At 42.1% G+C, this 71,751-nt stretch overlaps 1 protein-coding gene across 1 annotated transcript; it reads right to left on the reverse strand.

Moving 5' to 3' along the window:
* Positions 1-30,281: 30,281 nt before the first annotated feature.
* On the reverse strand, positions 30,282-59,116 carry SPTSSA (serine palmitoyltransferase small subunit A). The gene is made up of 2 exons (XM_054449243.2): positions 58,937-59,116; positions 30,282-32,644 (listed from the first exon to the last, which is right to left on the reverse strand). Exons 1-2 carry the CDS (start codon positions 59,046-59,048, stop codon positions 32,541-32,543), a joined length of 216 nt encoding a protein of 71 aa, XP_054305218.1. The 5' UTR covers positions 59,049-59,116; the 3' UTR covers positions 30,282-32,540.
* Between the last annotated feature and the right edge of the window lie 12,635 nt (positions 59,117-71,751).

Below are 71,751 nucleotides of genomic sequence, written 5' to 3' on the forward strand. Positions count from 1 at the left end.
CTCATATACTATTGGTGGGAATGTAAATTAGCCAACCACTATGGAGAACAGTTTTAGAGGTTCCTTTAAAAACTAAAAATAGGGCCGGGCACGGTGGCTCATGCCTGTAATCCCAGCACTTTGGGAGGCTGAGGTGGGCAGATCACGAGGTCAGGAAATCGAGACCATCCTGGCTAACACAGTGAAACCCCATCTCTACTAAAAATACAAAAAATTAGCTGAGCGTGATGGCAGGTGCCTGCAGTCCCAGCTACTCAGGAGGCTGAGGCAGGAGAATGGCATGAACCCAGGAAGCGGAGCTTGCAGTGAGCCGAGATTGAGCCACTACACTCCAGCCTGGGGGACAGAGTGAGACTCCATCTCAAAAAAAAAAAAAAAAAAAGAAAAAAAAACTAAAAACAGAATTGCCATAATGATCCAGAAATCCCACTGCTAGGTACATACTCAAGTGAAAGAAAATCAGTATATCGAAGAGATATCTGCATCACCATGTTTATTCTAGAACTATTCGCAATGCCCAAGATTTGGAAGCAACCTAAGTTTCCATCAACAGATGAATGGATAAAGAAAATGTGGCACATATACCCAATGGAGTACTATTTGGCCATTAAAAAAGAATCAGATCCTGTCATTTGCAACAACACGGATGAAACCAGAGGTCATTATGTTAAGCGGAATAAGCTAGGCACAGAAAGACAAATTTTGCATGTTCTCACTTATTTGTGAGAGCTATTAGATTAATGCAAAAGTTATCGTGGTTTTCACCATTACTTTTAACGGCAAAAAGTAATGATTACTTCTGCTCCAACCTAATAAAAATTAAACAATTGAACTCATGAGAGATAGAAATGGTTACCAGAGGCTGGGAAGGGCAGTCAGGGGCAGGGTAGGATGGTTACTGGGTACAAAAATATAGTTAGATAGAATGAATAAGACACAGTATTTGAGAGCACAACAGGGTGACTACAGTCAACAATAATTTATTGTACTTTTTTTTTTTTTGAGACGGAGTCTCGCTCTGTTGCCCAGGCTGGAGTACAGTGGCATGATCTCGGCTCACTGCAATCTCTGCCTCCTGGGTTCAAACAATTCTCCTGTCTCAGCCTCCTGAGTAGCTGGGACTACAGGCACATGCCATCACATCTGGCTAATTTTTGTATTTTTAGTAGAGACAGGGTTTCACCATATTGGTCAGGCTGGTCTCAAACTCCTGACATCAGGTGATCCACCCACCTTGGCCTCTCAAAGTGCTGAGATTACAGGCATGAGCCACCGTGCCCAGCCTATTGTACATTTTTAAATAAGAGAGTATAATTGGATTGTTTGTAACACAAAGAAAAGGATAAATGCTTGAGGTGATGGATACACCATTTACCCTGATGTGATGATTACATGTTGTTTACCTATACCAAATATTTTATTTACCCCGTAAATATATACACCTACCACGTACCCACAAAAATTCACAATTAAAAAAAATCTTCGGTTATTAGAGGCTGGGGTGATGCCAAGGAAAGTATTTAGATTTAGTGATTAATATAGTGGGCTTTGGCCAGGCGCAGTGGCTCATGCCTGTAATCCCAATACTTTGGGAGGCCAAGGCAGGTGGATCACCTGAGGTCGGGAGTTCACAACCAGCCTGACCAACATGGAGAAACCCCATCTCCACGGAAAATACAAAATTAGCTGGGCGTGGTGGTGCATGCCTGCTAGTCCCAGCTACTCGGGAGGCTGAGGCAGGAGAATCGCTTGAACCCAGGAAGTGGAGGTTGCGGTGAGCCGAGATCGTGCCATTGAACTTCAGCCTGGGCAATGAGCAAAACTCCGTCTCAAAAAAAAAAAAAAAAATGATAGTGGGCTTTGAGGTCAGACTTGCAGTGTTTGCTGGGTAACACTAAGCAAATTATTCAACCTCTTGAAGCCTTAGTGTCCTCGTCTATAAAATAGAAATAATTACAGCATTTACTTTGTACAGATAAAATAATTTTGTTAGGCCGGGCACGGTGGCTCACGCCTGTAATCCCAGCACTTTGGGAGGCCGAGATGGGCGGATCACGAGGTCAGGAGATCAAGACCATCCTGGCTAACACGGTGAAACCCCGTCTCTAATAAAAAATACAAAAAAATTAGCGGGGCGTGGTGGCGGGCACCTGTAGTCCCAGCTACTCTGGAGGCTGAGGCAGGAGAATGGCGTGAACCTGGGAGGCAGAGCTTGCAGTGAGCCGAGATCGCGCCACTGCACTCCAGCCTGGGCAACAGAGTGAGACTCCATCTCAAAATAATAATAATAATAATAATAATAATAATAATAATTTTGTTAAAGGGCTTATTGAATAAGTCTTAATGAATAATTATAGGGCTTATCAAATTGCTAAGTACTTAAGCAATAATTGTTGACTAACTATGACAGTAAATGCTCTTCATATCTAGGTCCTATGAAAACAGGTACCATAAAAAGGAAAGAGCTCTCCTGGTATGCTTGCACACACAGTGCTTTGTGAACCCTCTAGCTGAGTCCAACACCAAGCTCAAAGGTGCAAGGACATTCTTTCTCGCCTCACAGATGCTACACAGCTCTGGCTCTGTGAAAAGTCTGGAGCATCAGGGGCAATGTCAGGGTGCAAGACTCAGACACAAAGCACTGGGACCAAACGAGACAGCAGGACCCAAAGAGGACTCTATGGAGGTGGCAAAACAGTACCAATGGCAGGCTGGGGAGTGTTAATTGATGAGCACATGGTAGATGCCTCCTGGGACTCCCAGAAATATTTTACATGGTAAAGTCCTGCTGGAGTGGGTGAGATAAGAGCCAGTGTCATTCGAGTCATTATGATTGCTGTGATTCCATTTCTACTAATAGTAAGGTATCTTGGATCATATGTAAGACGTTGCCTAAGAACCAATTATCATGTTGCAATCAACATCATCTTTGACAACAAGAGGCCACACGTTTAGTAAGACAACCAAAACATGTTGCTTTGTTTAAATATAAGGAGTCTTCATTTTCCTTTACCCAAGAAATGTTTAATATAGTTTTATTTAGGCAATAAATCTATGCAAACGCAAATACAAATATGGGTTCAGATTGTAATATTTGAAGTACTCCCAAGCAAAAAAGCCAGTGGGAAAAATATATAAATATGCATAATTGTGGCAGAGCTGAACATCAGGAAATAAGATCTTCTCTTCTTGCAGCAGCTGCTTTCACATGTTAATATTAAACCCAGTATTAGTCATGATCCAATACTTTATATGCTAGTGGGCTCTCACTTCAGACAAGCCAGAAGCAAAAAGAGCTTGACTCTGAGGGTTCCATAAATTCATGAGTGATGATGCGTTTAAATGAGGGGGATCCAAACTATCCCATCCTCGTTTCTACTACTGACTAAGGTATCCATCAACCCTGGGACATATAGAAAAATTAGTTTTGGTTTCTCCTAACATGGCTTGTCTAGAAGTTTGCTCAACTATGCTTGAAGAATGAGACAGTTTGAAGTATTCCAGAGGTCACCAATAACACACATTTACGTTTCTCTCAAATTCATTAAAAGGGAGACCAAATGTCTTGGCTAAAGAAAGAGCTGACTCTCTACTAAATTTTTAGAAGAAAACTTTTAGCCATTCCAGAGCTCTTTGAAATCAAAAGGGAAGTACAAGGCCACTGCTTTTGTAGATAACAAATTCGTTCAGTAAAAGAAAGACTGCAGATCTGACAAGGAAAAAATGCCATGCTCAAGAGAAGATGAACTTTTACCATATTTCATTATAGAAGACCACAATGAAAGAAAAATGACCTCATCAATCCCACTCCAGGAGCTCTGGTGGAGCTAAGCAGAAAGGAGAAAGCCACTGGAACTGGCTTCTGTCATACAAGTTGCATCCATCAATCCAAGGCAGCTTCAGAGAGATGCATGCAGTCACAGCTGACAGAGGATAAATCACAATTATCAAGAACTTACTAACTATTGTTCTAGAATTTAAAAGGCTCATTTGCCTCTATAGGATAGCAATCAATTGCTTTGTATGGGCTACAAGTTATAAGGCCAAGGTCAAAATATGGTGATGGAAAATTGGGTTACATATCATAAATCCCCCAGCACCAATTCTTCTGATCTGAATGAAAGTGCTGTAAACTATTAATCCTGAAGACACATTTGTGGGAAATATAACAGAATCCAAAATCATAGTGAACTTTCTGATGGATAATACAGTATACCAGAACAACCTCGAAAAGACTGAAGTTTTTTCACTTGATAAGAAGAAAATTGAATTCACCCTGTCTTGATGCACATGGTTAATTCTTCAGACCAGCAAGTACTCATCAAAAAGGAGGAAAATATACTTTATAGAAGAAAGATTCTCTCATTTTTCCTCCTCTTCCCTTGCTATGATCCATAAGAACCCATGCCCTAAATGAATGGGAAAGGGTCACAAGTAGCAGATATCATGAGTTTGGCACTGACTAATTCTGTCATAGTGTCTTTTTGTCTCTGTAACTAATTTCTGAACAAAAACAAAAACAAAAAAACTATGAAAAAAAAGAGAAACGAATTATAATTCTGAACTTCCCAAATAAAAGATGCGTTGTAAGTTTTTAGAATTGTAAGAAAACATTAACAATTAGTAAATCTAGGTAACAACTATATATGTGTTACTTGTACCATGTTTCAACTTTTCAGAATGACTGAAAATATTCCAATTAAAAGTTATTTTTTAAAATCTTCTCATAGCTAGTACTATAGTAAAAGTAGCTGTGATTTGATCCATGAATAATTTTGTGTACTCTGTGTATTTCCGGTTTTCTTACAGAATAGTTATGTGAATTTTTATTAGCATAATAAGTGGTTTCTATTTTTATGTATACTGAAGTTTTTATACCTAGCATTGTACCAACAAGAATTTTTTTCTTTTTTTTTTTTTTTTTTTTTTTTGAGACTGACTCTCACTGTGTCACCCAGGCTGGAGTGCAGTGGCATGATCTCACCTCGTGCAACCTCCACCTCCCAGGTTCAAGTGATTCTTCTGCCTCAGCCTTGCAAATAGATGGGATTACAGGTGCATGCCGTCACCATGCTGGCTAATTTTTTTGTATTTTTAGTAGAGACAGGGTTTCACCGTGTTGGCCAGGCTGGTCTTGAACTCCTGACCTCAAGTGATCCACCCACCTCAGCCTCCCAAAGTGCTGGGGTTACAGGCATAAACCTAGAAGCACATGGGCATGAAAACTTTCAAAGTTTCACATTTTACCACTTGGCAATTTCCCACTGCTTTTCCCCTCTATTGTTGGACACTATTGTCTACTAAAGTGATCCATTGAAAATGCTAGGTTTATCATTTTTCACTACATCTCAAAGTCTTACTAACCTACATATATTTCTAATTACTGAGTGACACTTTGTCCACTGTGGTATTCTTTCAGTTGTTAAGTATAATTTTTTGCCAGAATATTGTGATGTATCACACCAACATGTCAAATTATAATATGGTGGATACTGGTGGCTTAGGGAGTAGGAGTGATGAGATGGTCAATGAATACAAAATTTCAATTCAATAGGAGAGATAAGTTCAAGAGATCTACTGTGCAACATGATGACTATAGTTAATAACAATTCATTGTATTTTGAAAAACATTATAAGAATAGATTTTAAGTGTTCTTATCATAAAATATGATAAGTGAGATAATGTATATGTTAATTAGCTTGATTGAGCCATTCCACAATGTATACATTTTCAAAATGCCATGTTGTACACAACAAATATATGCAATTTTATTTGTCAATTAAAAATAAAATAAAAAACTCTGGTTGCACTTCTATTTGTCATAAGTTTTTAAAAATCACAATACTTTTATGTATCCTAGGCTTAATTACTTTTTTATATTTATGCTGACAAAATAATAGTAAAAATAGAGAAGAATCTTAAGGGGAAAAATGTTCTGGAAATATGGTTTCTTCTGCCAGCTAAACTTTATAGTAAATAATATAAGTGGGCTTTTACTTTCCAGGCTCCTAACTAAAAGATTATTTCGGGAAAACCTTTTTAAAAATCAGGATGAGGCCAAGCATGGTGGCTCACACCTGTAGTCCCAGGGAGGCCGAGGTGGGCGGATCATTTGAGGCCAGGAGTTCAAGACCAGCCTGGCCAATATAACGAAACCCCATCTCTCTCTCTCTCTTTTATATATATATATATATATATATATATATATATATATATACACACACACACACACACACACACACACACACAAAATTAGCCAGGCATGGTGGCACACACCTGTAATCTCAGCTACTCGGGAGGCTAAGGCAAGAAAATGGCTTGAACTCGGGAGGTGGAGGTTGCAATGAGCCAAGATCACGCCACTGCACTCCAGCCCGGATGACAGAGTGAGACTCCATCTCAAAATAAATAAATAAAAATAAAAATCGGATGAAATGGCAGGAATTAACAGCAAAAGAGAGTCCTCAGCAACTCACAAGGTGGGCAGCTGGTCTGTAGAACAAGGAGAGATATTCAATAGCTCCACAAGTTGATGGTGACCTGTGAAGTAAAAGAAGATTTATGGTAGCTCACCAGTACTAAGATACAGGTCCTGCTAAAGAAAAAATCCAGGTCCCAACCACAAAACATTTAAGGCCTGTAGTAAACTAAAACTTCAAAATTTTACATATCCAACTCAACAACAGATCAAATTGACTCTCTCCCCGCTGTAGGAGGGTGATCTACAAAGGGTGTGCTGCTTTCTGAAGGTAAATATTATTTACTTCAATCTCTACTATCTTTTATATTAAGTGCCCAGAATGCAATTAAAAATCACAAGACATATAAAAACAAGAAAATATGATGTATGGTCATAAAAAAATCAATAAAAACAAACACAGAGATGTGGCAGATGTTGAAATTATCAGACTGAGATTTTAAGATAATTATAGTTAAAATATCTGTTGGGAAAAATAGACAAAATGTTTGAAGAAATGGAGAATTTCAAGAGAGATATGGACACTATAAAAAGAAAACCCAAATGGAAATGCTAGAAAGGAAAATTATGGCATCATAAGTGACGAGTTCATTAGATGTGTATAAGAGCAGATTAAACAAAGCAGAGGATGGGATCACGGAGCCAGAAAACAGGTCAATATAAGCACCCAACTGAAGCACAAAGAGGAAAGAAAAGTGAGGAAAAAAAAAAGAAGAACAGATTTGTGGAACAATATCAAATGGTTCAACATACATGTAATTGGAGTTCCAGTGGCAGAGGCAGGAGAACATGAGGCATAAGAAATATTTAAAGAGATATTAGCAAAGAACTTTTCTAACTTGATAAAAGACAGCAATCCAAAGGTTCAAAATTTTTCATACATTCCAAGCAGAATAAATGTAAAGAACTCATGCAGACATATCAAAATGAAACTTCTGAAAATCCAAAGTATAAAGCAGATCTTTAAAAGTGCAGCCTGCTGGGCACTGTGGCTCACACCTGTAATCCCAGCACTTTGGGAGGCTGAGGCATGAGGAGCTGTTGAGCACAGGATTTCAAGACTTGCTGTGGGCAACACAGCAAGACCCCTTTTCTACAAAAATTTTAAAAAACTAATTAGTTGGGTATGGTGGCATGCACCTATAGTCCTAGCTACTTTGGAGGTTGAAGTGAAAGGATGGCTGAGCCCAGGGATTCAAGGCAGTAGTGAGCTATGAATGTACCACTGCACTCCAGCCTGGCTGACAGAATGAGAACCTGTCTTTAAAAAAAAAAAAAAAAAAAAAAAAAGTGCAGCCAGAAAAGGGGACTGGTAAATACATCATATACAGGTGGGAAAAGATACAAGCGAAGGCTGACTTTCCCTCAGACATAATGAAAGTCAGATGACATGGAGAAATATATTGAAAGTACTAAAAGAAAAAGAACTGTCAATCTAGAATTCTCTATTCAGTGAAAATACACTTCAAAAATGAAGAAAAAATAAAGACATTCTTAGAAAGACAAAAACTGAGAGAATTTGTCTCCATAGCTCTTCATTATAAGAAACGTGGAAGGCAGTTCTTCAGGCTGAATCTTCAGGCTGAAGGGAAATAAAATCTGGTAGAAATCCAGTACTGCAGAAAGAAATAAAGACCAAGAGGGTAAATTATCTGAGTAAATTTTTTTTTAAATGGTACTTTATCTTATATATTTTCTCCTTAAATTTATTTAAAATGTCATCAATTTTTTTCCAATTTTTTCATGTGGTAAAACACATAACATAAAATTTACTGTCCTGATTTCTACGAGTGATATCAGCAAAACAATGGAATAGAAGTTTCCAGTGCTTTGAATGTGGCTTTAAAGATTAGAAAAAAAAGAAAAGACATTTCCAGTGCTCATTCCCTCACAGAAACATCAATTTAGACAACCATCAACACACAAAAATAATTTCACAAGAGCTACAGAATCCAGGTGAGAGTTTACAGCACCTAAGTAAGATATATAAATAAGAAAAGATGCACTGAAGAGAGTCAGAAGGACGATTTTACATTACTCACTTCACTCCTACCTTAAGCCCACATAGTGCAGCATGGAGAGAGATAGCCTCTGTGTGGAGAAGGAGAGTAAACTGAGCACCTAATTTTAATTTTACTGCAGACCCCAACACCAGGGTTACCCCAGTGAACATAAGGACTAGGCTGGCTCTCATGCACCCAGGCTCCAGACTGGCCTCTGCAGCCCCAGGTACCAGGCCAGTACCTGTGAAGCAAAGCTCTAGGCTGGCACCTGTGGGCCTAGGTTCTGGGGCCACACAGTATCAAGCCAGCCTCCATGACCTCAGGCCCCAGGCTTGTCCCCTACAGACCCAGGATTCAGGCTTGCTCCTGCAAACTCAAGCTCCATGCCAATTCCAGCACCAGGCCACACTTGCAGACCTAGGCTCTAGACCTACACCAATAGACTCAAATTCCTGACCTATCCCAAGGCCCACCCCAGGCCAGCTCTTGTAGATCTGGGTACCAGGCCCATCTGCCCACTGACATAGGCATTTGGCCAGCTCACCCAGGGACTCAATCAGCAAACCTGTTCACAGACTCTGCCAGCCCAGAACCTCTGGACAGTTTAACTGGTGAAGGGCTTTCCCTGACAAAGCCAGTCTGTTAAGACTGGAGGAGGTATCTACTTCAGACACAGAGACACCAACATAAGAACAAAAAGATCATAAATAATCAAGGAAACATGACACCACCAAGGGAACAAAATACAGCACCAGAAACAAACCCTAAAGAAATGGAGATCTACAACCTGCCTGATAAAGAATTCAAAACAATCATCTTTAATGAGTTCAGACCAGGCGCAGTGGCTCACACCTGTAATCCCAGCACTTTGGGAGGCCAAGGCGGGTGGATCACTTGAGGCCAGGAGTTTGAGACCAGCCTGGCTAATATGCCACAACATTTCTACTAAAAATACAAAAATTAGCTGGGTGTGGTGGCAAGCACCTGTAATCCTAGCTACTTGGGAAGCTGAGGCACAGGGATCACTTGAACCCTGGAGGCAGAGGTTGCAGTGAGCTGAGATCATGCCACTGGACTCCAGCCTGAGCAACAGAGCAAGATTGCCTCAAAAAAATAAAAATAAAGAAGTTCAGTGAGCTACAAGAGAACACAGATAGGCAACTAAACAAAATTAGGCGGCCAATTGTGGTGGCTCATGCCTGTAATCCTAACATGTTGGGAGGCCAAGACAGGCAGATCGCTTGAGTCCAAAAGTTTGAGACCAGCCTGGGCAACATGGTAAAATCCTGTCTCTACAAAAAATACAAAAACTTAGCCAGGCACGATGGCACATGCCTGTAGTCTCAGCTACTCAGGAAGCTGAGGTGGAAGAATCACCTGAGCCCAGGACATCAAGACTGCAGTGAGCTGTGACCCTGCCACTGCACTCCAGCCTGGGTGACAGAGTGAGACTCTGTTAAAAAAAAAAAAATGAAAATAATACATGAACAAAATTAGAAGTTCAACAAAGATATAGAAACCATAAAAAAGAGCCAAACAGATGGTCTAGAGCTAAAGAATATAATGATTAACTGAAAAATTCCATTGAGAGCTTCAGTAGCAGTCTCAATAAAGGAGAACAAAGAATAAGTGAGCATATAAACAGGTCATTTAAAATTACCCAGAGGAACAAAAAGAAAAATTTATTTAAATAGAGTGAAGAAGGTCTACAGGACTTACCAGATACCATCAAGTAAATAAATATACAATTGTGGTAGGCCAAGAGGAGCAGAGAAAGGGGCAGAAAGCTTATTTAAAGAAACAATGGCAGAAACCTCTCCAAATCTGGAGAGGAAATGAATATCCAGATCCATATAATAGTAATATGAGGCTAGGCTTAGTGGCTCACGCCTGTAATCCCAGCACTTTGGGAGGCCAAGGCCAGGGGATTACCTGAGATCAGAAGTTTCAGACCAGCTGGCCAACATGGAGAAACCCCATCTCTACTAAAAATACAAACATTAGCTGGGCATGGTGGCAGGCTCCTGTAATCCCAGCAACTCGGGAGGCTAAGGCAGGAGAATCACTTGAACCTGGGGATGGAGGTTGCAGTGAGCCAAGATCACAACATTGTACTCCAGCCTGGATGATAAGAGCAAAATTCTGTCTCAAAAAAAAAAAAAAAGGAATACCAAGAGCACCCAAGTAGATTAAATATAAAAAGTTATTCACTGGCCAGGGGTGGTGGCTCACATCGGTAATCCCAGCACTTTGGGAGGCTGAGGCAGGCGGATCATGAGGTCAGGAGATCGAGACCATCCTGGCTAACATGGTGAAATCCTGTCTCTACTAAAAATACAAAAAATTAGCCGGGCGTGGTGGTGGGCACCTGTAGTCCCAGCTACTCAGGAGGCCGAGGCAGGAGAATGGCATAACCCAGGAGGCAGAGCTTGCAGTGAGCCGAGATCTGGCCACTGCACTCCAGCCTGGGCGACAAAGTGAGACTCCGTCTCAAAAAAAAAAAGGTATTCACCTACACAAATTTATAATCAAATTCTCAAAGAACTTCGAAAGCAATGAGAGAAAAGCAACTCATCACATACAAAAGAACCTGTATAAAACTATCAGGAGGTTTATCAGCAGAAACCTTATAGGCCAGGAAAGAGTGAGATAATATATTCAAAGTGCTGAAAGAAAAAAAATGCCAACCAAGAATACTACACCTGGCAAAGCTGTCCTTCAGACGTGAAGGAAAGATAAAGATTCCCAGACAAAGAAAAGCTAAAGGAGCTCACCACCCTGTATCCTCTTTTTTTTTTTTTTTTTTTTTTTTTTTTTTTTTTTTTGAGGGGGAGTCTCTCTCTGTCACCCAGGCTGGAGTGCAGTGGTGTGATCTCGGCTCACTGCAAGCTCTGCCTCCTGAGTTCACGCCATTCTCCTGCCTCAGCCTCCCAAATAGCTGGGACTACAGGTGCCTGCCACCACGCCTGGCCAATTTTTTGCATTTTTAGTAGAGATGGGGTTTCACCATGTTAGCCAGGATGGTCTCGATCTCTTGACCTCGTGATCCGCCCACCTCAGCCTCCCAAAGTGCTGGGATTACAGGCATGAGCCACCGCGCCCGGCCCACCCTACATCTGTCTTACAAAAAAAACACTAAAAGGATTCCTTCAAGTTGAAACAAAAGGATACTAACAAATAACATGAAAACTATGAAAGTATAAAACTCACTGTTAAGGTAAGAGTATAATCAAATTCACAATACTCTAATACTGTAATGGGAGTGTATAAATAGCTTTTAACTCAAATATAAGTTAAAAGACAAAACTATTAAAAATAAATATATAATAATTTGTTAATGGATACATAATTTTAAAATGTAAGTTGTGACACCAATAACATAAAATACAGGGGAAGGAGTCTGGGCGTTGTGGCTCATGGCTGTAATCCCAGCACTTCGGGAGGCCGAGGCAGGCAGATCACTTGAGGTCAGGAGTTCAAGACCAGCCTGGCCAACATGGTGAAACCCCATCTTTGCTAAAAATACAAAAATTTGCCAGGGCTGGTTGCACATGCCTGTAATCCTAGCTGCTTGGAAGGCTGAGGCAGGAGAATTGCTTAAACCTAGGAAGCAAAGGTTGCAGTGAGCCAAGATCATGCCACTGCACTCCAGCATGGGCAACAGAGCGAGATTCCATCTCAAAAAAAAAGAAAAAAAATGCAGGAAAAGAAGATGTTAAAGTGTAGAATTGTATGCAGTCAAAGTTAAGTTCTTTTCAGCTTAAAATAAACTGTTATAAGATGTTTAATGTAAGTCTCATATTAACCACAAGATAAAAAACTTGTAATATATGCACAAAAGATAAAGGAATGAAAGCATACCACTATATATATTTTTTAGTGGTATGCTTTGATTCCTTTATCATATATATATATATATATATATATATATATATAATCACAAAGGAAGGGAACAAGCAAGAAAGAAAGGAACAAAAGAAATACAGTCAGAAAACAATTAACAAAATCACAATGGTAAGCCATTACCTAGCAATAATTAAGTATAAGTGGATTAAATTCACTAATCAAAAGACACAGAGAGGCTGAATGGATAAAAAATAAAAACAAGATTCAACTATAAGCTGCCTACAAGAGACTCACTTTAGCTTTAAGGACCTACATGGGCTGAAAGTGAAGGAATGGAAAAAGATACTGTATTAAAATGGTAGACTGGGTAAAATGGCTCACACCTATAATCCAGCACTTTGGAAGGCTGAGGCGGAGGATCACTTGAGCACAGGAGTTTGAGGCAACATAGTGAGATTCTGTCTCTACAAAGCATTAGAAAATTAGCTGGGCATGGTGGCAGGCACCTGTAGTCCCAGCTACTCTGGAGGCTGAGGTGAGAGGATTGCTTGAGCCTGGGAGGTCAAAGCTCCAAGTAAGCCGTGATCATGCCACTCTCACACATACAAAAAAGAAAATGGTAACCAAAAAAGAGTAGGAGTAGCAATTCTTATATCAGACAAAATAGAATTTAAGTGAAAAACTGTAAAAAAAGACAAAGAAGGTTGTTATATAACAATAAAAGGGTCAATGCATCAAGAGGATATAACAACCGTAAATATATATGTACCCAGCATCGGAGCACCTAACTACATAAAGCCAATATTAACAGAATTGAAGGCAGAAATAGCAATACAATAATAGTAGACTTCAATATCCTACTTTTAACAATGTACAGATCATCTAGAAAGAAAATCAATAGTTAAACAGCAAACTTGAACAGCACCATAGACCTAATACACATATGCAAAACATCCCATCCAACAGCGGCAAAATACACACTTTTTTTCCTCTATGAGAGTTTATAAAATTATTTTAGAAATTTAAACATCATTGTCTTGGTAGAAGAAGTGTTAAGTACATTCACAGAACAATGTATACAGAGTCAACTTATGTACACACAATTCTTTAGAACATGATCACGTCTATTTTAAGCAGTGAGAAAATGATGGACTATTCAATAAATGATGTTGGGTCAATTTGTTATCTATTTGTAAAAGTAATTAAATAGCTTTCTCACAACATTAGAATAATATCCAAATAAAAAATATACAACATATATGAATATTGTGGGGTACCAACCCTCCAAAGTAAAATATAGAACCTAGAAGCTATGAAATGTGATTACATAAAAATAACATGTATGTTACATCTTGAATATGACAAACAGGTCATAAGCAGTTTGTAAAAATTGACAAGGTTTCTATTTCAAGACAGCACATTGCTCACACATTAAAACTTCCCCTTTTGTTTAAGAATTTAGGAATTACCACAAATAAAATAAAAAATTATTCATAATGATATGCCAAAACAATACGGGGAATCTTCATTTGATCAGAAACTAAGGAATCTCTGGAAATTGAAAACTCTGCAGGTGGTAGATGACATATAAAGGTCACTATATTAATCTTCCTAATCACTGAGATTTTTCAATGTGATTCAATGATAGTCAAAGATTAAAGTGTAAAATTTAATGTATTTCCTTCCAAAAGTGCTTTCTTAGGATTCTGTGTGCTGAGCTTAGAATTCTATACTTCATTTGTATCACAGATGAATTTCATTTGTATCCCATATTCCACATCAGTGGAAAATCTTTCATCTGCCTTCAGAAAATCTTGTCAAACCTTTCATTCTGCTCAAAAGTCATGTAAATTTTTCAGTCTCCAATGGTGTTTTTGTGAAGGAAATGCCCTTCTTTACTTTTTCTCCTAATTCTAATGTTTAGTAGGTTTGCATAATTTGCTAGTGGGTCATCCTTCATGTTCTCAAATGTGGCCTCCATGTGGCATCCATGGCCTCCTCACTCAGTTCTTTCCCCAGAAACTTGCAGAGTTTTAATACAGAACCTTTGAGATCCTACTTCATCTCTTCATACATTATGAACTGAATGTTGAAGTGGTTTTTGTGCTCATATCAACATTTGATATGGTCAAATCAAAGGCTTCCTACCACTTTTCCTTCTAAAAATTGTTTCATAAAATCCTCAGTGGTAGCTGTAGGCTTACACATTGTCATCATCTTTGAAAAATGAAAATATGAGCACATAGCATCCTTTGGGTTTCTGTATAGATATATCATTTTGACTTTTTTGTTCTTTATCCCTCTTGGAACCAAATAGTATGGGAGGTGGGCTGCAAAGGGATGAGGAGATGGTCTTTCACAAAAATTCATGTTTTTGCTGCTGTACTCAAGAAAGAGAGCTTGATACAGTGTTTTCAGATGTTCAGTTCTCTTCCAATGTTCTTCAAAATAAATCAAGCTTAATATCTGCTGACACCAGATAGCTCCAGATTCAGGGTATGTGACTATGAAGACATCATCATCTCTAATTTCAAACTCATCTAAATTTTCTAAAAAGTCAACATCAATGCTATCATATTGAAGATAATATCCTTTACATTTTACTAAAGATGTCTCTGAATCTTCCATAATTCAGTTGCAGTTCTGCAGGCTGTACAGGAGGCATGGCTGGGGAGGCCTAACGAAACTTACAATCATGGTGGAAGATGAAGGGGAGGCAGGCACAATCTTCATATGGCGGAGCAGGAGAGAGAGAATACACATTCTTCTTAAGTACATAGAACATTCTCCAGTATGGATCATATGTTAGTCCACAAAACAAGTCTTAACAAATTCAAGAGGATTGAAATCTGGCCGGACGTGGTGGCTCACGCCTGTAATCCAAGCACTTAAGAAGTAATCCCAGCACTTCAGGAGGCCGAGGCGGTGGATCACCTGAGGTCAGGAGTTCGAGAGCAGCCTGGCCAACATGGTGAAACCCCATTTCTACTAAAAATAAAAAATTAGCTGGGAGTGGTGGTGCATGCCTGTAGTCCCAGCTAGTGGCGAGGCTGAGGCAGGAGAATCGCTTGAACCCAGGAGGTTGCAGTGAGCTGAGATCAACCAGCACTCCAGCCTGAAGAACAAGAGTGAGACTCTGTCTCAAAAACAAAAAAATAAGACTGAAATCACATCAAGTAACTTTTCCCACCACAATGGTATAAAACCAAAAGTCAATTACAGGAGGAAAATTGAAAAATTCACAAATATGTGGAAATTAAACAACACACTCCTGAAAAGCTCTCAAATAAGCAAACTATTAATAACTACACCTCAAGGAACTAGAAAAAGAACAAACTAAACCCATGGTCAGCAGCAGGAAGGATATAATAAAGATCAGAGCAGAAATAAATAAAATACAGACTAGAAAAACAATAGAAAAGAAAAACTAAGTAGGTTTTTGAAAAGAAAAGTCAAATGGACAAGCCTTTAGCTAGACTAAGAAAAAAGAGAGATGACTCAAATAAATAAAATTAGAAATAAAAGAGGAAACATTATAACTGATACCACAGAAATACAAGTGATCATAAGAAACTGCCATGAGGAATTATATGCCAACAAATTTTTAGAATTTTTCAATATATTATAAACATCTTTTCAAATTATTTCAGATAGCGTTATCTTTTTTTTTTTTTTTTTTTGAGGAGCTTCACTCTTGTTGCCCAGGCTGGAGCCCCTGTTGCCCAGGCTGGAGTGCAATGGCGCAATCTCGGCCCACCACAACCTCCGCCTCCCGGGTTCAAGCGATTCTCCTGCCTCAGCCTCCCGAGTAGCTGGGATTAAAGGCATACGCTACCACGCCTAGCTAATTTTGTATTTTTTTTAGTAGAGAAGGGGTTTCTCCATGTTGGTCAGGCTGGTCTTGAACTCCCGACCTCAGGTGATCCGCCTGCCTTGGCCTCCCAAAGTGCTGGGATTACAGGCATGAGTCACCATGCCTGGCCATCTAATTCTTTTAATAAATAATTTTATGGCATTTCATTGTAAAGATGTACTATAATTTACCTATCAATCCCTATGATGGACATTTGAAATGTTTCCAATTTTTCACGATTAAAAGCAAGGCTGTAGATGCATACATTACTGATAGGATTATAAATTAGCATAATGGAATGGATAAACAAATTGCTGTGCATAGCCATAAAATGGAATAGGATATACAACAATGAAAATGAATTAATTACACCTACATATAACAGCAGGATAAGTTATAAAAACATAAGCAAAAGAAGCAAGATGCAAAAGAATATGTGAAGCATTTTCCATTTATATAAATTTCAAAAATAAGCAAAACCAAAATATATTATTTTATGGGTATACACACAGGTGATAGAAATCTAAACAAATGGAAGAAAATCATTTTCACAAAGTCAAGATTGTGGTTACCTTTGTGGTTACTTTTGTCACAAAGTCAAGATTGAGCTACCCAATGTGAAAATAATGTGAACTACAAAAGTAAGCTGTAAGTTTAATTTTAAGTTTTCTAGTAGCCACATTAAATGAAGTAAAAAGAAATCGTTGAAATTAAATACATTTTATTTAATCTCAGATATTCAAAATATCATCACTTAAACATACAATTAATATTTAAAAGTGGCCAGGTGTGAAGAATCACAGCATTTTAATCCCAGCATTTTAGGAGGCAGAGACGAGCGGATCACTTGAGCTCAGGAGTTCAAAACCAGCCTTGGCAACATGGTGAAACCTCATTTCTAAAAAATACAAAAATTAGCCAGACATGGTAGCATGCACCTATAGTCCCAGCTACTCCGGAGGCCGAGGTGGAAGACTAAGATGGAAGGATGGCTTGAACTTGGGAGGCAGAGGTAGCAGTGAGCCAAGATTGCACAACCGCACTCCAGCTTGGGTGACAGAGCCAGACTCTGTCTCGAAAAATAAATAAATAAATAAATAAAATAAAATGAAAGTTCTTTTTTAACATTCTTTTTTTTTTTTCACACTCAGTCTTGAAAATCCAGGGTAAATTTTACACTTACAGAACATCTCAATTCAGACTAACCAAAATTCAAGTGCTATGTAGTCACATGTGGCTAATGTCTACCATATTAGACAGCCCACAGTTCTAGCAGATATGAGACTCAGGAAAGAGGTTACTTCTAACGGGAGAATTATAATTGGGAAGTATATGTGCAGACCTCTGGGCAACTGGCATTGTTATCTTTCTTGGCCTATGCATTGGTTACGTGAGTATTCATTTCTTCCATGAATATTCACTTCATAGTTATTCATTAAACCATACTTTAGAATTTAATAAACTTATTTGAATGTGTTTTACCTTACAAACAAAAAAAGTTTTAAAAATACCAAATGTTCCTTTCTGTAGGAGAATAAATAAAACAAAAATGTATATATTTTCTTGTACATTTATCATTATAAACTTGAGGAAGGTGTAACTTCTAGATCAAATAATACAAACATTAAAATATTTAGTAATACTAAATTACCTTCCAAATGCTTGTACTAGTTCTAATTCCCACCAATAACAATGAATAAGAACTCTCATTTCTCTCTATTTGTACTAACACTGGGTTTGATCAGTTTTAGGACGTTTTTGACAATTAAGTGTAAGAAGATATTTGGAGAGTAAGGATCATTCAATGAATAATTCAAGAAATTACAAAATGGTTCATTTATTACATATTGCCCTGTTAGAAATAGATGCCCAGTGCTGCAAAGAAGAATCAGCACTCAAGCAAAAAGTTTTCTCAACAAGGCAATTTACTTCTGCAGAAGGGTGCTGCCTGCATCTGAGGCAATCACAGAACACACTGAACAAAAGAGGGAAGGGGTTTTTAACCCTAACACAGTTCCTGTTTCTGTATCCTTCCCCTACTGGCTGGGGTTGGACTGCACAATCTAAGCTGACCCGATTGGCTACTGCTGTAAATTGAATGGGCTAATTAGGCAGGAAGGGAGAGGCTGTCCAGTTACCAACTAGGCAGGAAGGCACGTCTGGGCAGGAAGGCATGTCTGGGCGCAGCAAAGGCGGGAGAGGTTGTTTACAGAACAAGAAAGAACAAGGAGCTTAAAGGGGAACTTACTGCTCCTCATAGCCCTTTGGCATATATAGACATTAATAATCAGGTGGTTGGTCCTTCTTATGCCTCTGAAATAGATGGGGCACCTGCATTCTTGGGCTGCCATTGCTCTGCACCAGCAACTCCACCCTGCAGGTAGACAGTATGTGAACAGCCTTCCCTTGAAAATGCATACCCCAACCCTCATACTGACTAAACATTTTAGCCTGCAATCCCTCACCTCAGAGCTGTTCACACTGCCAAATCTTAGTTCAAGCAGTGGTCAAATGCAAAGACCTCAAAGCTAAAGGTGACCCTGGTACCACAGAATGTAAATCTTTCCATGTGAGCACTAGTCCAAACCTGTCTTCTCTAACATATCATTGGAGTTCTGTTTCCTTTTATCTGACATTTTAAGGTGTTTAAAATATATGTTTGGGATGCCACTAATAAAACTGCCTTTAGAAATGGATTATCACCCACACAAGAAAAAATGGGTTTCATTACTCTATTATTACAAAATATTCCTCCATTTGTCAAATTTTTTCTCTGTCTCTCTCTTTCCCCTGTCTCCCCTTCTTTCTTTCTTCCCTCTTTTATTTCCTAACATTGCTTAACTTAGTTTTGACCTCTTCCTCTTTTCTCTTCAACTTGAGCCCACAGCTTGAGTATCCACAGCCTCCGCAACCAAGATGCCCAGGACGTTTAGAAGGTGGGCCACAGAGGAGCAAGGGATGCTGGAGACATATTGAGACCTTAACGACAGTCAGACTTGCCCAAAGCACTAGCAAGCAGATATGTGGAGGTAAGCTTATATGTTTAAGGCTGTTTGCTGACAGAAGCAAAAACATGGGTACAAGCAACTTGGCACCCTAAGTGAAATCATCAAAAATTAAGTCAGGCCTGCTTGTACTCTTCTCTAAATTAAGAAGAGGAGGCTGATACTGTGGAACTACATACCTCACAGCGTAATCAACCTGTGAGGGATTCCCAGGCCCCATCATAGATCTCCTGAATCAGAATTACCAAGGATGATCGTTTTGTTTGGGAACCACTTACCAGGGGGAAGCACAGAGTTTTCCAGCCTAACAGCTATACACATAAATCTGTACCCACCTCATCACTTAGTATATGACCTTTGGAAAGTCTCAGTGAGCCTTGCTTTCTTTATCTGTAAAGAAAGATGACACCTGGCCGGACGCGGTGGCTCACGCCTGTAATCCCATCACTTTGGGACGCCGAGGCAGGCAGATCATGAGGTCAGGAGATCGAGATCATCCTGGCTAACACGGTGAAACCCCGTCTCTATTAAAAATACAAAAAATTAGTCGGGCGTGGTGGCAGGAGCCTGTAGCCCCAGCTACTCGGGAGGCTGAGGTGGGAGAATGGCGTGAACCCAGGAGGCAGAACTTGCAGTGAGCCGAGATCGTGCCACTGCACTCCAGCCTAGGCGACAGAGCAAGAATCTGTCTCAAAAAAAAAAAAAGAAAGAAAGAAAGATGACACCTACCACACAGGACTACATTCTGTGTGTAAACCACTTGCACATAATAGTTCTCAACAATAAGTAGTTATTACAATATTAATATGATGATTTTAACGAAGTGTAATAGGTACCATCCAATTTTTCTGAAATTTACTTTACAATAAGCTCATGTATTATTTTAAAATTAAGAAAAATAAAGCTATTTCTATTTCTGTTATGGAATGACAGCAAATGATAAATTAGGTACCAGATACCAAAAACAAGATATGTAATTTTTTTTTGAGACAGGGTCTGGCTGTGTTGCCCAGGCTGGAGTGCAGTGGCATGATCTCAGCTCACTGCAGCCTCTGCTTCCTGGGCTAAAACCGTCCTCCCACCTCAGCCTGGTTAATTTTGGTGGTTATTTTGTTTGTTTTTTTGGTAGAGATGGGTTTTCATCATTTTGCTCAGGTTGGTCTCGAACACCTGGGCTCAATCTATCTGCTCGCCTCAGCCTCCCAAAGTTCTGTAGCTAGAGTACTAGCATTTTCTTGTATGCTCCACACCCCACAGCGTAGCACAAAGAGGACATCTACCCATGCAACGGGTTTCATTGCAGGAGAGGACCCCAAGCTTAAAGAACCCTAATCTTTTTATACTAAACAGTAAGTATGCCTGCCATTTGTTTCAGAGGTAGACATTATATCTGTCTTCTAAGTCTCTAAGCAAACCTGCTCCTTGTTCTGGAAGGAGACACTATGTGTCTTCCAAGTCTGTTTCCTATACAAGCTTCCTTGAGGAGATAGTCCATGGAACAAAGACAATCAGTGCCACTGTTCACAAGACATGCAGACATGCAAAAGACTCAGAGAGAATTTCTTCCCAACAATAGCCATAAGACTGTATAGTTTCCATACAGTGGTGGCTCCTGGAAATTTTTCCCATATTATGCCACTCCATCAGCCACTCTAATTAATGTAACAGAGGCTGGGACCAAATCCATTTATCTCACACAGCATTTAATTAAGGCTCTTATCAACAGCACTTTGTACAGCAAGATGAGGCCATCCTGCAGTATTAACCTCAACCATGGCCCCCAGGGTCCTGGTCCCAATCAGCTTAACAAATCCCATGCACCATCATGGTTTACTTAGAAAGCCAAATGGCTTTCTCTTTGTTTCTATATTGACCTTTTCACTTGGCCTAAGGCATTAATCCTGGCACAGCAAGATATAGCAGAGATTGCACAGACTTTACCTGAGAAGAAAGTCTGGGGCAATTATTTCCTTCATAACAACCATGGCTAGTGAGCTGAGGCTGACCTGCTTTTCCTTTCAGGGTCCAGGCCTGTCACTGAAAACTTCAGCGAAATTTTTACCACTTCACTTTTCTAATTGGATGACTACTGTTACAGGGATAACTGCCAGCAAAGTTTACATAAATAACGAATCTGTTTGATTCTTTTTTTTTTTTCTTTTTTTTTGAGACCGAGTCTCACTCTGTCACCCAGGCTGAAGTGCAGTGGAACGATCTTGGCACAATGCAACCTCCACCTCCCAGGTTCAAGTGATTCTCCTGCCTCAGCCTCCCGAGTAGTTGGGATTACAGGCACATGCCACCATGGCCAGCTGGGTTTTGTATTTTTAGTAAAGACGGGGTTTCACCATGTTGGCCAGTCTGTCTCGAACTCCTGACCTCAAGTGATCTGCCCACCTCGGCCTCCCAAAGTGCTGAGATTACAGGCATGAGCCACCACGCCCAGCCTAAGAATCTGTTGTCTTACTGCAGAGATCTCTCCATTACCTAAGAAAAGCCTCATTTTGGAGAGATCTCTGTGGTCATCTGAGGGCCACATGATCTGTCAGTTGTGCTTCCTTAAACACTTAAAGGGATCTTATGATTACCCCTAAGGGTGTTTTTAGGGAAGACAAAATAACTCCTGGATTCCACACAGGAAATAAAGACCTGAGGGCACACAGAGTGCCCCTGGAAAGAAAGTGTTGTTGGTCTCCCTAAGTGGGACATACATTATTCAGAGGGCATAGTTTGACAGTTCCTCCAACTTGGCCTCCTGGCAAGCTGGTAAGCCTTAGAGTTCCTGGTTGAGTTTGAATAATTGAGGCTAGGCCCTGTTTTTGCAGAAATTGCCTGAGGGCTGTCAGTCCAAACTGCCCTAATTATCTATGCCATCAGACAGCTGTTGCTCATTCACCCCACAGAATGACTAAGCAATAGCTATGGGAAGGGAGGTAAGGAAAACATCCAGCAGTGTTAACCAATGTCTTTCATGGGAGATACAGAAAATGGGGCAATCCTTTGCTTTATCTGGTAGATTCTTGCTAAGGTGAAGGGGAATGACAATCAAAATCATGGTCAGCACCATAGTGGGGGATGGCAGATTCAGCAGTTTCACCATTTAAAGTGTTTGCAACAGTTTGGGAGAGCTGCATCTGGGCATTTTTTCTTCCTGAGGAAAGACCCAGGGCTGGCTCTGAAGGACATTATTAGAGATCCTTCTTCCCCCTCCTGGCATCTAAGGTATTCTCCCCTCAGGTATTGGAGTTGCTTTCTCTCCATCACTATAAAATCAGCTTGTCCTATTCCAATAGTTATCATTCACGTTTTTCCAATCATCTCTACTCATACCCAGACTTTTCATCCAAAAGAGCCAGGTACAAAAGGGGTAAGGCAATTTTATAAAACTTACAGAGACTCACGCCACCTACTTAGGCCTGCATGAGCCACTGGGTGACTTATGAAGCAAATGTACTCAACCAAGTGGTGATTAACCTCATGATATAGAGTCACAGCAACTCAACTAGAGAATCCAGGGGACTGAGCCAGAATGAAGTTGAAATCCCTAGGCCCCTTTCTGGCTGGGCTACCAACCCACTGTGCTGGGACTGCCATTAGTGAACAGAAAAGCAGCATGGTCAGGGAGTGTTGGATACAATGAGTTCCAAATTTCTCTTTAAAGAGTCATTATGTCAGTATGTTCAGTTCTTTGTCCTCCATTTTAAAGTTTAACTTCCTCATAGTTTCAGTAAAAAACCTTTTCCACCAGTTTTAATCAATAGTTCACATCTGTTCCTCTGGTCACCTGCTCCGTCCTGACTCATCCCAATCACCTGCTTTGACCTGAGTCACCCCTGGTCACCTGATCTGCCCTAAGTCACCTTTAGTTCCCTGTTCCTAACTGTCCTTCCTGCCAAACTACTCACCCCGCCACTCTGGCTCATACCCCTTTAAAATAGCCGATCAGAATAAGCTTAAACTGTATAGTCCAACCCTAGCCAATAGAGGAATGACAGAGCAGTAGGGGCTACTTGCATCAAGAATAAGAACCCCTTCCCCTCTCTTGTTCAGGTGTCCTCTCACCATTACTCCATTCGTGAGTCGCACCCTTCTATAGAAGTAAAAATTGCCTTGCTGAGAAAATTAAATTTATGTTCAAGTGCTATTTCGTTGTGGCACCAAGGAACAAGCATTTTGTTTCTAACAGGGAGGAATCCAAATTTTAAAATAGCAATAGGTCATCCTGATGATTAACCAGGAAGTGGCTGAAAAGTGATCTCTTTCTGAGCATAGCCACATTCAGCGACCAAACTGCCTAGTTAAGGTACATGGCCCAGAAGGAGAAGAGAGAGCTAGAGTAAAATTCTATTTGAATTGATTTTTGAAGAGGCCATTCCAGTATTCAATATCAGATGCCTGTGAATGGTAGGGAGTATGGAATGTCCATCAAATACCTTGACTGTCAGCATTTTGTTGAGTAGCTTTTGTGGGGGAAAAAAAAAAAAAAAAACCACTCCATTGTCAAGCTGCAAAGGCCCAGAAGGCCAAACACATGACACAGATTAGTTTCAAGGGCTACAATATTATAGCTGGAATCTGCTGATCTGGTTAAAACAGCAATATTGTGTTGAAAGGAAGGTGAAAGGCATGTTTCACCTGGTGGCAGACAAGAGAAGAGAGCTTGTGCAGTGAAACTCCCCCTTGTGTAATCCTCACTGAAAAAGTATCAACAGCATTGCAGCACAATGGGTAGCCCTGAGAAGAGATCAGAAGTCTAACGCAGTCAATCTGCCAAGAACAAGGTGTGGGAGATGGAGGTGATGGCTCATGCTGTGACCCCCCTCACTGCAACACTTTCACAAGTCTGCCTTTCAGGTAGCTTCTGCATCAGAAACGGTCTTTTTCTTTATTTTATGCCAAACCTACAGTGGTAGATAGGTCACCATGTCCAGGACAATGATGGATCTAGTCAGAAATGGGAGCAATCTGGACAGTGCAGTCTTGATCAGCAGCTTGATACCAGAGAACTGGCCCTTACTATAGACATCTACATGACTGACCCAACAGCTTAACTGTGATTTACTACCACATTTTGCAGCCCCAGAGAGGGTGTCTTTAATCTACTAATCTAGTTTTCCAAGTGACAGACTAAACTCCCAGGCCTTTGGCTATAGCCCAGGGGTCAGTAAAAATACAACAAGCTTTATCAAAAGGAACACTGGCCAGAGATATGAGACTAGCCTTGAGTTCTGCAAAGGGAATGGAGCAACCCCACCCATGTTTGGCTCTGCAGAGCTGGCACTGAGGCTGAACAGTGGCAGCAACTCAATGAATACCATCAGTTTGAAGCTTAACCAAGTCTGGGGATTTGGTGCACTGCATCCCAGCCACACTAGCCATGGCTAAAAGGGACAAACGTAGAGCTCGGGCCATGGCTTCAGAGGGTGCAAGCCCCAAGTCTCAGCAGCTTCCACATGGTGTTGAGCCTGTGAGTGCACAAAAGCAAAGAATTAGGGTTTGGGAACCTCCACCTAGATTTCAGAGGCTGTATGGAAACTCCTGATGCCCAGGCAGGTTTGCTTCTGGGTTGGTGCCCTCATGGAGAACCTCTCCTAGGGCAGTGCAGAAGGGAAATGTGGGGTCGGAGCCCCCACACAGAGTCCCTACTGGTGCACTGGCTAGTGGAGCTGTGAGAAGAGGGCCACCGTCCTTCAGATGCCAGAATGGTAGATCCACCAACAGCTTGCACCATGTGCCTGGAAAAGCTGCAGACACTCAATGCCAGCCCATGAAAGCAGCCAGGAGGGAGGCTGTACTCTGCAAAGCCACAGGGATGGAGCTGCCCAAGACCATGGGAATGCCCATCTCTTGCATCAGCATGACCTGGATGTGAGACATGGAGTCAAAGGAGATCATTTTGAAGCTTTAAGATTTGACTGCCCTGCTGGATTTCAGACTTGCATGGGGCCTGTAGCCCCTTTGTTTTGGCCAATTTCTCCCATTTGAAATGACTGTATTTACCCAATGTCTGTACCTCCATTGTATCTAGGAAATAACTAACTTGCTTTTCATTTTACAGGCTCATAGGCAGAAGGGACTTGCTTTGTCTCAGATGAGACTTTGGACTGTGGACTTTTGAGTTAACGCTGAAATGAGTTAAATCTTTGGGGGACTGTTGGGAAGGCATGACTGATTTTGAAATGTGAGGACATGAGATTTGGGAGAGGCCAGGGGCAGAATGATATGGTTTGGCTCTGTCCCCACCAAAATCTCGTCTTGAATTCCCACGTGTAGTGGGAGGCACCCAGTGGGAGGTAATTGAATAATGGGGGCAGGTCTTTCCTGTGCTGTTCTTGTGATAGTAAATAATTCTCATGAGATCTGATGATTATATAAGGGGGATTTTCGCTGCACAAGCTTTCTTCTCTTGTCTGCCACCATATGAAACGTGCCTTTCACCTTCTGCCATGATTGTGAGGCCTCCCCAGCCATGTGGAACTCTAAGTCCAAGTAAATCTCTTTTTTTTGTAAATTTCTCAGCCTCAGGTAAGTCTTTATCAGCAGCATGAAAACAGACTAATACAGCATCTCTTCCCAATCAGTAGAATCACCTCTGGCACTTATAACATTCAAATTACAATTATGTAAAACATTGATACCAATTATATATTCATCAGTGGAAGCTACAACAGCACACTAAACAGACCCAAAGGGCCACTTGCAGGGTCACTTAATTTCTCTTTACTGCAAAAATTGCCCAAATCCCATCAGTTCAATTAAGGTGCCCCTTCTCTCCAAGCGGCTGCAAAGACTAATGCCTTGAATAGTTATATGCAACAGCACCATAAAGTTTGAATTTTTTTCCTCCACAGTTCCCCAGCATATTCAAGCAAGTGCATAAGTGCATATTGGATATTTTTTCTTTTTGAGACAGGGTCTTGCTTTGTCACCCAGGCTGGAGTGCAGCGGTGCAAAGACTGCTCACTGCAACCTCAACCTCCTGGGCTCAAGCAATCCTCCCACCTTAGCCTCCCAAATAGCTAGGACTACATGTGTGTACCACCATACTTGGTTAATTTTTGTATTTTTTATAGAGACGGGGTTTCACCACATTGTTCAGACTGGTCTTTCACTCCTGAACTCAAGTGATCTGCCCGCCTCCACCTCCCTAAGTGTGGGCATTATAGGCATGAGCTATTGTGCCTGGCCAGGTCTCACTTTTAATTATCTTTCTCCTTAACAAAGCTGAAGTCAGGGTAGGAGGCAAAGAAAAGGTCAAGGGCACAGAAGAAGAGCAGCTTTCTTTGAGAAAATTGAGGCTTTGCATTCAATTTCAAGTGGCCCTCACTCACGGCTCATCTGAATGAGCTTCTGAGGTTTTTGGACCACCCAAAGTTCTGTATTGAATAGCACTCCTCCTCACTGCTCACATTATTTATTTCCATTTTGGGGATTCTTTAGCTTAGTAGCCGTAGCTACCATTGCCCCTAGTCCAAGACCATGGCACCTGTTGTCCCATTGTCATAAGATCCCTTTTTCTATCTGCCCAGAAGAGAGTAACAACTGAGGCACCATTTAGGCTGCTGTTTTCATCCTGCTTCTCACTGTACGGCCCCTAACTATTAATTAACAAGTAGGATATTAGGGATCCTTATTCTCTTAACTCACCCAATACTTAGGCAAGTGCATTTACCTCTTGATCCAAGTTGTCTCATCTTCAAACCTAGTTTGTGGGTCCATTATCCGTCCTCTTCCAGAAGACCACATCTGCCAGCATCCCATCCTCATCACCTAAACTGTCAAAAACTATGAAGAGTCTGAGATTCTACTCTACTTGCAAGCTAGTCTGACAGCTTTGTAGATGCTAGCAGAAGACAAGAGATTCAGGGTTAGAGACAAAGAACTTTATTACTCACAGAAATAGTCAAAATATCAACATTTTCTTGTTCTGGTTCCCAAGCCCCAGTTCCCACAGGGCAATGCAAAGACCAGGTGATATCTGTATGTGTAGATGGTTGCATTACAGGAAAGAAACCCTGAGGACAGGGAACCTAAAGCTTTTATAATGCCCTTTGGTCCAGAAAGAGGCACTCTCTATCTTCCAATGCTCCAAATATACCTGCCCTTCATTTTGGAGGGAGATACTATCTCTATCTTCTCTATCATATAAACATCCTTGAAAAGTTGTGCAGTCAGTACATCTGCTTATAAGATATACAGAAACACTAGTGGTCCGTGGAGAATTAACTAATTAGCCATACCTCGTTTTATTGCACATCACTTTGTTGTGCTTCAGACATTGCATTTTTTACATGATGAAGGTTCGTAGCAATGCTCTCAATCAACCCTGCAAGTCTGTGGCACCATTTTTCCAGCCTCGAGTGCTCATTTCATGTCTCTGTGTCACATTTTGGTAATTCCTGCAACATTTCAAACTGTTCCATTATTATTATATCTGTTATGGTGATCTGTGATGTTATTGTTTTGGGGTGCCACAAACCATCCCTATTTAACAGGTGAACTTAATTGATAAATGTTGTGTATGTTCTGCCTGCTCCACTGACCAGCAGTTCTTCTGTCTCTCTCCCTCTCCTCAGGCCTCCTCATTCCCTGAGACATAACACTATTGAAATTAGACCAATTAATAACCCTACAATGGCCTCTAAATATTCACCTGAAAATAAGAGTCACACATCTATTTATTATTTTTTGAGACGGGGTCTCAGTCTGTCGCCCAGACTGGAGTACAGTGGTGCAATCGTGGCTGACTGCAGCCTCGACCTCCCAGGCTCAGGCGATCCTCCCACCTCAGCCTCCCAACTTGCTGTGACTACAGGTGTACACTACCATGCCTGGTTAATTTTTTTTTTAAGTTTTTTAGAGATGGGGTCGTGCCATGTTGCCCAGGCTGGTCTCTAACTCCTGGCCTCAAGCAATCCTCCTGCCTCAGCCTCCCAAAGTGCTGAGATTACAGACACGAGCCACTGTGCCTGGCCACATTTCTCACTTTAAATCAAAAGCTAGAAATGTTCCACGCTGCTGATAGGGAAAAATAATAATAAATTGTTTTAAAGCTAGAAATGCTACTCCTGTGAACACACAAATGGCAAGAAAGTATTACAGACTTACTGCTGAAAATAAATAAAGTTTTAGTGGTCTGGATAACACATCAAACCAGCCACAATATTCCCTTAAGCTAAAGCCTAATCCAGAGCAAGGCCCTAACTCTCTTCAATTCTACGAAGGCTGAGAGAGGTGAGGTAGCTGCAGAAGAAAAGTTTGAAGCTAGTGTAAGTTGGTTCATGAGGTTTAAGGAAAGAAGCCATCTTCGTAAGATAAAAGTGCAAGGTGAAGCAGCAAATGCTGATTTGGAAGATGTGGCAAATAATGCAGGTACAGCTAAGATCATTGATGAAGATGGCTGTACTAAATAAGATTTTCACTGTAGACAAAACAGCCTTATATTGGAAGACACCCTCTAGAATTTACATAGCTAGAGAGGAGAAGTCAATGCCTGGCTTCAAAACTTCAAAGGCTGACTCTTGTTAGGGGTTAATGCAACTGGTAACTTTAAGTTGAAACTAATGTTTATTTACCACTCCAAAAATCCTAGGGCCCTTAAGAATTATGCTAAATCAGGCCAGGCATGGTGGCTCACGCCTGTAATCCCAGCATTTTGGGAGGCCGAAGTGGATGGATCATGAGGTCAAGAGATTGAGACCATCCTGGCCAACATGGTGAAACCCCGTCTCTACTAAAAATACAAAAATTAGCTGGGTGCAGTGGTGCGCGCCTGTAGTCCCAGCTACTCGGGAGGCTGAGGCAGGAGAATAGCCTGAACCCGGGAGGCAGTGGTTGCAGTGAAACGAGATCGCACCACTGCACTCCAGACTGGTGACAGAGACTCCGTATCATAAAAAAAAAAAAGAATTATGCTAAATCTACTCTGCCTGTGCTCTATTAATGGAACAATAAAGACTGGTGACAGCACATCTGTTTACGACATGGTTTACCAAATATTTTAAGCCCACCGTTAAGACCTACTACTATTTTGAAGATTCTCTTCAAAATATTACTGCTCATTAACAATGCATCTAGTCACCCAAGAGCTCTGATAGAGATGTACAAAGAGATTAATATCATTTCCATGCCTGCCAACATAGCATCCATTCTCTGGCCCATGGATGAAGGATTTACTTTGACTTTGAGGTCTTTATTATTTAAGAAATACATTTTGTAAGGCTATAGCTGCCATAGGTAGTAATTACTCTGATGGACCTAGGCAGTCAATTGAAAACCTTCCAGAAATGATTCACCATTCTAGATGCCATTATAATAAAAGATTTATGATTCATGGGAGGAGGTCAAAATATTAACAGTAACAGGAGTTGCAAAGTTGATTCCAACTTTTATGGATGACTTGGAGGGGTTCAAAATTTCAGTGGAGGAAGTTAACTGTAGATGTGCTAAAAATAGCCAGAGAACTATATATGGAGTCTGACGATGTGAGTGAATTACTGCAATCTCACGGTAAAACTTGAACAGACAAGGTTTTGCCTTTTATGGATGAGCAAAGAAAGTGGTTTCTTGAGATGGCATATACTCCTGGTGAAGATGCTATGAACATTGTTGAAATTACAACGAAGGATTTAGGATATTTATAAATTTAGTTGATAAAGCAGCAGCAGGGTTTGAAAGGATTGCTTCCAATTTTGGAGGAAGTTCTATTGTGGGTAAAAGGCTATCAAATAGCTTACATGCTACAGAGAAATCTTTCATGAATGAAGAGTCGATCAATGCAGCAAACTTTATTGTTGTCTTCTTTTAAAAAATTGCCATAGCCACCCCAACCTTCCACAACCATGACCCAGATCAGTCAGCAGCCATCAACATCAAGGCAAGACCGTCCACCAACAAAAAATTATGACTTGCTGAAGGCTCAAATAATCATTAGCTTTTTTCAGCAATAAATAATTTTTTAATTAAGATAGGTACATTGGGTTTTTTTTTTTTTTTTTTTTTAGCCATAATGCTATTTCACACTTAATAGACTACACGATGGTGTAAATGTAACTTTTATATGCAGGAGAAAACCAAAAAACTTCATGTGACTCACTTTATTGAGATATTCACTTTATTGCAGTGGTCTGAAACTGAACCCACAATAACTACAAGGTATGCTTGTAAATACCTTATTTTAAACAAAAAGTGAAAATGATTTCCCTGTTTGTTATTTACTAACAAATAGACCAGACATTTCCATCAGACAGTGAGCATAAACTTCTCTGATCACCTCTCAAGAGACATCTCCCATTTCTCTTTTGACTCTCCTCAAGATTCCTGTAAGACTAAACTTTATCTTCCATATGTCTCACAGGTCAGTGTTCATAATAACCATCGTTATACAACAGCAATTTAATGAATTTCAGAGTGAGGACAAATTGCAGGTTTCTGAGTAGAGGGCCAGGATAGGTCACCTGGATACCCATTGAAACTAATGATTCTCAACTTCTCCTGCCTTCAACTCACCAGAGGAATATTAGACATCCACTTTTTAGTGGTTCTCTATGGGGGATAGTAGAGGAAAGCCAAATTTGGGCATTAATAGAACAAATCTTATGTTAAATCCTCATATTATTTTTCTTGAGATAATATGACGACAGCTCAGATATAACCATATCCAATTTTTAACTACTTCAAACCAAGTAATTCCATATTATTCTCACTACTCCTATCTAATTGTGATATCAATTGACTCTAAAAATATTAAACACATATATATCACTTGAGACCTCTAGACTATAAAATACTTCAAAAGTCTAGTCCTTAAAACGTAGGGCAAAAAATACCTCAATTTTGGCCAGGCGCGGTGGCTCACACCTGTAAACCCAGCACTTTGAGAGGCCAAGGCAGGCGGATCAGGAGGTCAGGAGTTTGAGACCATCATGGCCAACATAGTGAAACCCTGTCTCTACTACAGATACAAAAAATTAGCCAGGCATGGTGGCAGGTGCCTGTAATCCCACCTACTCAGGAGGCTGTGGCAGGAGAATCACTTGAACCCAGGAGATGGAGGTTGCAGTGAGCCGAGATCATGCTATTGCACTCCATCCTGGGCGACAGGGCAAGACTCCGTCTCAAAAAAAAAAAAAAAAAAAAAAAAAAAACCAGCAACACACATAATGCCTAATTTTTTTAATTAGCAATATTTTTATGTTGCAAAACATATAGGATAAGACATACTTACTGCTTATCTGGTCCTTCACAGAAAATAATTCAGCAATATAAATACTAGATCAATATTTAACCATCAAGGAAAAGATATACTGCTACATCAGCTGATTTTTTTTCTCTTTGAATTTAATGTATTTACATCAAAAAATTAGGTAGTCATTTTACATTTAAGGAATAAAAACCTTAAAAAAAACAATACAAAGAGTGAAAGGATTTTAACCAAGTTTACATTTCTTTTTGCTATAATTTTTAACAACAATTCGTCTCATCATAACTTAATGCAATGTGCAAATGCAGCACCCATTACAATCATTAAACTAAATTTAAGGAAGTATATTGTTAAAGTGACCCTCGGAGGAAATGGATTTCTCTTCTATTAAAAACTCTATAGTATATAAGCATTACATAATAATGCTACTTAACCACCTTTTGTCTCAAGAATTATCACCAAAGTTTTCTGGAAATAAGTCCACATAAGAATTAAATATTTAAAAGGTGAAATTTTCCTTATTTTAACTTTAGCAAGATCTTTTCTTTTTCATTAAGAAACACTTTAGTAATTTTAAAGCAAAAGCTGTTAGAGTCTAGATAGCTAAAACTGTACTCCTGAGTTCAAGCTTACAGATAAATCTTTTGTAAGTAGTTCTCAATAAAATATCTTCCCTCCCCATACCCCTACCCGAAATCTTATATTGTTCTTACAAAACTTTGGTCAAGAGTAGAAATATATCCAGGCAGATGTATATGCCATACAATAGCAAGAACAGTAAAGCCCAACTAATGATTTTGAGTTTTAAAAATAGAAGGCAATTAAAATGTACTCAAAGTTACATTAAGAAAAGCTTTCACGGGGGTAATATTGAAACAGTCACAAAGGTTAAGAAAATACTGATATCAAAGTACAAATGACTACAATGTTAAAATAGACAAAAACTGCTATACAAGAGCCTCTTTGAAAATTAAAAATAAAGAACACAACACATGAGTCAGGATGATTTTCCTGTTCTACTCATGAATTTTAGTCTTTATAAGGTTGGTTATGCTGACATCTAGAAGAGTTTCTTATCACATCTGATGGTCTCATTCCAACTTCGTAGGGTGGGTCTTCCCCAAGGAACCTCTGATCCTGGTCGCATCTTGGTCATTGTACGATTTCAAAGTAGTGCAATATCGCCATGATGTGCTGGGGCATGAAGACGTATCCTGTGTATAGTGCCATCCCCACAATGGAAACCAGCATGGAATCTGAGTTGTAGTTAAGGAAACTTATTATTATTAATTTATTCAAAACTAAATCTCCACATGTTTTCAACAACTCTTTTATGTTGAAGTACCCATTCACTTAGTGCTTTCTCATTTATATCAAGCACTGATAAAAAAACAAGAATGATAATACTAGCCACTAACAACCATGCCTGGCACCATTCTAAGCTGGTTTTGTTTTGTTTTGTTTTTAGCTCATTCTATCTTTACTATCACCAATAAAGTAAGTACTGTTATTCTCCCTGTGTAGTTGGAAACATCAGACTGCTTTAAATGTTTTTTTGGTTTGTTTCTCTCTTTTTTTTTTTTGAGACAGAGTTTTGCTCTTGTTACCCAAGGCTGGAGTGCAATGGCACGATCTCGGCTCACTGCAACCTCTGCCTTCTGGGTTCAAGCGATTCTCCTGTCTTAGCCTCCTGAGTAGCTGGGATTACAGGCGCCTGCCACGATGCCCAGCTAATTTTTGTATTTTTAGTAGAGACAGGGTTTCACCATCTTGGCCAGCTGGTCTTGAACTCCTGACCTCAGGTGATCCACCTGCCTCAGCCTCCCAAAGTGCTGGGATTACAGGCATGAGCCACTGCGCCCGGCAGGACTGCTTAAAATGAAGCATAGAATGTGATACTGTTCTACCTAAGAAATAAATATACAGGAATAAAATTCTATTTAATGACTATAAAAGATCTACCAACTTAACTAATAAGAATGTATGACCAAAGAATTTTAGAATTAGACTAGAATGTGGCTAAAAGTATTTTTAGAGTCAGACAAAGCTAAAATCAATCATACACTAGCTTAGGGATATATAAAATGACAGCAACTGCTACTGCTATTATCACTATTAAACATTATTATCACTATTGCTACTATTTGCAACAACTTCAAATAAAGGTAATCTTGATAACCTAAACAATAACCTTTCTGTATTGTGTTCCTTTCTTTTTATTACAAAAGGAACTGAAACTGTATATATGGAAGTCAACAAGAGGCCTCTCTCTGGGGCCACATAAAATACTGCTAGCAAAAATTAGGTCAAATCTAAGGGCTTTTGGCTTTGCACAGTTACATAGGATGCTAAGAGGAATAATTGTTTTTGAACTGGGGTCATGCTTTATTAATTCATTCATATTCTCATTATTCTCTCTCTCTCCTCTTTCACTTGCCTTTCCCCTTTCTCAACTCTACATACCTTTCAGCTATACATACTATTATTTCTAAAATAACTTACATTCTTTCATGGGAAGATAGGGTTTAAATAAACAGTGTGCTTACTACCAACTAATATTTGTATAACAGATTAGTCGACAAATCTCTTCCACAATTACATTATCTTACTTAACCCTTAAAGCTTTTCCTATGTTTATTATGTTCATCACTAATCAGAAGCTGAGAAAACTGAGTAGCTTGTTCAGGGCCATATAGGAAGCTGTCTTTAGAGCCAGAGGTCAAACCAAGACTGCCTGACTCAAGCCATAAACTCATTCTCTTCATCCAGCAAACAAGGGCAGAAAGTCTTTCACAATCTTTTTTTACAATTTACTTTTTAACCCCCCTTAATCCAGTTATTCCTTAAACTGCCACCTTCTATTTACTAATTTCTTAAAAAAAAAAAAAAAAAAAGAGAGAGAGAGAAAGAAAAATATATACATTTGCCACTTCTATATCATTGGCATATATTTGTTCATCACCAACACACCATCTGATTCTTACTCCTCCAGACTGTAGGCATTGTTCTAAGGTCACTGGTGGTCTCCACCAAATCCAAAGCCTGTTTGAATGGACACTGTTTTAGTCCTTCTTCTTCAAAACCCTTTCCATTTATGTCTGTAGTGCCAGCTACTCTGGAGGCTGATGTGAGAGAATCACTTGAGCCCAGGAGTTCAGGGCTGCAGTGAGCCGGAAGGGCACCACTGCACTCCAGCCTGAGCAAGAGCCAGACCCTGTCTCAAAAAACAAACAGAAAACAAAACAAAACAACCCTTTCCACTCTTCACAACTCTACTCTGGGCTGAGGTATTTTCTAAGGCCCTCTTTTAATCTCTCTTACCATTTCCCTGTTTTTCACTGGCTCTTTCCTTTATGATGGATGATATATAAGAGTGAACTTTGTGCTTTCCTTGCAAACATCCACTCTAACTCTCCTCCTAGTATAGCAGCCATGCCCTTTTGGTTAGACTAACCCATCTTCATGGATAACCCCTGACTGGTCTTAACCAATTAGAGGGATCTCTTTTTCTTGGTAACAATGCCCTACGTCAAAACTGATTAATCAGCTCAAAGCTTAGGAATTCTGCCAGGAATTCAAGAACATAGATGCTCTCTCCTAGAATAAGCAGCTTGCTGATGGAATCTTGCAATCACTGGAGTCACTTTACCTACATGAGGAAAGCAAGATTCAGAACAAAGCTGACTCAAGAGGGTGGCAGGACAAAAATAATCACAGAAAAATAGAGTCAGAATCCTCATCAAAAAACCCTGAATCCCACCCTACCACTGGATTTTTACATACTAAACTAATAAATCCCCTTTACTTTTTTTGAGTCAAGGTCTCACTCTGTTGTCCAGGCTAGAGTGCAGTGACACAATCATAATTCACCACAGCCTCAACCTCCCAGGCTTAGGCAATCCTCCCACCACAGCCTTCCAAGTAGCTGGGACAACAAATACGCACCACCACGCCCAGCTGATATCTTTATTATTTTTGTAGAGATGGGGTCTCCCTATGTTGCTCAGGCTGGTCTTGAACTCCTGGGGACAAGCAATCCTCCCACCTCAGCCTCCCAAAGTGCTGAGATTACAGGTGTGAGCCACCACGCCTGGCTGGCCAATCCCCTTTACTCTTAAAGCAGCTTGTTCAATTTTGTTACTTGCGGCTGAAAACGTTCCAGATGATAAAATGGAATTCCCATCGTTTTGTCTTGGGCCCCACATTCCCTCATAACTTAAACAACTACAGGTTGAGTATCCCTTATCCTGAACGCTTGAGATGAGAAGCATTTCAAATTTCAGATTTTTTTAAAAAATTTATAATATTTGCATTATACCTACCAGGTGAACATACCTAATCCAGTATCAAAAATGCTCCAACGGGCATTTCCTTTGACTGTCATGTTGTTGCTCAAAAGTTTTGGATTTTGGAGCATTTCAGACTTTTTATTTTCAGATTACGGATGTCCAATCTGTACCTTCATGTTGTCAAACTGACCTCACTTTCCATACTGCAGACAGATATTTCTACCTATTTACTGTACATTTCCATCTATGACATTCAACAAGGTAACTTAAATTCAAACTGAACTCATTAACCTTCTCCAAAACTACCTCTTCCTACGAGTCCTATTTTGCCCATTGACACAACTATTTGCCAAGTCATCCAGTCTAGAAGGTTTTTTATTCCTTCTCCCCACATTTAAATTATCTATGACTTCTCAGTTCTTCCCCAACCCCTACAAATGACTCTTATATCTCACCTTCCCTAACCTTAATCAATGATAAATGATTAAGGCATTTATCATCCTTTACTTAGATGATAGAAAGTTCCCATCTTAGGCTTCTAGCCACTTTCCATGTCCCTCTTTACTAGAATGACCCTTTTAAAATGCATTAGGTTTCCAATGCCTACAGGACAGCACTTATAGGATTCTAAGGCAAGTATTCAAGGACTTTCCGATCTAGCCCCAAGTCTTAGGATCCACAGAAGTAGACAGGGACTGAAGGGATCGAGACAGGGATTCTTGTGCAAGCTATTTATTGAGGAAATTTTATCAGAAGGGGAGTGAGTAGAATAGAGCAGGGGACATAAGCTAAGTAGGGACAGAGTCTCAGCTCCCACAGGGCACTCTGGAGCATAAATTATACCATACAGTTGGCATTGCTTTGACACAAAGGGCCTGACCTTTTGTATCTCCTTATCTGTCAATCATTGGTTATAGGGTGGGATACAGAAAATCCACCTAAGCAAGAAAGCTGCTTGGCAGAGGACAATACTCTAGAGAAAGGGGGAGCTATAAGTCATCAGCAGCCAACACTCACGGAGGCTGGGGGGGATGTACATCAGCTATTAAAGGGGACTTAAGCTAGGTGCAGTGGCTCATGCCTGTAATTCCAGCACTTTGGGAGGCCGAGGTAGGAGGATTACTTGAACTCAGGAGTTCGAGACTAGTCTGGGCAACATAGTAAGACAATGTCTCTAACCAAGAAAAAAAATAAAATTAACTTAAAAAAAAAAAAGAAAGGAGACCTAGGTGAGGACCAACCACAACTACCATGCTACTTTTCCACTGTACTTCCCAACAGTCCAAACCATTCCCTAATATACACATTTCCTACTTGCAGTCATATTACAAAAGTCTCAGAAAACATTATATATTTCCATACTGCTCTGGCTTTGCTCATTGTTTATTAATAATATAAGTAAGAATAACAGTGGCAGCAGCATCTTTCACTTTGTGAATGTCTAGTGTGTGTCTAGTACTAGTTAAGCACTTCATCAAGTTCCAGTAACCTCCCCAACAAACTACAGGGGCCAGTTCCAAACCAAATCAGTCCAACTGCAAGTATCTGTGTTCTTAACCACTGTACCATATACTTTCCTACATATGAAAAGCCCTATTCCCCCTAGTAAAACCTAATAATTCTAGGAGCTCAGTAGTTATCTCCTCTTGTATTAGGCCTCAAGCCTTCCCTGGCATTCATAATTTTTCCCATTCTTACCCCAACCCCTTGGTAGAACTAATTATTCCCTAATGCTCATAAAGCTCCTTTAATACTTTGTATGAAAGTGAGTAACACAGCACTTACCACCTGACACTACCTATTTGTAAATGTACTTATCTCACTCAAATTATCAACTCCTTAAACAGAGAAATAATATTATTTTTGTATCTCCAGCATCTAACAAAAAAACATGCTAAATAGACATTTGATGAATAGAGATGTTCATGTGACTAGATTCATTATGATACTTTCTACATATTCCTCACATTATTGTGGCTGACAAACTTGATAATGGCTACAGAAAAGACAAAAACAGTTTCCAGGCAATATTGTACTTAACAACAAATTTTGCTTTTTTACAGCTTTTATATAAACCTTATAAATATATATACCAAATGAAAATAGTATAGTAATCATCTTAAGGTCATTGGCTCAATTTCAACTCCAGTAGGAGTGATTACTATAAATCAGCTATCTGAATATGTATGTTACATAGTCTTTATGGTACTAATTCTTCAATTTAGTATGAAGAATATATCACTTAAGGAACATGCACATATTAGCCTAACAGGGATTATTCCACTATAAATCAGGAATCTGAAACTTGGTCGGGCGCGGTAGCTTACACCTGTAATCGCAGCACTTTGGGAGGCCAAGGCGGGTGGATCACCTGAGGTCGGGAATTCGAGATCAGCCTGGCCAACATGGTGAAACCCCATCTCTACTAAAAATAAAAAATTAGCCAGGCGTGGTGGCGCATGCCTGTAATCCCAGCTACTTGGGAGACTGAGGCAGGAGAATCACTTGAACCCAGGAGGCAGAGGTTGCGGTAAGCCAAGATGGCACCACTGCACTCAAGCCTGGGCAACAAGAACAAAACTCCGTCTCAAAAAAAAAAAAATTAAAAAAAGAATCTGAAACTTAAGCTCAATTTTGTGAACATTAAATTGTCAAGCTTTTAAATTTTTTACATGCCTATAAAAGCATGATTTTTTAATTCTAAGTGAAACAATAACTTATCAAAACTTAAACAAGTTTTTTGCCTGGTTAAAATACAAGATACTAGAGTTCAAGACTGTATACACACTCCAGCATGGGTAACAGAGTGAGACCCTGTCTCCCAAAAAAAAAAAAAAAAAAGTTGCCAGGCAAGGCAGTTGATGCCTGTAATTCCAACACTTTGGGAACTCAAAGCAGGTGGATCACTTGAGACCAGTGAGGCAGGAAAGAAGAGTCTGCAGGCAGGGAACATAAGGCCGATTCACACTTCAGTTATGACAGGAAACAGCCTCCCCGTAGGGTGTAGGCCAAGTAAACACTTTGTAACTTTACTTCACCCTCTCCATCTACATAGGGCATACCCCAAGGAACCAATGGAATCCTCTAGAGGGTATTTAAACTCTCAAAAATTCTGTAACAGGGCCTTTGAGCCCCTATGCTCAAGCCTGCTCCTAAACTGTGGAGTGTACTTTCATTTTCAATAAAACCTTTCATTCCTTCCTTGCTTTGTTTGTGCATTTTGACCAATTCTTTGTTCAAAACACCAAGAACCTTGACACCCTCCACAGTTAACATATTTTGGCAAGCCAGCCAGGAGGAAGAGGTAAGCCCAAAGTTTGCGATTTTTTTTTTCTCCTTTCTCCTTTTCTTTTCTGCTCCGTACAGGGGAATCTCTCTCTCTCTCCTCTCTCTCTCTCTTTTCCTTTCCCACCCAGGACCCATGTGGGTAGCACCTAAACATGGAAGCAACTGCAGGTTTCTGGCCATGGCCAGTGAAACTAAGGGGTTTCCATGTGGAGAAGCCTAACTACCACCGCCCAGTTCGCTTAAGAAACCTGGGTCTTTTTCCATTTTTTTTTCCTTTCTTTCTTTTTCAGTCTTTCAGCGGCTGTTTTTTTGTTTTTTGTTTTTGGAGACAGAGTCTTACTCTGTCACCCAGGCTGGAGTACAGTGGCACAATCTCAGCTCACTGCAACCTCCGCCTCCCAGGTTCAAGCAATTCTCCTGCCTCAGCCTCCAGAGTAGCTGGGATTACAGGCGCCCGCCACCACGCCTGGCTAATTTTTGTATTTTTAGTAGAGACGCGGCTTCACCATGTTGGCCAGGCTGGTCTCAAACTCCTGACCTCGGGCAATCCCCCCACCTCGGCCTCCCAAAGTGCTGGGATTATAGGTGTGAGCCACCTCATGAGTCCTCAGCACCTGTTTACAGTTGCCCTGGACTCTTCATCTTTTCCGCACACGGTCCCTGATCCCTACATGTGGTGCAGCTTGGAGCAAACTCGCCCATTTTTCAGGGGACTTAAATCTTCTTTTCTTACACTAAATTTTTCCTTTATCAAACTCAACTGGCTAAGGAAAAGGCCCACCCAGTATCCAGTTCTCATTACAGTTTATGGCTATTCTTCTAAAGTTCATAGTAGGCTCTGGAGGGGAAAATCTGCATGTGGCACCAGTGCCCACCTAAGGTCAGAGACATCTGGCACTCCAAGATTGGACCCCACAGGAGGCTGCTCCAGGGGTCCTGCAGACCTCAACCTGCCTAAACGGGATGCTCTTGGCAGAGGTTCTGAGGTCTAATACTAGGCCCTCCTTAGAATTTACTCTCGCAGTTGCAATGAATGCTGTTTGGCCCCAACATTGTTTGGAGTCTGGAGTTTACTGTTGAATGGGAAAGTGGGATGGTGTTACATGTATCCAGGCCTTTGTGCTGCAGTTCTAAGCAGAGGGTCTGGTTAACAGGTGATACGCTCCTTTGCTACTGTTTGGCCCCAGTGCTCCTTGGAGTCTGGGGAGGTTTGGCCTTTAAAACTCAAACTGTCATGGAGACTGCTTTACCCCAAATTTTGGTTCACGGCCTTCCTTGGATTATCTCTTGGGGCAAAGTAAAACCGCCAAGCTTGTATTGCTATCTCATGGCTAAGGTTCCAAGCTACTGGATCTTCCTTTGTGTGTGTGTATACATGTCTAGGTGTGTGTGCGTGTTTTTTTTTTTTTTTTTTTTTGAGATGGAGTTTTGCTCTTGTTACCCAGCTGGAGTGCAGTGGCACAGTCTTGGCTCACTGAAACCTCTGCCTCCCAGGTTCAAGCGATTCTCCTGCTTCAGCCCCCCAAGTAGCTGGGATTACAGGTGCCTGCCACCACGCCCAGGTAATTTTTGTATTTTTAGTAGAGATGGGGTTTCACCATGTTGGTCAGGCTAGTCTGCAACTCCTGACCTCAGGTGATCCACCTGCCTCGGCCTCTCAAAGTGCTGGGATTACAGATATGAGCCACCGTGCCCAGCTGAGTATACTTTCATAAATAGAATTTGAGTCATATTTTTCTCTCTCTCTGCCTAATTTCTCCAAAATTTGCAAACTATTTGTGAATATTCTTAATTCATGGTAATGTGTTTGTTTGCATACAAACAGGATTGCTAGGGCCTCTCAGGGATAAAGAACCCGGCAACTTGGCATGCCAGCAAAAGGGTAAGAATTTCTTACCAGTCTCTGGCCCGCTTTTTCTCTGTGCAAAATGGTTAATCTCCTCTGTGAAGTTTTAAATTAATTGGTTTAATAATAATAAGAGCTTAAATCAAATATTTTGTCAGAAAAGTAGAAAGTGTAATGCCTTTTAGTTCATGTGACTTTAGCAATCTTTAGGAAATAAAGATGGGATGGTTTTAAAGATTGTTGGTAAAAATGTCTTCAAAATTTAAACATTTGGTCTAAATTGTGTTCAAATATTAGGTTTGCTAAATGCTTTAAGGTCATAAACTGCTTCCTTGGCTTTTGAAAATTAACTTGCCGGCCTTCCAGCTAGGTAAGACCAAGGGGCATGTGGTGTTGGCCACACCCCTAGCTATGCTAGAAACAGTCAAACCTTATCAGAATATAACTTACCAGGTTTTACACTAAAGTTAAAATTGCTAAGAGTCGGGCCAGATGTGGTGGCTCACACCTGTAATCCCAGCACTTTGGGAGGCCAAGGCGGGTGGATCCCGAGGTCAACAGTTGAAGACCATCCTGGCCAACATGGTGAAACCCTGTGTCTACTGAAAATACAAAAATTAGCTGGGCGTGGTGGCAGGTGCCTGTAACTCCAGCTACTCGGGAGGCTGAGGCAGGAGAATCGTTTGAACCCAGGAGGTGGAGGCTGCAGTGAGTCGAGATCGCGCCATTGTACTCCAGCCTGGGCCACAGGACAACACTCTGTCTCAAAAAAAAAAAATTGCTAAGAGTCATCATTGTAACATGCAATTAAGACTACCAGAAACAGGTCAGGCGCGATGGCTCATGCCTGTAATCCCAACACTTTGAGAGACCAAAGAGGGCGGATCACCTGAAGTCAGGAGTTTGAGACCAGCCTGGCCAACATGGTGAAACCCCATCTCAACTAAAAATATAGAAGTTAGCCAGGCGTGGTGGTGGGCGCCTGTAATCCCAGCTACTTGGGAGGCTGAGGCACGAGAATCACTTGAACTTGGAGCAGAGGTTGCAGTGAGCCAAGATCACACCATTGCACCCTAGCCTGGGCAACAGAGCCAGGCTCCCTCTAAAAAAAAAATTTTAAAAAGACTACTAAAAACAGTTTTACATGCAAGGTGTCTAAAAATAGTAGAAAAAAATTTTTTTTTCTTTTTGGTAAAAGGTTATAAAGGTTTTTGCTTCTTTAAAGTTTCCAGGCCAGGCACAGGGGCTCACGCCTGTAATCCCAACACTTTGGGAGGCCAAAGCAGGTGGATCACCTGAGGTCAGGAGTTCGAGACCAGCTTGGCCAACATGGCCAAACCCTGTCTATGAAACATAAAAAACTAGCCGGGCGTGGTGGCATGCACCTGTAATCCCAGCTACTCAGGAGGCTGAGGCAGGAGAATTGCTTAAACCTAGGTGGCAGAGGTTGCAGTGAGCCGAGATCACACCACTGCACTAAAGCCTGGGTGACAGAGCAAGACTCTGTCTCAAAAAAAAAAAATAAATAAAATAAAATAAAATAAAATTTCTGAGTCATCATTTTGGCAAAATATATAATATATGGTAATCTGGAATTCCAAAATCAAACTTCAGTTTCAAAATTGTCTTTCCTAATGCCTGGCTTTCTGGATGGATCAGAGGGTCCCTGAAAACATCCAGAAAAGAGGTAAACAGGATTATTTGACATGTTTACGTACATGGGATTGCCAAAACGATGTTCAATCTTCTTTAGGTTACATTTTTGTGAATAATACTAATATATGTTCCAAAATTGTATGGGATTTCTAAAATTCTAATGTCTAAGTATATGCTATCAACTATAATTATGGTTATTATGTTAAGTTATTGTAAACCACAGAAATAACCAAATCAAACCAGTTGATACTAAAATTGTTTAAAACGGTTTATAACCAATGCTTGGTCCCATATTACTGGGAAGACAATTAAAGCTTCATGTACATTTGGTCACCTGGTGGGCCATTTAAATATGTTATAAAGCGATTTCATTCCACTGACATCTGGTCGTATAAAAGCTTTCCCATGCAAGAGGGCTGATGTTGTAACAGTAGATTACTACGCTACAGTGTATTTTCACCAGGTAAAAAAAGCTTTTTATCGTTTGAATCTTCTGAGAACATCAGAGAAAGACTGTCCTCCCCATCCACACTACAACAAAACTTTGGGACCTTGGGCTTTGGGTTCATGGTCTCGCAACTGAGAGGGGTCCCTGCACGCTTTTGGAACTGCATCCATTGGAACCTTTGAGATAAAGCTAACCAGGGAAATTTCTCCCAAGAAGATAGCATCCTTGATGTGAACAGCTTTTCCAGATTAAGACTTCTACTATCATGAAACTCTTATCTTTGAATATTTTTTTCTTGCCTACATCTCTACAAACAATAGAAGTGGAAAAGGGGTCTGCTATGTGCATTTATGGAGTATACTTTTATTTATGAAGGAGTCTGCAGCCAGCCTTCTACCTGGATAAACTTATACTTTGACAGAAAAAAATGAAGGCCCAATGTAGGTAAGAAACCTTAAAGGTATATACATTGCCTCACAATCAGTCGAAAATAAAACACTGGTTCACTCCTCTTAACCCACATCATGGGTTAAAGAGAACATTGCCAGGAGGCCTTCACTCTTCTAGAAGGGCATCAGTTATTTGGCTCTTTTTCCATGGTTTAAAGTGAAAGAAGCAATGATTAGAAATGTATTCCTCGTGATTGGCTCTCTAGCACATTCTACTTTAAAGGCTATCATCACACAACAGACTTTAAATTCTCTTGTGAAAGTTATGCTAAATAACAGAATTGGCTAAACAGAGAAGTATCTGTGCAGCTGCTGGCACCTGTGGCCTATCGAGAATGCAGGTTATAAAAATTCAGTTGTAGGGGATTAATGAAAAGACCACTTAGTCAGCTGGGCGCAGTGGCTCACGCCTGTAATCACAGCACTTTGAGAGGCCGAGGCAGGTAGATTACCTGAGGTCAGGAGTACAAGACCAGCCTGGCCAACATAGTGAAACCTCATCTCTACTAAAAATACAAAAATTAGCCGGCCGTGGTGGCAGGCACCTGTAATCCCAGCTACTCGGGAGGCTGAGGCAGGAGAATCGCTTAAATCTGTGAGGTGGAGGTTTCAGTGAGCCAAGATTGTGCCATGGCACTCCAGCCTGGGTGACAGAGCGAGACTCCATCTCTTAAAAAAAAAAAAAAAAAAAAAACCATTTGGTCAAGCAAGTAGACTCTTCATCCAGCTCATTCTTTAATTTACATAATTTTGGGTGGTTTGGTATGGGGACCCGGGTAAGGAGCATACTCCAAACTCTTGGTATTATCCTCCCAACAGTCATAATAATCGTCTCCCTGGAGTGCTGTATTGTCGCAAAGGTTTTCAATGCTTGCACGCAGCCATCTCTAGAATGTCATATGATCTCTCTTCAAGTGGAATGACAGGAGCTGAAGGAAATGTGCAACCATGAGGACTTAACCTATAAATCATGTGCTGAGACTGGAAACGAAAATGATGGTAACTGAGAGTGGTGCTACGGCCCTAAGTTTTGGTCAAACTCTAACCTAAGTGAGAACCTGAACAAAAAGGGAGAATTTTTTCAACAAAATTCTGGAAGGCCATTGTTTTGGACCAAGTTCATGCACTGGGCCCCAACAGACCAAACCAAACCAAAACGGGGTTGTTTGTGCTAAGACTTTAGGGAAACACATGGGTTCTAGAACAGACAAGGTTTTGCTTTTTCTTCTGCAAATCTCTGTAACAAACATTTCTGACAGCATAGGTATCCACCTCTGAAGTTCCCATTAAATCTTTTAACCAAATTCATTCCCTCTCGCCTAGAGACCATCAAGCTTCAGATGATCATGCAACAAAGGTTACAGCCAATTCCAGGTGAAGACACCACCCCTGGCCATCAAGAAGCTACCCTGCTGGCAGGGCATGGTGGTTCACGCATGTAATCCCAGTACTTTGGGAGGCTGAGGTGGGCAGATCACTTGAGGTCAGAAGTTCAAGACCAGCCTGGCCAACATGGTGAAATCCCATCTCTACTAAAAATACAAAAATTAGTTGGGCATGGTGGTGGGTAACCTGTAATCCCAGCTACTTGGGAGGCTGAGGCAGGAGAATCGCTTGAACTCGGGAGGTGGAGGTTGCAGTGAGCCAAGACGATGCCACTGCACTCCAGCCTGGGCAACAAGAGCAAAAACTGCATCTCAAAAAAAAAGCTACCCTACCTTCACTAGATAGAGCAGGGCGAGATTTCCGTGGTCCCCAATAGGTAGGGACTAGGCCGCAAGGCAGCATGAAGTAGTTACAGAAAAAGAACATTGGTCCCTCTGCCTCCCATAAAGATTTATGGGGATCATATCTCTCAGTGGGGAGATGAGGCAGGAAAATAGGGTCTGGAGACAGAGAACATAAGGCCAATTCACACTTCAGCTATGACAGGAAATATCCTCTCCATAGGGTATAGGCCAAGTAAATGACTTTGTAACTTTACTTCATCCTCTCCATTTACATAGGGCATACCCCAAGTAACCAGTGGAATCCTCTAGAGGATATTTAAACTCACCAAAATTCTGTAACCGGGCCTTTGAGCCCCTATGTTCAGGCCGACTCCCAATTACGGAGTGTACTTTCATTTTCAATAAAACCCTTCATTCCTTCCTTGCTTTGTTTGTGCATTTTGACCAATTCTTTGTTCAAGACGCCAAGAACCAGGATACCCTCCACCATTAACACCAAGAATATGAGACCAGCCTGGGCAACATGGCAAAACCTCATCTCTTTTACAAAAAAATTAAAAAATTAGCTGGGCATGGTGGCACCCACCTGTAGTCCCAGCTACTCTGGAGACAGAGGTGGGAGGATCACTTGAGCCTGGGAGGTTGAGGCTACAGTGAGCTGAGATCACACGGCTGTATTCCAGCCTGGATGACAGAGTGAGACTCTATCTAAAAAGATAAAAAGATTTTTTAAAAATAATAAATTAGCTCTACAGGGACACAGTGAGTGAATAAGCAGATAACAGGACAGTGAGGAACTTCTAATAATCAAAAAATGCAGGCCGGGTGTGGTGGTTCACACCTATAATCCCAGCATTTTGGGAGGCCAAGATGGGAGGATCACTTGAGGCCAAGAGTTTAAGACCAGCCTGGGCGACAATAGTGAAACTCTGTCTCTACAAAAAAAAACTATTAGCCAGGCATAGTGATATATGCCTGTAATCCCAGATACTCGGGAGGATGAGGCAGGAATATCGCTAGAGCCCAGAAAGCAGAGGTTGCTGTAAGTTGAGATCACACTACTGCACTCTAGCCTAGATGACTGACACCCTGTCTCGAAAAAAAAACAAAAATTTTAATTTCTCAGTCACCTGACCTCGTGATCCACCCGCCTCGGCCTCCCAAAATGCTGGGATTACAGGCATGAGCCACTGCACCCAGCCTCCCTTTTTTTTTTTTTTTTTGAGACAATGTCTTGCTCTGTATCCAGGCCTGAGTGCAATGGCGGATCTTGGCTTACTGCAACCTCCACCTCCCAGGTTCAAGTGATTCTTCTGCCTCAGCCTCCCGAGTAGCTGGAATTACAGGCACGTGCCACTACACCCAGCTAATTTTTATATTTTTAGTAGAGACGGGGTTTCACCATGTTGGCCAGGCTGGTCTCGAACTCCTGGCCTCAGGTGATCCACCCACCTCAGTCTCCCAAAGTGCTGGGATTATAGGCGTGAGCCACCACACCCAACCTAGGCATTGGTTTTATTGTGACACTTGGAAGTGCTCTCACAAAGCTAAACATATACATAACAGAGTATACCAGCTATAATTTGCTATCTGGTATAGATTCCTCAATCCATCTCATTCTGTAACAAGCCTCTCAAAATTTAAAGTATCCTTGACACACTGTGAGTTTTAAGAAATGGGTAGGAGAAACAGTACAGCACTGGAAGACACCCAGGTTTGAGTCGTAACTCTGCCATCCCTGTTTGTGTCAAAAGCTCTCTGAACACTAGTCTCCTTATCAATAAAATGTGGACACACATCACCTATCTTTCAGGGTTGTGAGAATTCAGAATCAAACCTATTCTGCAAGAGAAGGCAATGTAATCCTCATTAAAACTGTTCTTTGAGGGTTTGAGCATTTAACATCATGACTTAGACCTATGTTTGCCCAAGTTCATCCTGCTACTAATTTGTTATTAATTTACAGTGTAATCCTGGGATGACACAACCTCTCTGGACCTGAGTTTCTTCATAAAATGAGGTCCTTTCTTTCATTAACATTTAAGGATCCCACTTGTTTGAAGAGGACATTTAGGTACCACCTGTCAATCATCCATAAAGCAATCTTCTGTTTCACATGTACAAAGAAAAAATGTAAAAATTAATCAGTTTTATGCAATACACATATATTGGAAGGTAATATACAAAGTAATAGAGTAATCTTTCTATTTACCGAACTCTTCTTGTTGTTTGCATAAGTGCCAGTAGCTGTATACAAATTAATCAGGTCTATATTCTAGAGGAGGTTCCACGACTCAAGCAATAGAGAACAAAGTGCAATCTAGAATACAACCTCAAAAACTAAAAAATGGGCTGTTCTGTTTTGTGTTTATGACTTGTCTCTAAACAGTGACTTTTAAGTGTTTGACAGAGCACCTCTACTGAGCCTTTGCTTCCAGCCATAGTACATTGCTCGGTAAAGCAGTTGCTTCATGAACCAGCCCAGAATTGAGCAAATAATGTGACAGGATACTGTGCAGGTGCTGAAGATAAATGTTTGTTCAAGGGCTGAATGAACAATCAGAAGTTATTCATAACCTGGGCATAACATAAATATTTTATGGGTTCCATGGACATAAAAGCAAGTAGATGTGAAGCCATATATAGAATCTGTATGTTGTTTTCTCTTTCTTTAAGAGGAATCTCCTAAACATAAGCTAAGTTTCCAGCAAGCTAGGAAAGAAATAAAGATTTTTTTTTTTTGGCCCATAAAAAGATGATCATCAGCAACTTAAAAAAAAAAAAAAGTCCTGTAATAGAGGAAATGCTTCACATATAAATACAGTACATTAGAAACAAAACCATAGCAACTAACATTTCCTGTTCCAATCAGTAACTCTAAACTATCATCACCCACTTTAGTAATCTAATCACAAGACTTTGGAAAAATTAAAGGCAGTTTCTCATTGGGAAAAGGTCATAGACCTTTGTTCCAGTGGGTATGACTTATACATCTTCACTAGTCTAAATGATTTCAATGATTTAAGTCACATTAAATCACATTAAATGTGACTAAATGATTTAGTCACATTAAAAAGCAAAGCTAAAACAACATTTAAAGCAATCCAATCCTATATTAATCAAATTTCTTTTGTAAAATCAATTCTAGGCGGGGCGTGGTGGCTCACACCTGTAATCCCAGCACTTTGGGAGGCCAAGGCGGGCAGATCACGAGGTCAGGAGATCGAGACCATCCTGGCTAACATGGTGAAACCCCGTCTCTACTAAAAATACAAAAAATTAACCGGCCATAGTGGCGGGCACCTGTAGTCCCAGCTACTCGGGAGGCTGAGGCAGGAGAATGGCGTGAACCCGGGAGGCGGAGCTTGCAGTGAGATCGCGCCACTGCACTCCAGCCTAGGCGACAGAACGAGACTCTGTTTCAAAAAAAAAAAAAAATCAATTCTAAAATGCTATTTAACCTTAGAAATACTCAAGAGTTGTGATAAATCTAAGAAATCATCTTAATGAAAAAAGAAAACAAAGCATTTGACGAAGTATTATCATACGCTGTTTACTGAAAAGCAATCAAAGCCCTAAGTGAAAGCAGCTGCAGGCTACCAAATGAAGCCCCAAACAGGAAAGCTTCCTTATTACTGTAGTCTTCTTTTCCTTTGACCTCAAAAAACTGCAGATCATCACCAACAGAAATGTAAAGAAAGTGCATAGCGTGGTGGCTCACGCCTGTAATCCCATGCCAGCACTTTGGGAGGCCGGGGCGGGCATATCACCTGACGTCAGACCAAAAAAAATACAAAAATTAGCCAGATGCAGTGGCGCACACCTGTAATCCCAGCTACTCGGGAGGCTAAGGCATGAGAATCGCTTGAACCCAGGAGGCGGAAGTTGCAGTGAGCCGAGATCACGCCACTGCACTCCAGCCTGGGCAACAGAGTGAGACTCCATCTCAAAAAAAAGGAAGTTAATTTTTCCTAGATATATCGACTATCTCTTGATACTTTTCCAGTTTTCTTACATTGAAGCAAGTGGAAAACATTATACTGTCACAATATTATACTGTCACAGTCCTCTGTATGTTAACCAATTTGATATTCAAGGGTCATGTTAAAGGATAGCACATCACCATCAGAAGTTAGTGTTTAGCAAGCAAAATCCATTCTCTAAGCTTTCTATAGTGTGCTGATTATACAAACCCAAGTATGAAAATTGTTTTCAGAAACTACAACTTGATGACAAGCTCTTTTAAAACTAAACAAACAACAAAGCATGCTGCTGAAATGAGTAATCATCACGAACTGAAAATTTTTCACTGTGGACTAAAATCCTGTAAATGGTTTGTAGCTTTAATCCCAGAGACACTAAGGTTATGGTGTCTCTGGCACACCTTTATTGATTTGAGCTTCTATTACCCTCAGGAAGATTTGAAGTCCCAGTGTTATGGGGAAAAATTTCCCAGTCTGCTCTGAAATATAATCTGTTCTGCTACAGTACATGTTTCTGTAACATCACATAACTCACATATGACTAGTATAGTATAGGAGCTGTATTCCTTCATATGGGATATTTCATCATTTAGGGGAGCAGATTAATGGGAAAATAATTAGGTGACCCTTGAAAACATGGGTTTGAACTGTGCAGGTCTACTTACACATGGATTTTCTTCTGCCTCTGCCACCCCTGAAACAGCAAGACCAACCCCTCTTCCTCCTCCTTATGATTTTCTTTCCTCTAGCTTACATTACTGTAAGAATACAGTATATAAGACATATAACATACAAAATATGTGTTAATCGACTGTTAATGTTATCAGTAAGGCTCCAGTCAAAAGTAGACTATTAGTAAAGTTTCTGGGGAGTCAAAAGTTGTACACAGATTTTCAACTGCCTGCAGGGTGAGGATGAGGGCCTGGGGGCAGTACTCCTAACCCCCAAGTGGATCAAGGGTCAACTGTATTACCTTCAGCAGGAAACATCTCTCAACTCAGCTGCTATACAGGCAGAAGTCCTTTTAACTCTATTTTAAGAAAATTAGAAATTCGCATTTGCACCCAGTCTCCCTCTTCAAAGAAAGGCACCTCCAGGGTAGCACAGCTCTCAGCTAGTGTGGCAGGTGGCACTGCCCCTACACTGCCTCAATGGCAGCCCACACTGTCTGTATTACATCAGCACCTACTGCTGACATTTCCATTCAACTTTGTCCATGCTTTGTTCGTGTCCTCTCGGGCAGCTTCCAGTGAAGCTGAGCTGCCTGCCTGTCTGGGACATCCAAGTTATTCCCTCAAGATGCCAAGTATTGTGTTTGTTAGTGCTTGCTTACTAAATTGCATACATTTTGAGTGGTCTGACTCAATATTATTTTCCCATAAACCCTATTATTTTGCAATTTTTCAGAAACATATCTAATACATGCTGACCAAAATCCTTGTATTAGTAAAACTGCTATTTCTCATAACTACTGATCATAACTACTATTTTTTCAACATTCCAATTTATAAAAAGCATATATCCTCTATCAAGTACATCTTCTAGAACACATAGCTTAAATTACTAAATTTGAGCATTTGGGGTTTGTTCTTTAAAAAAAAAAAAAAAAGAGGCCAGGTCCGATGGTTCACACCTGTAATCCCAGCACTTTGGAAAGCTGAGGCAGGAGGACTGCTTGAGGTCAGGAGTTCAAGACTAACCTAGGCAACATAGTGAGACCCTGTCTCTACTAAAAATTTAAAAATTAGTCAGGCATGGTGGTGTGTGCCTGTAGTCCCCACTACTTGGGAAGCTGAGGCGGGAAGATTACTTAAGCCAGGAGTTCAAGGGTACAGTGAACTAAAGATCATGCCAGCCACTGAACTCCAGCCTGGGCAACAGAGCAAGACCCTGTTTTAGGGGGAAAAAAAAATCTAACTTAGCTCCTATGTGCCAAAATGTTACAACACTCATAGTCTGGAGGAATCATAAAGTCTTTAAGAAAATGGAGACAGGACCTACAGTGATCACTACTCACAAATCACTAGAATCACATGCTGAAACACTGCTGCAGAATATCAACGTGTGGTCTGTTCCCACTGCCATTAACCCAGCCATCACTTTCTCTGCCTGTCCTGGTATAGACCATTTAGTTCTTGTTAAGCACAGTTTTCATTATTTTCAACCTTTACCAACCAAAAACTACTACAGAAAAAGTTAATATTCTAAGGAGTACAGTTAACAGATATCCTAACATTCTCACTGAATCAGCCAAATATAAAGGCTAACATGTAAAACAGGCTAGAGCAGTTTTCTTCAGACTAAAGCAGTGGGGCCCTAGAGGTAACAAGACAACTTTCCATGAGGTTAGGATAGTTTAAGGAGAATCCGGTTAAAGGTGGTCTGCTTCCACTGTACTCCCAGAGCTTGATCTGTCTGAGAATTCTTGTGGTTTGCTGGTTGTCCTTCCCATCCTCCCTTATAAATGTATTCACTTCTCCCACATTACTTCCTAATCTTACAATTGTACATTTCCCAGCCAGGTGCAGTGGCTCATGCCTGTAATCCCAGAACTTTGGGAGGCCAAGGTGGGTGAGTCACTTGAGGTCAGGAGTTCGAGACCAGGCTGGCCAACACAGTAAAACCCCTTCTCTACTAAAAATACAAAAATTAGTCAGGTGTGGTGGCAGGTGCCTGTAATCCCAGCTACTCGGGAGGCTGAGGCAGGAGAATTGCTTTAACCCAGGAGGCGGAGGCTACAGTGAGCCAAGATTGTGCCACTGCACTCCAGCCTAAGTGACAGATCAAGACTCCATCTTGAGAAAAAAAAAAAAATAGGAGCCGGGCAAGATGGCTCACACCTGTAATCCCAGCACTTTGGGAGGCCGAGGCGGGCGGATCACAAGGTCGAGAGTTCGAGACCAGCCTGGCTAACATGGTGAAACCCCATCTCTACTAAAAATACAAAAAATCAGCAGGGTTATTATTTAAAAAAAAAAAAAAATCAGCAGGGTATGGTGGCGGGCGCCTGTAATCCCAGCTACTGGGGAGGCTGATGCAAGAGAAGCGCTTGAAACCAGAAGGCGGAGGTTGCAAGGAGCCAAGATCGTGCCACTGCACTCTAGCCTGAGCAAAAGAGCGAAACTCCGTCTCATAAAAAAAAAAAAGGAGTATATTTTTTATATATTCACAGAATATCTCAGGAGAGATGCATAGGAAACTGCTGACACTGGTTGTCCCAGGGTGGCCCAGGCAGGGGTGGAAGGAAGACTGTGTCAACAACTACCTTTTTGTATCTTTCGTGTCTTCAACCATAAGGATGTATAATCTATTTTACTTACAACTTAAAATTCATATTTTCCAAACTCCCAAATACTTTAATTACTCTAGTATATTGAGATGCAAAAAAAGTCCTTTTCGGCCGGGCACAGTGGCTCACACCTGTAACCCCAGCACTTTGGGAAGCCGAGGGGAGAGGATCACATGAGGTCAGGAGTTCAAGACCAGCCTGGCCAACATGGTGAAACCCCGTCTCTACTAAAAATACAAAAATTACCCGGGCATGGCAGCGTTCAACTGTAATCCTAGCTATTCGGGAGGCTGAGGAATGAGGATTGCTTGAACCCAGGAGGCAGAGGTTGCAGTGAGCTGAGATCATGCCACTGTACTCCAGCCTGGGCAACAGAGCAAGACTCCATCTCAAAAAAAAAAAAGTCCTTTTTAATTCTAAGTTGTAAGCATCTGAGGATACAGCAAAAATCTAAGAAAATAATTTAGTTGCTACTGAAAATAACATACAGCTTAAAATTTGTGGCCGGGCGCAGTGGCTCACTCCCGTAATCCCAGCACTTGGGGAGGCGGAGGCAGGCGGATCACGAGGTCAGGAGATCGAGACTATCTTGGCTAACATGGTGAAACCCCGTCTCTACTAAAAATACAAAAAATTAGCCTGGCGTGGTGATGCATGCCTGTTATCCCAGCTACTTGGGAGGCTGAGGCAGGAGTATCACTTGAACCCGGGAGGCAGAGATTGCAGTGAGCCGAGATCGCGCCATTGCACTCCAGCCTGGGCAACAAGTGCAAAACACTGTCTCAAAAAAATAATAAATTAATAAAATAAAATAACAAATCAATATATAAACAACTGTTTTTTAAGAATTATTTGTGTGCCCAGCACCGTGGTTTAAAAGTGGGAAAAAAATGTTTTCAAGACCCATGAACTGCCTTTCAGGGGGAATCTAATTTCTAACATAAACCAAAAAACTGCCCACATTTTGCTGAAAATGAAAAACATCAGCAGCAGCAGAGAGATGGGCAAATACAGCCCAGTGATTATAGACTAATATGACTTTATTTTTTAATTAATAAAACAAGATTAGGCCGGGCGTGGTAGCTCATGCCTGTAATCCCAGCACTTTGGGAGGCCGAGGCAGGCAGATCACCTGAGGACAGGAGTTCAAGACCAGCCTGGCCAACATGGTGAAATCTTGTCTCTACTAAAAAATACAAAAATTAGCCAGGTGTTGTGGCACACACCTGTAGTCCCAGCTACTCGGGAGGGCGAGGAGGGACAATCGCTTGAACCCAGGAGGCAGAGGTTGCGGTGAGCCAAGATCGTGCCACTGCACTCCAGCCTGGGCAACACAGCAAGACTCCATCTCAAAAAAAAAAAAAAAAGGAAAAAAGATTAAAATAGCACACTTCTGATTCAAATTATTATTATTATTATTATTGTTATCATCATCATTATTTTGAGAGGGAGTATTTGCTCTGTTGCCCAGGCTGGAAGTACAATGGCACAATCTTGGCTCACTGCAACCTCCGCTTCTTAGGTTCAAGCAATTCTTCTGCCTCAGCCTCCCATGTAGCTGGAACTACAGGTGCCACCCACTATGCCCCACTAATTTTTGTATTTTTAGTACAGACAAGAATTCACCATGTTGGCCAAGCTGGCCTTGAACTCTTGACCTCAGGTGATCCACCCACCTCAGCCTCCCAAAGTTGATTCAAATTATTTTAACAATCTATTTTTAATTTTTTCAACTCTCAACAGGAATGGTTACAATGTTATCCAGTGAGGTACTTTAGGGCGTGTCTCACTGTTACAAAAGACTATCTTGGTTACAAAACCTGGTCTTTTCTTTCCCACCTTGGGATGCCAGTAGGGAAAGGAAACTTTTGAAAGGTATGTTAAAAATGTTTCCACCTGAGATGAGGTCAGTGGTTCTCAGTCTATGGTAGGTCTCCTTTTGTAGTATATACTGTAATACTAATTGGCACTTATCAGATTCTTTTTTAGTTACCTTTTGTCTTAATGCAGGTGTCATGTCCCATTTCTCTGTAAGATAGAAACATGTCTGCACATGGAAAAACTTCAAATATTCCTTGACAAACCAAAAGCTAATGTATCACTTCAAATGTCTCATCAGAAGACAGACGGTAGCCCAGGCATCTTGGCTCATGCTTGTAATCAATCCCAGCACTTCGGGAAGCTGAAGTGGGTGGATCACTTGAGGTCAGGAGTTCAAGACCAGCCTGGCTAACATGGTGAAACCCCACCTCAACTAAAAATACAAAAATTTAGCCGGGCATGGTGGCACGGCCTGTAGTCCCAGCTACTCGGGAGGCTGAGGCAGGAGAATCGCCTGAATCCCAGAGGCAGAGGTTGCAGTAAACTGAGATCGCACCACTGCACTCCAGCCTGGGTGACAGAGCAAGATTGTCTCGAAAAAAAAAAAAAATACAAAGAAAGAAAAGAAAAGACAAATGGTAAAAGAAAACTTAGCATACAGGCCCTAGTGAGGAAGAATTTACAAAACTCACTTATAAATCTTACTGTTTCAAAAACTATTTACAATGTGTCTGACTTGACCCAATAGATGCTTTTCCTTAAAAACACATCTTAAAATCTTTTTTATAAATCGCAATTTCCTTACATAGGTAAGTTCAAAAATACTTATATTCAATTGAGATTTTTTTTTTTCTTTTGAACAGGCTGTCACCTAGGCTGGAGTGCAGCGGCGCCATCTCAGCTCACTGCAACCTCCGCCTCCCGGTTTCAAGAGATTCTGGTGCCTCAGCCACCGAAGTAGCTGGCATACACTACTACATCCAGCTAATATTTGCATTTTTAGTAGAGACAGAGTTTCACCATGTTTTCTAGGCTGGTCTCATATTCCTGGACTCCTGCTATCTGCCCACCTTGGCCTCTCAGAGTGCTGGGATTACAGGTGTGAGCTACCGCCCCAGGCCTGAGATTGACTTTCTTTTCTTTTTTTTTTTTTGAGATGGAGTCTTGCTCTGTGGCCCAGGCTGCAGCGCAGTGGCATGATCTCGGCTCACTGCAACCTTTGCCTCCTGGGTTCAAGCGATTCTCCTGCCTCAGCCTCCCAAGTAGCTGGGACTACAGGCGTGCACCACCACATCTGGCTAATTTTTTTTTTTTTTTTTTTTTTTTGTAGAGATGGGGTTTCACCATGTTGGCCAGACTGGTGAAACACCACCGCACCCGGCCAAGATTGACTTTCAATTTACAACAGCTTTTAACTAACTTCTAGCTATTTGATTTGGGAAGTCAAGAAGCAAATAATTTCTAAACATCCATTCAGATGCTCAAGGATGCCCCTGGAAAGTATAGAGATAGTACGTTATCAATTTCCCCTGAAATTACAACTTCTTTTTTTTTTTTTTTTGAGACAGAGTCTCGCTCTGTCACTGAGGCTGGAGTGCGGTGGCGTGATCTCGGCTCACTGCAACCTCTGCCTCCTGGGTTCAAGCAATTCTCCTGCCTCAGCCTCCCGAGTAGTGGGATTTCAGGCACCCACCACCACACTCGGCCCACAACTTCAAATTTTTTAAAATGCATTATATAGCAAGGAAATGTAAACTAATGCATCTATCCTCTTTAAGAAATTAATCTGGGCCAGGTGCAGTGGCTCACACCTGTAATCCCAGCACTTTTGGGAGGCCAAGGCAGGCAGATCACTTGAGGTCAGGAGTTTGAGACCAGACTGGCCAACATGGTAAAACCACTCCCCCACCCCACCCCCAACCCCGGCTCTATTAAAAATACAAAAATTAGCTGGGCGTGGTGGTGGGCACCTGTAATCCCAGCTACCTCAGGAGGCTGAAGCAGAAAAATCGCTTGAATCCGGGATGCAAAGGTTGCAGTGAGCCAAGATTGCGCCACCACACTCCAGCCTCGGCGACAGAGCGAGACACCGTCTCAAAAAAAAAAAAAGAAAAAGAAAAAAAAGAAAATTAATCTGGCCAGGCGTGGTAGCTCATGCCTGTAATCCCAGCATTTTGGGAGGCTGCAGCGGGCAGATCACTTGAGGTCAGGAGTTCGAGACCAGCCTGGCCAACATGGCGAAACCCCATCTCTACTAAAAATACAAAACTTAGCCTGCATGGTGGCAGGTGCCTGTAATCCCAGCTATTCTGGAGGCTGAGGCAGGAGAATCACTTGAACCTAGGAGGCGGAGGTTGCAGTGAGCCAAGATGGTGACATTACACTCCAGCCTGGGCAACAAGAGCAAAACTCTGTCACACACACACACACACACACACACACACACACACACAAAGAAAAGAAATCAATCTAAAGTCTTCCTCTGTTCAGGACTTTTAACTCAGAGACAAATTTTCAGACAGGCAGAGGCAAATTTCTCTAAATTTTAGGTTTCTAGGATTGATGATTAAGTTGAATGTAATGTTTAAGCTGTAGAAAGTATGCCTCTTTCCAAAACCATGTAGCTGGCCACAAATTAGTTCTGGGTGAAGCTTACTAATCATTAATGGATTTATGAAATTCAAACTACTTCAGAGTAAGCCTCCTGACAAGTAAGGAAAAAAATCCAGTTTTCTCATTCAGTTCTTTCCACCAAGCTAAAATGAGGATTCAATTTCAAATTGATGTTCCAAACTATCAGATAGTTTTAAATGATTCTAGAAGTTGAAGTGGAAAAATATAAATACAACAGCTGATAGTAATTCAACACTGGCTTATGTCAGACGATTGCATTTCTAACCTGAGTTAATTCAATAACATGAAATTTGAAATAAGATTTTTTTTTCTTAAGTTTAAAATCATAAGGTTCCATAATACTGGATGTCAGTTGGTTGCAGTTCTCACCTATTTGAAAAAAAAATCGAAACTACTTGTTGCTAAACCAATGGTAACTCAAAAACATTAAAGGCAAATATCTACTAAGGCACTATATTTCATTTCATAATTTATTTCTCCATCCCCCCAAAAAGCCATCACCTAGTTATTTATAGGACACTATCACTATTGCAACATAACAGAAAAATCTTAACATCATTGATAACTGTAGCATTTTAGTGTGTAAAATCTATATTAGATTTTAGGTGTAAAAGCTTTTAGGTGTAAAATCTATACTAGATTCTAATAGTGCACTCTACATTCAACCTCTGATTTAAAGAGTTTCAATTTAACTCGGTATTGTTTAAATTAATTTTAGGATGTGTTATGTCAGTCAAGATATACTTGCTTCTACTGTGAGACTTCTATTAAATATGCATTTAAGTATATATTTTACAAGGCATGACCCTGCGAGCCCTAAAGAGTGAGACTAAACTGCAGCTACAAATAAATGGTGCGGGAAATCAAAGCAAACTATATTCAGAGTCTAAATCCAAAATATGCATTCTGGTTCTTAAATTCCAGGTTTGGAAAGAAATGCCAACAGTAATAAATAAACTGCTTTGAAAGCATCTCAAATTCCTCAAAAGTGCTTAAACAAAAGACCCAGCTTTGAGTACAACCTTAAGCTATTTCAAAACAAATAAACACACTTGATAAGGCTTGGAATGAAATTACCTCAGTCACTCACTGGAATGCAACAATGCATTCGCAAAGTTATTCTGAAGTAAGCTACTCCAACTAAACCACACTGAAAAAGAGAGAACGTGGATAAACTAAACATGTTTTGTATTGGCCTGAGTTTTTTAAAAGTTACATCTCATTCATTATCAGTGTTTAATCTGCAAGAATATCATCAAAGGATGTCAATATGGACAAGCAGAGACAAGAAACATCAGACTTTCAGGGAGTCTATCTTCACAATCCTGAGTTATTAATTGAAGTTCTCAAAGTTAGATGAGTTAAGATACAGACAACGTGCTTTGCACATATGCTTTGCTTATAGTAACCACTCAATAGTCATTAACAAGAATTTATTAACTATCCACCAAAACACAATTTCAAACCCTACCGACAATTAACCACAAATTGCACCACTTTTCGGGCCGACTTGTACGGACGGTGCAAAGAAGCAATAAATACACTTTTAAAACTCCCCACCTTGAAGACCAAAAAGATACAATAACTTAAACTGCTTTCAAAAACTACTGTAGTGTCACGCCTACAAATTCAGAACCTGGCTTAAGAGCTGGTTAACTGATTAGAATTCTTGGTAGACCCGAAGCCAACTAAATCAGGAACACTTAAAGGTCAAAGGCGTCCAAGCCGGGAGCGATATGCTCCACTGTTACATGATCCCCGCCTCCTACAGGAACAGGGGACTGAACCAAAGGCAGTTGCAGCCGAAGTGCAGGCGACACACCGGGCTACACATCACCCTCGGAGATTTCCTCCAGGAATCAAGACGCTTCCCCCTTGGGTCCAGCGACTCACAGGTGACCCCGGATCTCAAGAGTTCTCGTCTCCCCCACCCCCCACTTAACCCCGCGAGCGCCGCCCTCGGCCCCCAGACCTCCCCCTGCACCCCCGGCTTCCGTGCACAGGACCGGCGGGGCCGCCGCTCCAACCTCCACCCCAGGCCCGGGGCCTGGGAAATGCGGCCCCGCGGCCCGCGCCCCCAGCCCGGCCCCCGCGCCCGCGGCCCGGACAGGATACTGAACACCGTCCGCTCCCAGGGCTCCAGCATGTAGAGCGCAGTGACCAGCAGGTACTGGTAGTAGAACCAGGACATCTGCTTCCAGGCCCGCGCCAGCGCCATCCCAGCCATGCGCCTCCCGCGATGCAGCTCACACGTCAGTCTGTCCGGCCGGCCGCCCGCTCACGTCCTAAAGCCCCCGGCCTCCAGGCCCGCCCGCCCGCCACCCAGCGCCCATTGGCCCGCCCGGCCCCGCCGTCACCCGCGGCACGCCCAGCCCCGCGCGCGCCCCGGCCGCCGGCCCCGAGCCCCGCCCGACCCGCGCTCATTGGCCAGGCCGCTACCTCGCGTCGCGCCGTCCCCTCCCGTTTCCCCGCCCGGGCATCGCCCACGCTAGCCGGAGAACGGTCCCCGCGAGAGCGCCCGGCCGCGCCCCACCCCGCCCGGGCCGGCCGGTGGTGGGCGGGGGCGTCAGTGCCGGCCGGGGTCCCGGGGCCCCCGCAGCCCAGCGGGCGCTTGGTCCATCCAGACTGGCCCAGAGCGCGTGCGGAAGAAATATTTCTGGAACACTTGTTATGCCTCAGGCATCCTTCTGAGAAGGGGGATTGCCAGGGAGAACCGGAATGCCTTCGGTTCCTTACCTTGTGCAGCTGGCGGCCTAGCTGGGAGACAAGCATTAATCAAGTCGTCATCCGTGTAAGAGGAGAATAAGGAGCTGAGAGAGGTTGAGGAGGCAAACGCCACCTAATAAGGAGGCCTGGAAAGGCGTCCTTGTAGAAGGGATGCACATTCGGCCTCCTTCATCCCTTCCCCCACTCATGCACACACACACACACACACACAAACACACCCACCTAGATGGACATAACCCATGCACTCCCTAACCCAGAGACCACTTACCAAAAATATCGATCTGCCCACCTCTTAGTGGCTGTAGGTGACCACCAAGTGGGTCAAGGCCAGAAGCACGCTGATCTAGTGGGTTCTGCAGATGACAGGCAGCTTGAGATTGGTGTGAGGGCTGGTGATACTTCCTAGAGATGCACTCCTGGATGCCCAGATTTTCCCACTGCCAGATGGGCCAGCAACATTGCACTGGCCACAAGGAGCTCCATACACTGGTGTAGCATGTGAACTGCCACAATTAAATGGCCTGCTGTTTAAATGTTAAAAGTCTTCCAGGTTAAACAGCCTACTGCTTAAACTTTAAAAGTTTCATGGCCGGGCGCGGTGGCTCACGCCTGTAATCCCAGCACTTTGGGAGGCCGAGGCGGGCGGATCACCAGGTCAGGAGATCGAGACCATCGTGGCTAACATGGTGAAACCCCGTCTCTACTAAAAATACAAAAAATTAGCCAGGCGAGGTGGCGGGTGCCTGTAGTCCCAGCTACTCAGGAGGCTGAGGCAGGAGAATGGCGTGAGCCCCGGGGGGCGGAGCCTGAAGTGAGCCGAGATCGCGCCACTGCACTCCAACCTGGGCAACAGCGAGACTCCATCTCAAAAAAAAAAAAAAGTTTCATGGTTAATAACTATTAATTAAAAGTATCAAGTGCCGGCCAAGCGCTGTGGCTCATGCCTGTAATCCAAGCACTTTGGGAGGCTGAGGCTGGCGGATCGCTTAAGTCCAGAAGGTCGAGACCAGCCTGAGCAACATGGTGAAACCCTGTCTCTACAAAAAAAAAATAATAAAATAACAAAAAGTTAGCCAGGGGTGGTGGTGTGCACCTGTAGTCCCAGCTACTCAGGAGGTTGAGGCGGGAGGATTGCTCGAGCACGGGAGGTCGAGGTTGCAGTGAGCCAGGATGGTGCCACTGCACTCCATCTTAGATGGCAGAGCAAAGGAAAGGAAAGAAAGGAGAGAAAGAGAGGAGAGAAGAGAAGAGAAGAAAGAAAACAGTAAGTAATATCAAGTGCCAGACATTGGGATAGCAAGCCAGATAGACTGAGACCTGCCTTCATAAAGTACCCAGTCTACTGGGGAAGAGAGGCAAGTTAATGGATTACAGTGAGGTGTGGTAAATGATATTTTTGTGGATCCTATCCTTCAGGATACCAAGATAGCCCAGACAAAATCAGATTGGGCTTGTGAAAGGCTTCTGGGAAATGGTGCTTGAAATGAGTGTTGAAGGACAAGCAGAAATGGAAGAATGAATGAGCTTGGGGAAGAGAGGGTGAGACAGACATTCTAAGGATGAAGTTGTGATGTTTTTAGAAGACTGGAACGAATTTCCATGTGGCTGGAGCAAAAAGAATGTGTATGCAGTAGCAAGAGATGAGCCTAGATAGCAAACAGGGACCATATTCTGAGGGACCTTGTTTGAGAAACTAAGAAATTTTTAACTTGATGTCCAAAAGTTACTAGAGCCAACAACTTAAATAAGATTTTCTTTCAGGGCTGGGCGCGGTGGCTCAGACCAGTAATCCCAGCACTTTGGGAGTCCAAGGTGGGTGGATCACATGAGGTCAGGAGTTCCAGACCAGCCTGGCCAACATGGTAAAACCCTGTCTCTACTAAAAATACAAAAAATTAGCCGGGTGTGGTGGTGGGTGCCTGTAATCCCAACTATTTGGGAGGCTGAGGCAGGAGAATTGCTTGAACCCAGGAGGCGGAGGTTGTAGTGAGCCGAGATCGCGCCATTGCACTCCAGCCTGTGCAACAAGAGCAAGACTCCATTTAAAAAAAAAAAAAAATTGCTTTTGGAACAAGACTTGGATGTGGGTAGTAGCCTGGAGGCTACCGAGGAAAAAAACAGGTTGGGAAGACATTACAAAGGTAGAACCCACAAACACTTGAAACCTCCTTACCCCTCAGAGATGCAGGTACACGTGCCCTCCTACTTTCAAACTTAACTGTTTTGGACTTCTTTCTGTCCCTGTTCCTGTTCAGGCACAGGCAAACTCTGTTCCTTTTTCCTCGAGAACTCCAGCTACCCTCAGCATCTGGTGATGCTACATAAAATTTACCCAAGATTGGAAGCATCACCCATAGCCACCCTTCCTTTACTGGGCCCTCTCCCTAGCACCATTTCTGCCAGGTGGTTGTCCTCACTGTTAGTATCTCCCAATCCACCGCGTGTCTCTCGGAGACCAGCCCTACAACCTCATCGCACTAAAGTTGGTGACTGACTAGAAATGAGGAAAAGAGGCTGAGATCCTGGATGATGACAGTACAAAGAATCCAAGGGAAGATGTTTGGCTGAAAAGATATTGATTTTGTTAGGATGAAGCTATGTCTGAGGTACCTGAGGGACATTTAAGTGGAGGTGTCCAGGGGACAATTGAGCCCATGGTTTGGAACTCAGAAGTGAAGCCTGAACGGAACTAGAGGCATATGAATTTTCAATATGTCCCTGGTCATTGAAGCCAGAAGAGCAGATGAGGTCACCCAATGAAAGCACATAGAACCGGGAAGAGCAGGGTACAGAATAAACCCAGAGATTCTGGCATTTGGCCAATGAGAGTCCAAAGGAAGCCAATACAGGAAAGGAGCTACCTGAGATTTGACAGCAATGAGGAGAGACATACAAGAGAAGCTAATGGAGGAAGGGACAGCCAGCAGAACAAATGGCTCAGGGAGGATAAGCAAAATAAGGAAGGGAAGTGCCAATTTGTTTTGTCCACGTGGGGCTAGATTGATGACTCAGCATTTCATTGTGGAATGATGATAGGGCAGAAGCCAGATTATAGAAGGCTGAGGACAGAACAGGAAGTAAAACAATGAAGACAGTTAATTCAGGCTTAGTTTTGCAGGAAGCTTGCCTGCGAAGGGAAGGAGATAGAATGGTGGCAAGGGTTTCGGTTTGGTTTCATTTTCAGATGGGAAAGGGGTAAGCAAGTTTGCAGGCTTAGAGTAAAGATATGGATAAAGATGGTGGGCTGGGGGACCAGATCCAAAGCCTTAATAAACAGGAACTGGTAGCTCTTTCCCCCAGAGGAGGAGGAGGATGGAAAGATGGGAGCCAGATGGACATAAACACAGACAAGTAAGTTAAGGAACTCCCTACCTTACAACATCAATTTTCTTAGTGAAAAAATAAAGGCTTCTTGTTGAGAGTGAGCAAGATGTTGAAGTGTGGAGGGTATGAAAAAGAAAAAGGGAGATGGGAGAAGCTTCCTAAAGCTGCCTAAGGATTGTCAGGCAGAAAAACCATACAGTTTTTACCAACAATACACAAGTACCGAATATATATAGAACTAGAGAAGTTGAATTAGGAGACTTCCTCCAAGGCAGGGTTTGCTGGATGGGTACAATGGAGAAACAAGCAAGAAGGTTGATGGAGAGAGAATAATTGAAATAATGACTAGGAGAATTAGGTCACAGAGGGAAGTGAATGATAAAAAGATAAAATGGAGTAGTCCAGAGCTGTGTGAGGTTGGAAACTGTAGGAGTAGGTGCATGGGAGAGAGTCTATGTTGGAGGAGGAGAGCCACGGCTGTGCTTCTGAAGCTTAGTAGTAGAGAAATAGGCCAGTCTTAGACAATGACCAGGCACAGGTTGTGACCATGGGATAGGCAGGCAAAGTGCAGTGGAGGGGATAGTAAAGACCACAGGAAAGTTAAAGTTGTCCAGGATGATGGCAGGACTAAGTGTGGAGAGGAAAAGTCTATAAAGCAAATGTCAAAGTCTTCAGTGAGCATAGAGAAACACTCAGGAGACAGGTGGATGAAGGGGGCAAAGCCCGGTGGCACATGGTTTTGGTTAGGAGGCAGTACTGGAGAACAAGAAGAAACTCAATCCCACCCCACCCCCAGTCCCACCCCCAGCTCTGTGGTAGGAGGACTTAGGTCATATCCTCAGGGGAAAAGAAAGAGGTAGAGTGTTCCCGAAGAGGGTGACAGTAGAGGAGTCTTTGTTTATACAGGTGAGTGAAGTCAGGGGCAAGAGAGAGAGGGTTGGCAAGAAGGGTTCAGTTGCAGGGATGTGCCTGGAAGATGGAAATACCAGGGCAGAATGGGAAGGCAGAACATTGGTACCTTAGCAACATAGCGCTGATGGCAAAGTGGGCCAGGCTGACCTCAACGTCTGACTTACAGCAGCATCAGGACAGACACCAGCAGGCCCCAAGTGGTTTCCAGGACTATGGGGCAGCCACTGATTGCTGTCTAATCAGCAAACCAGGACCTTGACTCACTTTCAGTCTTTCAAATACATGTTAGTAAGAAGTCGTTTTGTGCATTAGCAAAGCTCAGCCCTGAGGTAGCAGGTGAAGCAGGTGATGGAAGCAACCAATAGCCCATGAAGACTGCCCAACCTCAGGTGCTCTGCCCAGAGAGGAGAAGGGGTATAGGAAAGCATGTCAGCCCAGGGCAGCCAACCTCTTCAAAGTAGAGCCCTGGGTCAGAGCTACTGGCACAATTAGGTCTGAGTTGGGTATGCAAAAAATAAAATAAAAAAATAGAATGCCAACTGCAACAACTTAAACACACACACACACACACAGCCACATAGTTGTATTCATAAATAAGGTCAGTGCCTAGCTGAAATCTAATAAATAGACCTTAATTCAACCAGCATTTATTAAGGATCTAGTTACTATATATTTTCAGAATTGTGTGAAAATGCAGTTTTTAGTTGGGTATGGATAATAAATATTTGAGACGGGCGTGGTGGCTCAAGCCTATAATCCCAGCACTTTGGGAGGCTGAGGCAGGCGGATCACTCGAGGTCAGGAGTTTGAGAACAGCCTGGCCAACATGGCAAAACCCCATCTCTATTAATAATACAAAAATTAGCTAGGAATGGTGGCATATACCTGTAGTCCCAGGTACTCTGGAGGCTGAGGCACAAGAATCGCTTGAACCTGGGAGGCAGAGGTTGCAGTAAAGCCAAGATCGGGCCACTGCACTCCGGCCTGGGCAACAAAGTGAAACTGTGTCTCAAAAAAAAAAAAAAAAAAAGATATTTGTATTTTTGAATTTTTGTATGCTGTTTATACTACAAGAAACATTTGCTAAATATCTAGCATTTTTTTCCAGGACAGTTTCACAGCCTCTCTTCTTAAACTGCCCAATTCTATCCAATTCTCTCTTACTCTGCATTCAATGGGCAGCCTCCCTCCTGCTCTGCCTCTCTTGTGCTCTCCCAATGCTCTGAGATCCTCCAAACATCCTTTACAAGCCCTCCCTTTCCTCACAACCATCACCACCCTACACTTACCACCCCACATTTTCTCCCAGCCTCATGGGAGTTATCTCTAATCTGTAAAGCTATGCCCTCCTGTTGGATTTTGTCACTTTCTGTCACAGATCAAGAGTCTCCTCTCTCTCCTCTTCCACTTTCCTGCACCTTCCAAACATTCTCAGCTAATCTTTCTGCCCTTTTTGAACTACCTCTCCCCACTTTGCTGGTCCAAATCCTTTTTTGGAATGAGAGTTACAAAATTACATTAAGCTATCTTTTTTTGGCTGTGAAGTACCTGCAGTTGTGGTGATACCTAAAGCCACCATTCCTCTCGTTGGGTACCTTAAGACCTAGTCCAACCACCCCTCCAAAACATACAAAATCTGGGTTCTCTCTCTACCCCCTGCTGAAACAATTTCCTCAAGTTTACCGAAACTTCCTTCAAGCCAAATTCAATGAAGTTTAATCACCTTCTTACTCAACCTCTCTGCAGCATTTCACACTACTGAACATTTCTATTTTTTCTTTTTTTTTTTTTTTTTTTTTTTTTGAGACAGAGTCTCACTCTGTCACCCGGGCTGGAGTGCAATGGCATGATCTCAGCTCACTGCAACCTCCGCCTCCTGGGTTAAAATGATTCTCCTGCCTCAGCCTCCCTAGCAGTTGGGATTACAGGCGTGCACCACCACGCCTGGCTAATTTTATATTTTTAGTAGAGACAGTGTTTCACCGTGTTAGGCAGGCTGGTCTCGAACTCCTGACCTCAGGCGATCTGCCCACCTCGGCCTCCCAAAGTTCTGGGATTACAGGCGTGAGCCACCACGACCGGCCACTACTGAACATTTCTGCCTTCTAAAAACTCCCCCACAGTCTTGGTTTCTACCACAATGCACTAACCAAACTTCTCCGGGATTTCTCACTGCTCCTTGGATTCCTTTGAGAAAACCTATTTTCTTCTGCATTCCTAAAGATCTCTTGGCTCCTCTGCCTCTCCCCATTCATGCCTGCTTCCTCAGGTGGCTCAGCCCTCCCTTTGGATACCAAATAGCACTTCAGGTCTTTATTCTACCGGCTGGCAGGATGTATTTAAATATAATTAAAATGATAATGATTATCACTAACACATTACAATCATCTGGTCCTTCCTAGTTTACAAAGTGCTTTCATTATCTCATTTCCTCAGAGCAGGGACGGCTCCTATTTAATAATGGACACTGAAGTTCAAGGACACAAACTAATCTTGCACCACAAACTAACTTTTCTTTCCACCTTTCTCATTCCTGTTTATGACAGAAAGAACCTTGATTTTCAGGCCAGAAATGCCATACCAGTTTTACATCCCTTTTCCTCCCCCCACCCCTTGTTTCTGTCCCTGGGTGACAACGAGTCATTCCTCCAAGTGTCTCAGGTCTGCCTCCTTTGTTAGGACATGTCCCCATACAACCTCACTCTCAAGTGCATGAGCTGACTATTGTCACCCAAACGTGGCTTACCTGCTGCCGCTGGCTATCCCTGTTTATTAACCGTGGCTCATCTCGTACTTTCAGATCCAAGAAAACTTCTATACTAAAAGTATTTCCAACCTATGAGAAAAAAATGACAGGTTTTCAGAAAACTATTTCATGTTGTCTGTATCCTGAAAGTTTTCACTTATCTTTTTCGGTTCCAATTACCCAGTAGTTCCACCAACCCCTTCACTTACTGCCCACTGCCTTGTGCCCACAATACAGTGGCTGAGCCAGTGCCAAGTTGCAGAAAGACCAATGTCACATGACCTCTGCTCTCAGAGAGTCTATGGTCTAAAAAGAAATACGTTCATATGGCCTATGGAAATGATGATGTAATTAAGTTTAAGACTGTACTGGCCGGAGACGGTGGCTCACACCTGTAATCCCAGCACTTTGGGAGGCTGAGGCAGGCAGATCACCTGAAGTCAGGAGTTTGAGACCAGCCTGGCCAACATGGTATAAACCCCATCTCTACTAAAAATACAAAAATTAGGCTGGGCGCGGTGGCTCATGCCTGTAATCCCAACACTTTGGGAGGCCGAGGTGGGTGGATCACCTGAGGTTGGGAGTTTGAGACCAGCCTGACCAACATGAAGAAACTCTGTCTCTACTAAAAAAAAAAAATACAAAATTAGCCGGGCATCATGGCACAAGCCTGTAATCCCAGCTACTCAGGAGTCTGAGGCAGGAGAATCACTTGAACCTGGGAGGCGAAGGTTGCAGTGAGCTGAGATCGTGCCATTGCACTCCAGCCTGGGCAACAAGATCGAAACTCCTTCTCTAAATAAATACATAAAAATACAAAAATTAGCCGGGCATGGTGGCGGGCACCTGTAATCCTAGCTACTTGAGAGGCTGAGGCAGGAGAATCGCTTGAACCCGGGAGGCGGAGGTTGCAGTAAGCAGAGATTGTGCCATTGCACTCCATCCTGGGCAACAAGAGTGAAACTCCATCTCAAAAAAAAAAAAACTGTATAAAGGGCCTACCTTTGCCAGGGGCTGTGGGAGTGGTAGGGCAGGTAGCACAGAGCCAGCCCTTGAGGAGTTCATGGCCCAGCATAGGAGACATGTGCACACAGGAAGGCCACAAAATATGGGATTCCCCCTACCTGCTAGGTTTTCATGATATTCCTAGACTGACAGCCACAGTAACCTCTGGGTTCTAGGCCTGAGTCCCTCCTGCCGGGACACAGCTGAGCAATTCCAGGAGCAGTGAGGGAACTGTTTGTGGGGGAATGAGAAAGAAAAGGAGGAGATGAAAAGCCAGAGGGTTCCAGGGCCAGCAGATGGAAAAGCAGGGGTGACATTTGGTTCCCAGGGCAGAAAAAGTGCTGATCTGGTCGCTTGATATAGGAAGGAAAAAGATCAAGCAAGGCTAGTAAATTCGAGTATAAACAAAAGAAAACCCTCAAGATATATTACACAATGTCTCAAAACACAGTAAAAGGTTGGTAAAACTTTTATGCATTTTTTATTATAGCAAATACTGAAAGGCACAAATAAAATAAACAGAACTACTATCAACATTTCATCTATATGTATTTTATTCAAATAGGCTCTCATTGTGGAATAAGAAGAGTTCAGCAAATGCATGTGCCTCAAAATGGAACAGAATCATCCAGGCTCGGTCTCATGCCTATAATCCCAGCATTTTGGAAGGCCGAGGCAGGTGGATCACTTGAGGTCAGGAGTCTGAGACCAGCCTGGCCAACATGGTGAAACCCCGTCTCTACTAAAAATACAAAAATTAGTGGTGGCGTGCACCTGTAGTCCTAGCTACTCAGGAGACTGAGGCAAGAGGATCCCTTGAACCCAGGAGGTGGAGGCTGCAGTGAGCCAAGATCGTGCCACTGCACTCCAGCCTGGGCAACAGAGTAAGACTCCATCTCAAAAAAAAAGGCGGGCACGGTGGCTCACGCCTATAATCCCAGCACTTTGGGACACTGAGTTGGGCAAATCACAAGGTCAGGAGTTCAAGACCAGCCTGGCCAACATGATGAAACCCCGCCTCTACTAAAAATACAGAAAATTAGCTGGGCATAGTGGTGGGCGCCTGTAATCCCAGCTACTTGAGAGGCTGAGGCAGGAGAATCGCTTGAACCCGGGAGGCGGAGGTTGCAGTGAGCCAAGATCACACCACTGTACTCCAGCCCAGGAAACAGTGTGAGACTCGGTCTCAAAAAAAAAAAAAAAGTGTGGGGGTGGGGCGCGGGTGGGCACGGTGGCTCGCACCTGTAATCCCAGCACTTTGGGAGGCCGAAATGGGCAGATCACTTGAGGTCGGGAGTTCAAAACTAGCCTGACCAACATGGTGAAACCCCATGTCTACTAAAAATACAAAAATTAGTTGGGTGTGGTGTGGGCGCCTATAATGCCAGCTTCTTGGGAGGTGGAAGCAGGAGAATTGCATGAACCCAGGAGGTGGTGGTTGCAGTGAGCCAAGATGGCACCACTGCACTCCAGCCTGGGCGACAGAGCAAGACTCCATCTCGGAAAAAAAAAAAAGGCAGTGAGGTGGCAGGGGGCAGAATCAAATTTGGAGTTTCTCTTAGCAATTTTCTGTGTAAAGGTAAACACATTGAACTATGGCTAAATATGGTAATTTCATTCAAGATAAAGGAGTTCCAAGAAGATTTATCTAATCACCATACATACAGTAGCTAACCACTTAGCTAATGTATGCCAGGCCCCAAGGCCTGGTTTCTTTTTTTTTTTTTGAGACAGAGTCTCACTCTGTCAACCAGGCTTGAGTGCAGTGGCGCGATCTTGGCTCACTGCAACCTCCACTGCCAGGGTTCCAGCGATTCTCCTGCCTCAGCCTCATGAGTAGCTGGGACTACAGGTGTGTGCTACCACACCCAGCTGAGGCCGCACCCGGCCTCCAAGGCCTGATGTTTAACACTCTTGTTTGGCACTAGCCTACTCACTAGTCACTTCTGAGAAACTAAGGAGCAATTGAGGATGTCCTGGTAGACGAGGACCCCTGATGTCAGCTGACAGTCTAGATGCCAGTCCTTTAGGTGATTTTCTAGATGAGCAGCTGGCAGTGAAGGCTTTTATCCCACCACACAGGGGCTTTACTGTCAGCACCATCAGTCCCTATTCTGACCTCAAATCTTCAGGAAAATGAAAACTTGATTTTCCTTGCAAAATGCATTATCTACAGACCTATGGGAGGAGAAGGGTGGCAGGATCTTGTCCTCTTCCCACCAGAAATAAATGCAAAGAGTTCATTCAAATACCCAGATAGGCCAGGCGCGGTGGCTCACGCCTGTAATCCTAGCACTTTGGGAGGCCGAGGCGGGCGGATCGTGAGGTCAGGAGATCGAGACCATCCTGGCTAACACAGTGAAACCCCATTTCTATTAAAAGTACAAAAAATGAGCCGGGCGTGGTGGCGGGTGCCTGTAGTCCCAGCTACTCGGGAGGCTGAGGCAGGAGAATGGCCTGAACCCGGGAGGCGAAGCTTGCAGTGAGCCGAGATTGTGCCACTGTACTCCAGCCTGGGCTACAGAGTGAGACTCCATTTAAAAAAAAAAAAAAAACAAATACCCAGATAACTCAAAGAGGAGGCTGAGGGAGGGAGGTCCAGACTGCGAAAGCCGATGAGAATGGAGGAGACCAAGGAGCCGAGGCTAGAGAAGTCAGAGACTGAGGATACAAGGAGACAAAGAGGCTGAGACTCCAAGGACGCAAAAAAGGTGTGGAGGCTGGGGAGTCAGAGAAAGCTGAGGAAGCTGAAGAAGTTGAAGAAGCTAGTAGTTGAAGAAGAGGCTGAGGAGGCTGAGGCACTGAGGCTGCCGTGAGAAGGGGAAGGCCTGGAGGTGCAGTGTTTGGCTGGAAGGGTGGGGCTCTGCTGTTTGGAGGAAGGGATGTCCAAGAGCAAGAGCCAAGTGTGCCCTGTCAGATGCCATCAGTCTTGAACCAGCCTGTCTCTTTAGCAAATGAATGTAAACTAGAGGCTCTATTTAAACAAGTTTCACATAACATCTCCTACTTCTTCTGACTCGTTCTAATTTCCACATCCAAATACAGTAGTGATTTCACGGTTAGCCTCCTTTATGTTGCAAATAAATATCAGTCCATGCCCATTGTGTCATTTTTGTATCGTTTATAATAACCTCTGGGGATACAGATAGAATAGAATATAAAATAATTTGCTGTGGAAACTTGCTGTGAAAAGCGAATCATTTTGACAGGTGACCAGCAATTTTAGGGTGCTTACCTAAAGTCTAAAATTCATATGTAGGTGATTTGGCTATTTTATAGAGAGATGATTCAATTAGCAGTCCACTACGGGGCAGAATTCTATAAAATAATAATTTTATAAAGTAAAATAACTTTTATAACTCTGAAAATTATATCAAATAGTTTTTAGACTGTGCTATGGACATAACTGAATCAATTTAAGGTCCTGAAAGAGTTCGAACAAATTTAAAGTAGAGGTGGTTTCCAACTATTTGCTTAAATTGCACATCTGGTCATTAAAGCAAATTAGTGTTTTGTGTCATTGACGCTAGAATGCTGAGCTTCCTACTGCTTAACTTCAGTCCCATCTGGAATGTGTATTACATAGGCCAGGGACTTAGGAGCAGATGTCCCATATCATTCTATATCACATTATATATTATCTAATTATAAGTTTAGAAATTATATGTACAATAAAAGCTGGATTATCTGACATTGCCCTAACTCATGTTTTTTGTTTTTTGTTTTTTGTTTTGAGACGGAGTCTTGCTCTTCTCACCCAGGCTGGAGTGCATTATCTTGGCTCCCAGTTTCAAGAGATTCTGCCTCAGCCTCCCGAGTAGCTGGGATTGTAGGTGCCAGCCACCATACCCGGCTGTGTTTTGTATTTTTAGTAGAGACAGGGTTTGGCCATGTTGGCCAGGCTGGTCTCGAACTCCTGATCTTGTGATCCATCCGCCTCGGCCTCCCAAAGTGCTGAGATTACAGGTATGAGCCACTATGCCCAGCCCTAACTCATTATAATTTTATGAATTATGTGTACAATAAAGTTGGATTATCTGTCATTGATCTAATGAGTTTTAGGAATTAGAATCTCTGATACCCTCCCAAAATAAATCTTCATGCTAGTTGGCTCCTGATACAGCTTGGCTGTGTCTCCACCCAAATGTCACCTTGAATTGTAATTATCTCCATGTGTCAAGGGTAGGGCCCAGTGGGAGATGATAATTGAATCATG

This window comes from Pongo pygmaeus, chromosome 15 (assembly GCF_028885625.2).
Source record: "Pongo pygmaeus isolate AG05252 chromosome 15, NHGRI_mPonPyg2-v2.0_pri, whole genome shotgun sequence".
Taxonomy (NCBI): Eukaryota; Metazoa; Chordata; class Mammalia; order Primates; family Hominidae; genus Pongo; species Pongo pygmaeus.

What these genes read in the sequence shown, in the direction of transcription:
- SPTSSA (XM_054449243.2), bottom strand. Translation starts at nt 59,048, where the DNA reads ATGGCTGGGATGGCGCTGGCGCGGGCCTGGAAGCAGATGTCCTGGTTC. An exon ending in CTGGGAGCGGACGGTGTTCA is followed by an intron (nt 32,645 to 58,936) that starts GTATCCTGTCCG and finishes ACTACAACTCAG; the next exon opens with ATTCCATGCTGGTTTCCATT.